At 45.4% G+C, this 55996-nt stretch overlaps 2 protein-coding genes across 3 annotated transcripts in view; one reads left to right on the forward strand and one right to left on the reverse strand.

Moving 5' to 3' along the window:
- Positions 1 to 2089, reverse strand: part of olah (oleoyl-ACP hydrolase) — a 17236-nt gene extending 15147 nt beyond the window's left edge. The window contains exon 1 of one of the 2 annotated variants that reach the window (XM_042332351.1): positions 1974 to 2089. The gene's annotated coding sequence lies outside the window, so the exon portion shown is untranslated. The remainder of the gene's footprint in view (positions 1 to 1973) is intronic. The other variant, XM_042332352.1, reaches the window with a different exon arrangement.
- Positions 2090 to 8844: 6755 nt separating this feature from the next.
- Positions 8845 to 49583, forward strand: crot (carnitine O-octanoyltransferase). The gene is given in 18 exon segments (XM_007898148.2): positions 8845 to 9119; positions 22674 to 22757; positions 22759 to 22813; positions 23438 to 23562; positions 26704 to 26885; positions 28672 to 28796; positions 30537 to 30645; positions 33587 to 33680; positions 34775 to 34900; positions 36104 to 36205; positions 37387 to 37470; positions 38887 to 38994; positions 40316 to 40443; positions 44539 to 44662; positions 46920 to 46998; positions 47113 to 47206; positions 47369 to 47488; positions 48230 to 49583. Coding segments are annotated over 17 exon segments (1836 nt in total). The 5' UTR covers positions 8845 to 9119; positions 22674 to 22697; the 3' UTR covers positions 48351 to 49583.
- Positions 49584 to 55996: the final 6413 nt, after the last annotated feature.

The following is a 55996-nucleotide window of genomic DNA, read 5'->3' on the forward strand; positions in this document are numbered from 1 at the left end:
CTCCCACCACCACCTCACCCTCTCCCTCACCACCACCACCTCACCCCTCCCACCACCACCTCACCCTCACCCTCACCACCACCTAACCCCCTCCCACCACCACCTCACCTCACCCTCACCACCTCACCCTCTCCCTCACCACCACCACCTCAGCCCCTCACCACCACCACCACCTCAGCCCCTCACCACCACCACCACCTCAGCCCCTCACCACCACCACCACCTCACCCCCTCACCACCACCTCACCCCCTCCCACCACCACCTCACCCTCTCCATCACCAGCACCTCACCCCCTCCCACCACCACCTCACCCCCTCCCACCACCACCTCACCCCCTCCCTCACCACCACCACCTCACCCCTTCCCTCACCACCACCACCACCTCACCCTCTCCCTCACCACCACCACTCACCCCCTCCCTCACCACCACCACCTCACCCCCTCCCTCACCACCACCACCACCTCACCCCTCCCTCACCACCACCACCACCTCACCCTCTCCCTCACCACCACCACCTCACCCCCTCCCACCACCACCTCACCCCTCCCTCACCACCACCACCTCACCCCCTCCCACCACCACCTCACCCCTCCCTCACCACCACCACCTCACCCCCTCCCTCACCACCACCACCACCTCACCCCCTCCCTCACCACCACCACCACCTCACCCCCTCCCTCACCACCACCTCACCCCTCCCTCACCACCACCTCACCCCCTCCCTCACCACCACCTCACCCCCTCCCTCACCACCACCACCTCACCCCCTCCCTCACCACTACCACCACCTCACCCTCTCCCTCACCACCACCACCACCTCACCCACCCCCTCACCACCACCACCACCTCACCCCTCCCTCACCACTACCACCACCTCACCCTCTCCCTCACCACCACCACCACCTCACCCTCTCCCTCACCACCACCACCACCTCACCCCCTCACCACCACCACCACCTCACCCCCTCCCTCACCACCACCTCACCCCCTCCCACCACCACCACCACCACCTCACCCTCTCCCTCACCACCACCACCTCACCCCTCCCTCACCACCTCACCCCCTCCCACCACCACCTCACCCACCCCTCCCTCACCCCTCCCTCACCACCACCTCACCCCCTCCCACCACCACCTCACCCCCTCCCTCACCACCTCACCCCCTCCCACCACCACCTCACCCCCTCCCTCATCACCACCACCACCTCACCCCCTCCCTCACCCCTCCCTCACCACCACCTCACCCCTCCCTCACCACCTCACCCTCTCCCTCACCACCACCACCACCTCACCCACCCCTCCCTCACCCCTCCCTCACCACCTCACCCACACCCTCACCACCTCACCCTCTCCCACCACCACCACCTCACCCCCTCCCACCACCACCTCACCCCCTCCCTCACCACCACCTCACCCTCTCCCTCACCACCACCTCACCCCTCCCACCACCACCACCTCACCCCCTCCCTCACCACCAACCTCACCACCTCCCTCACCACCTCACCACCTCCCTCACCACCTCACCCCTCCACCACCACCTCACCCACCCCTCCCACCACCCACCTCACCCCACCACCACCTCACCCACCCCTCACCACCACCACCTCACCCCCTCCCTCACCACCACCACCACCTCACCCCTCCCTCACCACCACCACCACCTCACCCTCCCCACCCCTCCCTCACCACCACCACCACCTCACCCACACCCTCTCCCTCACCACCACCACCACCTCACCTCACCCTCTCCCTCACCACCACCACCTCACCCCCTCCCACCACCACCTCACCTCACCCTCACCACCACCACCTCACCCCTCCCCTCCCCCCCTCGCGAGGCTGTGGCAATGCAAAGCGCCCGTTTAACCGAACGAACGCGACAGCCGAGAATCACCGCCACTGCGATCGGCCGCGGGTTTAATGGTTGTGCAGTTGAGGGAGTGAGTGAGTGAGGGAGTGAGGAGGGACTGACCTGGGACTGACTTCACTGCCGCTCCTCACCTGCCTCACTCCGGGCTCTTTCCAGCCTCAGGTCTCCAGCACATGCGCGTCCCAGACTCCAGGCAGAGAGAGAGAGGGAGGGAGGGAGTGAGGGGGGAATGAGGGAGAGGGAGGGAGGGAGGGAGTGAGGAGGGAATGAGGGAGAGGGAGAGGGAGGGAGTGAGACGGAGGGAATGAGGGAGAGGGAGGGAGAGGGAGTGAGTGAGAGAGAGGGAGTGAGTGAGAGAGAGGGAAGGAGAGTGAGGGAGGGAGAGTGAGTGGGAGGGAGGGAGGGAGAGTGAGTGAGTGGGAGGGAGGGAGTGAGGGGGAGTGAGTGAGAGGGAGAGGGAGGGAGAGTGAGTGAGTGGGAGGGAGAGGGAGGGAGAGTGAGTGAGTGGGAGTGGGAGGGAAGGAGGGAGAGTGAGTGAGTGAGGGAGGGAGGGAGGGAGGGAGTGAGAGAGAGAGGGAGGGAGAGTGAGGGAGGGAGAGTGAGTGAGAGGGAGCGAGGGAGTGGAGGGAGTGAGTGAGTGGGAGGGAGGGAGAGTGAGTGAGTTGGAGTGAGGGAGAGGGAGGGAGTGAGAGTGAGTGGGAGGGAGGGAGTGGGAGTGAGTGAGTGAGAGGGAGTGGGAGGGAGGGAGGGAGAGTGAGTGAGTGAGAGGGAGGGAGTGAGTGAGAGGGAGTGAGAGTGAGTGGGAGGGAGGGTGAGTGAGAGGGAGCGAGGGAGTGGGAGGGAGTGAGTGAGTGGGAGGGAGGGAGAGGGAGTGAGAGGGAGTGGGAGGGAGGGAGGGAGAGTGAGGGAATGAGTGAGTGAGAGGGAGGGAGGGTGGGTGAGTGAGTGAGTGAGTGTGAGTGAGGGAGAGTGAGTGAGTGAGTGAGTGAGCGTGAGGGAGGGAGGGAGGGAGTGGGGGGTGAGAAGGTGTTGGGCTTCTCTGTGCATTGGGAGGAGCAGTGATTTAGGGAATTGATTTGCAAAAAAAAAAACCCCACACACAGGGAGAGAAAGCAATCACACACAACGATCAGATTTATTGATGGATGGCCCAAAGCCAGGAGGAGAACACATTTTTTTTTTTTTGCGGGTTGGGAGGGGTTGGCGGTTGTTATTAGGGGTTAAAAAAAAATACCCCAAACTTAAAAGAGGGTGTCTGGTTTTGCGTGACGCGGTTCAGGCTGTTAAGAATTGATTTAAGGTCACATTTCACCCGCTCCGAAGGTTGCCCCGTGCAATGCTGAACGAGGCGATTCCACAACCGAGTCATTGCACTTGGAAACGGTTTGAAAACAACCAGCGCCAGGAAGTGCTCCTGTAAAATAAACCGCTCCTCCTAAACGCGAACTTTTCCAAAGTTCAGCTCTTGGCGAGGGAAGGATCAGGTCTGGATTCAAGATGATGATGATGATAATAATATTCCTTGCATTTGATATAGCGGCCGATCACCTCTTCGAGACCTCTCAGAGCGCTCCGCTGAATGTACCGTAAAGTGAATTGGCTGTGTAGTTTGTGGGCGAAACACGGCAGCCGGTAGCGCACAGCAGTGTCCCACAAACAGTCGTGGATTGAGTGACCGAGTTATTGTGATGATTTTTTTTTGAAAGAACCACTGCAGGTCAGTGGTTAGAGCACTCGCCTCGCAAGTGAGAGACCTGGTTCGGGTCCCGGCAGGGTGAAACATTGGGCAAGTTTCCTTACTCCACACACCTCTGTTTACCTAGCAGTAAATAGGAACTCAGTTATTAGTCAATTGGTGGATCGCTTTTCCGGGGTAATAATTCCTTCAAAAAAAAATTATAAATTGGTCACTCAATCCACGACTGTTTGAGGGACACTGCCGTGTGCAATTGGCTGCTGCGTTTTGCCCACAAAATATACAGTCAATTCACTTTGCAGTATATTCTGTGAAGCGCTTTGAGAGGGCTAGAAGATGTGATAAGGCGCTGTGTCAAATGAAAGGATTATTGTAATGGAATGCATGGATACCTAGTTGGAATATTCGCGTTCACATTGTATTTGGATGTGCTGAAATAAATAATAATAATTATATTCACATTTGATAGAGCACCCTTCCGAACCCCAGTTCGGGTGCAAACCCTCGACAAAGCGCTCTGGAACGCTGCCCTGCATGAGGGCACTAAATAAATGCAAGTTGTTGTTTTTGTTTCATGTTAGGAGGACGTTTCAAAGTGCTTCGCAATATATGCTGTAAGGTAGAGTGATTGTGTATTTTCTGACGTGACGTGATAAGGTGCTATATCAAATGCAAGGATTATTATTATCACACCATTGAGACATCTCAAAGCTATATTAAAAAAAAAGACTCAAAGGCTTGTAGGGTTAATGGGAGTTGAGCGGGAAGAGTTCCTGTCCCCCAGTGACTAGTCTACCCTTCCAAGTCCTGCCATTGAGCTGGGCTAGCTGTGCTATCATCAGCAGTGCCCTGGAGTTCTGCAGACCCACCTTAAAAAATACTCTCAGAATTGTGTACACTGGCAAGCATGTGACCTTGGAGCCAGTTCAGTTCCAAGGAGACCCCACTTATCTCCTCCCCATAAAGGAGGATCATCATTAGTTTGTCATTTGACATCTGACAAGCGTTGGTTTGTGCCTTTTCTAAGTGGATAATAGGTACCAGGATCTCCCTGCGAGCTTTCTGGTGGGTCAAACAGGTCAGCATGAAGTCAATGAGAGCATTGCTACTGTCTTCCTGCCCACAGCTCTGGCACGCATCCCTTCCCATTGAGCGATGGTTCCACCAGTTGTAGGTGTGGAGTCTAAGCAGCAGCTCCTTACCTCTCTGCAGACCAATAAAGGTGGATTCCAGAAATTGGATGTACAAACATGTGTTCACAAACTCGAACTCCAGGAAACACTTGCCTGCAGCTGTCACCCCAAGCCTCAGAGTTTCCTTATGAGCTATCTGCCTTCAGCGTGGTTGGAGTGCCTTTACAGGATAGCTTGCATTACAGCACAATACATTGCCAGCCACCTTGATGTTCTCAAGTCCAAAGATGTGCACCATTGGACTTGCACCTCGATGCCCATTATGAACCTTACAGGAAGTTCCTGATACCTACTATGCATCCAGTGAGGGCTCAAACCTATGCTTGTCAGATGTCAAATGCAAGCAAAGAGTAGGAAGGGAGAAGATTACAGAAATAGGCCTTAAAGGGATTTCTGGATGAGTTTGAGGTCTTTGAGATTAATCCATTGGGAGTCAGGGAGCCAGTAGAGCCTGGCGAGTGGGCATGTGGAGATGGGTGCACATGAGAATTAAGGTGGTAGAGTTTTCAATGAGCTGGAGATTGTGGATGGTAGAATAGGGAGACCTATATATATCTTCAAATATTTGTTCAATTCACTAGTAAAAGCTATTATGAATTTGGTTTCAACCGCAGTTTTTGACAAGAAATTCCATGATGTAATATGACCTAAAAACTCTTTTAACCCTTTTTCGATGATTATAACCTCCAGTTACTAACTTACTAACCAGTAGAAATAATTTCTTCATAGTTGCCTTAAAAAACACTCTCATAATTGTGTACACTTCTATGAAGTCTTCTCTCAACCCTCTCTGTTCTAATAAAAACTGGCCCAGTTTCTTTCATCTCCCATCATATGGAAAACTCATTATCCCTATGCTTGTCAGATGTCAAATGCAAGCAAAGAGTATCATCCTACAAAACTCCTTGTACCTTTCCCAGTAATTCAAGGCATTGTTGACGATTGACCAAACTGTCTGGCTCATCAATGAGATTTGATTGTGTAGAATTTTTTTGGTCAGCGGGGTGTCTGTGGAAGTCCATCACCATGCTTAACAGTATCCACACCAAACTGAGAGTTCCATGCATCCCACCTACACACAGAAGTTCCTATGTATTGTGTGGAAAGGTCCTCAAGCCAAATACTTTGTGGATTGAGAGATCTCAGTTGGAGAAGTATAATGAAACTTACCAATGATTTGTACTCGTAATATAATACATTAAAATATACATTTTACATTTTAGTGCTTTTCATGTTGGGAAGACACCACAAAGAACTACGGTATATGGTTACTAGTACTGAATGTATTTGCGTTCAATGATATATTTGTTGATCGTGGTCGAAGAGGAGGATCTTGAGACGTTTCTTGAAGGAGGCAAGGGGGGATCGAGATGAAGGATGTGGGATGGAGTTCCAAAGGGTAGGGTCAGAGAGGCTGAAGGCCCGACTGCCGATGGTGGGCTGGGATGGGCGGGGGACGTGGAGTAGGCCACAGACTGCTGAGTGGAGGGAGCGGAGAGGTTGATATGAGGTAGCAGGTCACAGAGGTAGGAAGGGCAAGTCTTTAGAAGGCCTTGAAGGTGAGCATGAGGATTTTGAACTTTATTCTCTGGGTGATAGAGAGTCAGTGGAGCCGGGCGAGGGTGGGAGTGATGGGGTCATGGAGCCTGGACACGAGCTGCAGAGTTCTGGATGATCTGAAGCTTATGGAGGGAAGAGTTGGGAAGACCGACAAGCAGGGAGTTGGCGTAGTCGAGCCTAGATTGGTGAACATGAGAATGAGGGATTCAGCAGCCTGAGGGGTGAGGCAGTGGCAAAGCCAGGCAATGTTGCAGATGGGGGGGAAAGCAGAGCGGGTCATGGCGTGGGGTAGAAAGGACAGTTGAGAGTCAAACAAGATGCCAATGTTCCAGACTGGCTCAGTGAGGTGGAGTGTGCATCCGTGGATGGTGATGCTGCCAGTAACTGAGATGCGGAGGGGCTGATGGGAACCAATCAGGAAGGCCTCGGACTTAGAATCATAGAATTATACAGCACAGAAGGAGGCCATTCGGCCCATCGTGTCTATGCCGGCTCTTTGAAAAGAGTTATCCAAATCAATCCCACTCCCCTGCGCTCTCCCCATAGCCCTGCAAACTTGTCCTCCTCAAATAATGATCTACTTCTCTCTTAAAACTTGTTATCAAATCGGCTTCCACCATCCTTTCTGGCAATGCATTCCAGATCCGAACAACTCGCTGTGTGAAAAAAATTCTCCTCACCTGCCCTCTGTTTCTTTTAACAACTATTTTAAATTGGTGTCCTCGGGTTACCAACCCACCCACCAGTGGAAATAGTTCCTCCTTGTTCACTCTATCGAATCCCCGCATAATTTTGAAAACTTCTATTGAGCTTCCTCTTAACCTTCTCTTTTCCAAGGAGAATAATCCTAGCTTCTCTAGTCTCTCCTGATAACTGAAGTCCCTCATTCCTGGTACCATCCTGGTAAATCTCCTTTGCACCCTCTCCAATGCCTTGACATCCTCCTAAAGTGTAGTGCCCAGAACTGAACACAGTCTCAAGCTGAGGCCTAACCAGTGTTTTATAAAGGTTCATCGTAACTTCATAACTTCCTGGCTTTTGTATTCTATGCCCCTGTTTATAAAGCTTAGTATCCCGTATGCTTTTTAACAGCTTTATCTATCTGTCCTGCCATCTTCAAAGATTTACTTATATGACCCCCAGATCTCTCTGTTCCTTCACCCCCTTTAAGATTGTACCATCAGCTTATTTTGCCTCTCCTCATTCTTCCTCCAAAATGCATCACTTTGCATTTCTCCACATTAAACTTCATCTGCCACCTGTCTGCCCATTTTACCAGTCTGTCTATGTCCATTTACAGTCTGATACCATCCTCCTCACTGTTTTCTACTTTTCCTAGCTTAGAATCATCTGGAGACTTGGAAATTATACTCACGTTACCGAAGTTCAGGTCATTTATATAGATCAAAAACAGCAGCGGTCCCAATTCCGACCCCTGGGGGACATCACTGCACACTTCCCTCCAATCAGAAAAACAACTGTTCACCACCACTCTCTGCTTTCTGTCTCCCAGCCAGTTCGGTATCCATGCTGCCACTGTCCCTTTAATACTGTGGGCTACTATTTTGCTTAGAAGTCTCTTTATGTGGCACTTTACCAAATGCCTTTTGAAAATCCCTGTAAACTACATCAACTGCACTACCTTCATCCACCCTCTCCGTTACTTCATCAAAAAACTCTTATCAGGTTTGTTAGACACGATTTGTCTTTAACAAATCTGTGTTTGCTGTCCTTTATTAATGCATATTTTTCGAAGTGAAAGTTTATTTTGTTCTGGATTATAGTCTGTAGAAGTTTCCCCACTACTGACGTTAGGCTGACTGGCCTGTAGTTCTTGGGTTTATTCGCCCACAAATATACAGTCAATTCACTTTACAGTCTATTCTGTGAAGCGCTTTGAGATGTCGAGAAGACGTGAAAAGTGCTATATCAAATGCAAGGATTATTATTATTATTATTATCCTTCTGCCCCTTTTTGTACCGAGTAACATTTGAAACCCTCCAGTCCTCTGGCACCACCCCGGTGTCCAAGGAGGATTGAAAGATCGTGGCTGTTTGTAGGCTATCGCTGTGTGCAATTGGCTGCTGCGTTTCTCCCACGAAATATAACCGACAGTTCAATTTACCGTAGAGTCTTAATAAAGCGCTTTGAGACGTCTCAGCGACGTGATAAGGACGCTGTGTCGAATGCGAATGCGAGGATTCCCTCCCCGCCCCTCGCGCAAGCAATAGCATCTTCGCGCGCTTGACAAGCGGTGGAGCCTGATCCCGAGCCAGGGGGTGGTGGTGGTGGTGGTGGGGGCTAAAATGGGGAGGGGGTAAGCATGAATATTATTAGAATTGATTATTGCAAATGACTTGCTTCACTGCCACCTCCAGGCTGCAACTTATTTCCGGCCACGGGCAGGGGTGGGCATTGCATTGCATTGGCTTGTTATCGATTGCCAGGATTTGTTGTCCTGTGGTTGCAGTTCTGTAGCGCAGCCACACGATGTGTTCGGGCCATGGTGGGGGGGTGGGGGGAGAGGGTGGGGGGGGAACTGAACGACACCAACTGGGGGAAAGGGCACCAGAACTGGTGCGGAGCGCACAAGGCAGGAGAGACTGGGAAATCGCCGCCGCCGCCGCCGCAGGCTGCTTTCATTGCATTTTCATTTACTTTAAGAAACTACACATTCCCTGCACGGAACCAAAGGGAATTTGCAGCAATTAAAAAGGAAGAAAAGATTGGAGGCGAGGCAGGGAAGGCAAGAGGGAGGGAGGGAGGGAGGGAGCCACGCACAACAGGCGGAAGCCAAGGCAAGTGCTGACTGCTGAGCAAAGAGAGTGTGTGTGTGTGTGTGTGTGTGTCTGTCTGTGTGTGTGTGTGTGTGTCTGTGTGTGTGTGTCTGTGTGTGGTGTGTCTGTCTCTGTGTGTGTGTGTGTGTAGTGTGTGTGTCTGTGTGTATCTGTGTATATGTGTGGTATGTGTCTGTCTGTGTGTGGTGTGTGTCTGTGTATGTGTGTGGTATGTGTCTGTGTGTGTGTGGTGTGTGTCTGTGTATGTGTGTGTGTGTGTCTGTGTGTGTGTGTTTGTCTGTCTGTCTGTGTGTTTGTGTGTGTGTCTGTGTATGTGTGTGGTATGTGTGTGTGGTGTGTGTATGTGTGTGGTGTGTGTGTGTGTATGTGGTATGTGTCTGTGTGTGTGTATGGTGTGTGTCTGTCTGTCTGTGTGTGGTGTGTGTCTGTGTGTGGTGTGTGTGTATGTATGTGGTGTGTGTGTGTGTGTGTATGTGGTGTGTGTCTGTCTGTGTGTGTGTTGCTGCTGCTGTTGGTTGACCTTCCTCTCTGTAATGCATGTTTCCTGGGAGATACTGACCGTGGGAACAGCGCCGGGGATCACATTGTATTGTATATTGCGTTGTAACTAACTCAGCAGTGAGCTCTTGCTTCAAAAACCCATTCCTGCTCCTGATCCCAAACCTAGTCTCACATTGCATGACCCGAAACGATCCCCACGTCACTCACACGAGGAAGTGGAAGGTACAAACGTGTACAAGTGCCTTTTGCAGAGGGAGTGTGTGCTGAAGACCTTTCTCTTCGACCGCGCCTTTGGTCACCTTGCTCCCCCTCCCCCCGGCTCGGCCCCGGGATCCGTTACTGTAAAGCGCCCTGAGATGCCGTCCGGCGTGGAGGGCACTATATAAATCCAAGTTGTTGTTGTTGGGGTGTGCGTGTGTTTATGTGTCTTTTTTTTTTGCTCCACACGTGGAACACCCACTTGGCTTTGAACCCCTTTCTGGTGGTGGTGGTGGTGGGGGGGGGGCGGGGGGCGGGGGCAGTTAATCTCGTGTGTACGCTTTGTATGTCATGCACTACTTGTTTTGATCAAGTTTATTTATTCCCCCTCTCTCAGTTGCATGGGTTATCTCTGCCACTCTTTCAGTGAAACAGCAATTGTTTAATAAGTTGCCACCCCATTACTGTACCATCTTGTGACTTTCTCCCTTCCCCCACCCACATCAACACTGTGTGAGTTCCCCAGAGCTTTGTTGAATCTCCAGCTTTGTTGCTTTACTACACGAGTGACATCCTCTATTCATCAAGCAATTCTATCTTTCGCTGATGATTTTACATTTGCCAGCTTGCTTCAGATCGCATTTCCTCCATGAAGCCTTCACTGCTTTCAGTTCAATGGTTGGATCGATAGAAATCTTGATCGTCTGCGTGCCTTTTCGTGAGGAAGTGAATTACTTAGCATTTTTCCTAACAGCCGAATACCTCTTACCCTTGATGACTGTACTCTTAATCCTTTTATCTATCATCATTCTTGGCCTCAGACACGATTCTCTCACTCCTCCATGACTAAAGCCTGTAGCTCAGTGGTTAGAGCACTCGCTTTGCAAGCGAGAAACCTGTGTTCAATTCCAGGCAGGACGAAACCTTGGGCAAGTTTCCTTACTCCACACAGAGCCTAATAATAATCTCTCCAAAACCAAAAACAATATTAAATTGATCATTTTCATTCTACGACTGTTTATGGGACATTGCTGTGCGCAATTGGCTGCCGCGTTCGCCCACAAATATACAGTCAATTCACTTTACAGTGTGTTCTGTGAAGCGCTTTGGGACGTCCTCCCGACGTGAAAAGCGCTATATCAAATGCAAGGATTATTATTATTATTATTATTATTATTAAAGCTTCCCCAAGAAGTTCATTTGTGCTAAATATGTCTATTTCACTCAACTCTCAACTCCTACAAAGCCCAAATGTGTCTATTACTAAGGAATAACTAGTGACTTTCTTGACGTTCTGGACAAAATACATGACACACTTGTTTGATGGAAGATATAGCGCAGTGGTGGCCAACTTTTTTGATTAGCCAACAAAATAAATGTTCTTGATTGAATATTTAAATATTCAATCAAGAAAAAAATGGAAACAAAACATTGATTTAAAACAGATTCACTTAGACCAGTGAGAATGTTCGCTGGACCACTTCTTGGCAGCCCAGTGGGCCACTTCCGGCCCGGGGGCCCTGGCTACCGTTGGCCTCAACCAACATCTAGATTTCTTTAAAAAAAACAACCCATTCTTATGTTGCTGAGTGAAAGTGCAGCCAGATTTCAGTTGTGGACAGTTTTGGGTCAAGGGCAATTTGACCGTTAAGTATTTGATTGAAAGAACCATGTGCGTATCTAATCTGTTCAAGGTTAGAAATGTAATAGCTATATTGTTTTTCATCAAATTGCTTTATGATACAGTGCGCTCATTCTTCATTAATGCTAACATTTGACAAGCAATTCTGATACCGTAAACAAGTTTGTAAACCTTATTTTATCCATACTTAAATAGAGTGAAATAAGTGTTATGTGATACAAATGTAGAAAATTATCCAGTCATTTGTTCAGCAATTTGTTTCTATTATGGTTGGATGTTCACCCCACAATATGACTATAAGTGACTATATGTCTTATACTATTTTTAACTATTATTTTGGTTTCTAGTTTTGTAGAATTTTGTCCACAAGGGCATTGACATTTTTAAGAAACATATATTTTTGCAAATATGTTGTTGCTTTTGTGGAATGATGGAATAGTAAAGGGACTTTTGTAGAGTGCTTTAAGTTCTTTTTCATTTTTAAAAAGGATAGAGTAAAATAGCATAAAATGGAGAAATGGTGAGGGCAGCATAGAGGGAAGGAGTAATGGCTTCAGAGACTAAGAAAAGGACTGATTGGAATTGAATGCATTGGACAATGTAATGTTCTTGGAATTAGAATAAAACACTTTTCCATCGAAAAAAGGGATTGAAATATGTCAAATCTAGTTTGAGTCTAGCTACAATATTGCCATTCAAACAGCTAATCTAATAGAATTCAGTTGCTCTGTCACTACAGATGCCACAGAGACTGAAATCAATGATAGAATAAGTAAATGCATTGTAAATGCAGTGTTACAAATCTTCTACTGTACTTTTCAGAATATCAGTCTGGTTAGACACACAACTAAACCGTGTACTATTTCTCCAAAAGAATTGCCTACTCTCCACTTTCATATGCTTTCATATTTTTTAAAAAAAGTGCCCCCAAGCCCTACAAATAACGTCTCTAAGCTCTTAGGATTCCTGGTTCTGATTACTCAGATGTTATAAATACTGTGGGTTTTTGCAGTTGGTAATCCATCCACTGACAGCTGCTTTTGAACACTTGAAAGACAACACGCAAACTCATTAGGATACAGTGGTTTTAAAATAGATTACTATATTTCAGGCAAGCAGATGAGATTGATATCTATTTGTCTTCTACTGGTACTTATCCTGTGTGTTTGGTCCTTGAAGTGATGTCAGTGGTGATATGATAACCTCCACTGAAGGTAGCCATTTTTTCCAAGTTTCATTTTAGCCCGGAGGCCGGGGCAGGCAGTCTGACTTCATGGACACAAACCACCACATTATAATAGGATTGCTCAGTTTTATGGGCAGCTTGTAGATGTTTCTGTGTAAGGGTTAATTAAATTTGTGAACCAGGGGTGAAGTAAGGACCCAACACAAATTCTTCAATCAATTAATATTTATTAATACTAATTAGTAAAGTTATGCAAGTTACAATCAGGTAATCAATCAGAAGTAATTCTTACGTATATTTAGTACAATTCACAACAAGTAAAGTTGGCTGGACCAATGTTGTGGAAGAGGTGGAGCAAGAACCAACTGACCGGCTGGTACCAGGATTTTTATGTGTCGATTGTTGGTCAGTATGTTGACGGTTGTCTTGATCTTTTTCTTCTTGTGAACCCTTGTAATTCCTTTTAAGATGTTGGTTATGGGGGAGCTAGTCCGTTTTCCAAATCTCTGCTCTTCTTTCGTTGAGACACATTGACTTTGTCAAGACATGTGGAATTCAGCTCCACAAATACATCTTTTTAGTCAGATAGTCTCCTCCTGTCGCCAATTAAAATTCCAGCAGTTTGTTTTAAACAAATCTGAGTACCACAGATTTAATGCGAAAGGTTGGGCAAGTTTCCTTACTCCACACTCCTCTGTTTATCTAGCAGTAAGTAGGCACCCGGTTGTTAGTCTATTGGTGGATCGCTTTTCCGGGGGCAATAATTCCTTCAAAAAAAATTTGGTCACTCAATCCACTGTTTGTGGAACACTGCTGTGTGCAAGCAATTGGCTGCCGTGGATTGCCTACAAAATATACAGTCAATTCATTTTATAGTATATTCTGTGAAGTGCTTTGAGGCTTCTAGGAGGCGTAATGAGGCATTCTATCACATGCTAGGATTATTATTATTATTGTGTGGCTAGCAACAATGTTTTATCAGCAATGATGTTGAAACTTTGTGTTCTGTTGACATGCTTCAACTGTCCTTGGTCTTTATGACTTACAGCTTTCCTGAAGCAAACAAGTCCATAAGCCTCCGCAACTTTCACTTTGGTCAACCCTGACTTCTGGTAGTTTATATCATTATTTATTGAGCACCAGTATAGGGCAATACGTTACTGGTTTACTTAGCCCCTCTTGTCAAGGCATTCTTGGTATTTTCAGCTGGGTTCATTGTTAAGTATTTTTCAGTTTAGCAATTGTGCTTCTGTGGGATGTATGAATGCTTTAGTTGTTTGTTGATGGCTAGGCTAGGGATGGAGTCCAAATGAGGAGAAAGCACCACCCCGATTCAATCTTACCAAATACACGCCTTGGTTTGTATAGAGGCCGGACTCATTGATTTGATGGGCTTCCTTCCTCTCAGTACCGGTCAGTGTCTGGCTACAATAAAGTTTAATTGATCACCATGAGGTTTAATCAATCACTGCGAGAAGACCTAGGTTACAGTGTGCTGCCAGTTTATTTCTAAATCTGTGTGGGTATGTTGAACTCTGTGCTGTGATCAAAAATGTGTTAAAGGGATAATTTGCTAGGCTCGCATTGGATTCACTAGGTTTTAAAATCTGCCTGTAAAATCCATACCAAATATTGCATGTAAAGTATTTATTTCTAGATGATGTGCCGACAGAAATTGGTTATTTATTTGTGTTTCAGCAGAGTCAAACATTGTAATTGTTTTATTATTATTTACTTTATTATTGTTTAATAATAAGCCTTGGATTTGGTTTTGTGCTCCCAACTTGAAAGGCATTACATCAAATGTACGGATTTTTGTTGTTGTTGTGTCATTCATTATGGATTGTAAAAGAAAAAATTACCGTTTCACAGGGAAACATCTGTAAGAAAATAAAATCAGCCAAATCTGTAAGGAAATAACGCTAATTCCTCTAACCAGATATCAGACTGTTTTATTATTATTCGTTCGTTATTCCCCAATATCCCGATGGGTCAGACCAAAGGCCGGTACAATCAACAGATCTTATAACAGAATAACACCACCGTAGATATCTCGAGTTCAAGAGTTCAACACTGTGTCTTTCCAGCACACAAGCTTGATTCTCATGCTTTCAGTCTTCTTGCTTACAGCTTTCAATCTTCCATCTGATATCCTCAGTCTTAGTGTTTCCAGCTCTCAGTTTTCCATCTCCCATATCCTTGTCTCTGCAGCCCGGGACGGCCCCATCTCCCGTATCCTTGTCTCCGCGACCCGGGACGGCTCCATTTCCCGTATCCTTGTCTCCGCGACCTGGGACGGCCCCATCTCCCGTATCCTTGTCTCCACCACCCGAGACGGCCCCATCTCCCGTATCCTTGTCTCCGCGACCTGGGACGGCCCCATCTCCCGTATCCTTGTCTCCGCGACCCGGGACGGCCCCATCTCCCGTATCCTTGTCTCCGCGACCTGGGACGGCCCCATCTCCCGTATCCTTGTCTCCACGACCCGGGACGGCTCCATCTCCCGTATCCTTGTCTCCGCGACCCGGGACGGCCCCATCTCCCGTATCCTTGTCTCCGCGACCTGGGACGGCCCCATCTCCCGTATCCTTGTCTCCACGACCCGGGACGGCCCCGTACACAAAGTTATCGGAACTCTTATACCAATGTTCATCCAATCGTGGTGCGGACATTAGATCACCTGTCGAAATCATGCTGGGTTCACATGAGCACCTCATGGGGTGTACGTGCCTCAGCACACGACACATTGTCCTTAAGACCCCTGTTATCTGATCTAATTGTCGAAGATAGAGGATTGATCAGTTTAGGACTGTATCTGGTGCTCATTATTTTGTGGTGTGGGATCATTAGTACATTCCTTTTAAGTGACTGGTTATTTTGTATCAGTATCCCGGGATGGTACTAAGGTCCTCTAGTTTAAGCAACTTGCTCATTAATTGCTATTCTTGAGGGTTGCCTTCTGTTGCTTGGCCCTGTCAGAATCTAGCGACTTATTGCTCAGTCGAGATCCTGTGTCGACTGGTACCTCTGTGGCTTGTTGTCATTTACTGATAAGAGGTGACCCCCTGCCCCTGTCCGTCCGTTATTCTTTCAAAAACAGAGAAAACCAGATGTGTCCTATCCCATGACTGTCAGTCCAGTTGTCCCCCACATTTAACTTAAAAGTTAACCCATTCACAACATCTATTATGATTCTAGCAGTATACAAAAAGTGTGTATTCTAACACATCTCAAAGCACTTTATTATTGTCAATAAGTAACGTATTTTAGGTAAACAGGAAGCCAAATATTTGCGTTGGCAAGTCCCACAAACAACCAGTCAACCAGTTTATCTGCAGAATTGTTGATTATGACACTGGGAGAAATTCCCCTCTTTTTTCAAATAATATTATATGATCTTTAATGTTCACCTCAAAACAAGCAGACCTCAATTTAACATCTCATCTGAAGGATCACACCTCAAACAATACTGAGTTCTCCAGATCTGCACTGAAATGTCATCCTACAAAATACTTTAGCCAACACAATGCACAGCCACTACACTTTACAGTAATTCCTGTGAAATGCTTCCTTCCTGTGAATCCTGTGAAAGGCGCAATATCAAATGCAAGGATTATAAAGATTATTATTATCTTTGATTAGGAGCTCAAATCCCATTGTGGGGCTTGAACTCAGAACCTTCTGAGCCAGAGTGCTACTAACTGACCCAAGCTGTTGCCTTATATTGTTAGTTATTAGTTATAAATAAGTAGTAATCGTTGCATTTGATATAGCATCTTTCATAATGGGAAGTCATTTCAAAGCATGTACTCTAAAGTACAGCAACTGTATTTTGTAGGAAATCATGGCAGCCAATTTGCATACAGCAATGGCCCAAATTAGTTTTTAGTAAAAGAGAGATCAGTTTGTGCTGCCTTGCTATACCCAATTTGGATAATGTATCCACATTAAGAAGAAGCAATTGTTTATTTACTGCTTCTTTCAGATGTGTGTCTCCGGATTGAGTCATCAATGCGTATCTGACTATTTTATATATTCTAAAATGTTACTCCAACATAGTGTCAGGAGTGCGATCCTTCAAAAGAGACGGTAAACTAAGGCCCTCTTTGCCTATTCGAGTGGATGTTAAAGGTCCCATAGCACTATTCAAAAAGAGAAGGGAGTTCCTTTCAGTGTCCGGACCAACAATCCCCCCAAATAAAATTGGTAGTTTATTTCATGGCTGCCTGGGGGGCATTGGTATGTGCAAATGGACTGCTGCGTACAACAACAACTTGCATTTATATAGCACCCCTCATGCAGGGTAGCGTCCCAGAGTGTTCACATACGACGAGCAAATAGAATGCAAATTTCCCCACCTGTGCCATTTAAAATCACATTTTAACCACCCCCTCTCCAATTCACCTGGTCCATCTGCTGCCTCCATAACCCATAAATGTTATGTTCCTGGAAGGGAAACACAAAAATATTGCTTGTGCAGCACGGGGACGTTTCTCAAATAGGGCATCCGGCCTGCGACAGCCAAAAGCTTGGACCACCCTGGCCTAGCAAACTTTAAACCAGGTTGTTGTCGTCACTGTTTTTTGGTAATCCCTTTTTAGGATGTGTGCGATGCTGGCCAGTATTTATTGCCCATCCCTAGTTGCCCTGAGAATGTGGTGGTCGGCCTTCTCTTTAAACTGATGCAGTCCCGGTGCTAATGATCTCTTTCCCCCCCACCGCCCCCCCACAGTGGGGTTAGGAGAGAGTTCCAGGATTTTTGAATCATTCTTCCAATGTATTTTTCCGCGCACATTATTGAATTGAGCCAGGCTTGGCCATGGTCTGGGGAGATCGCGTGGTCAATGATGCCCTTTATGACATTTCTTCTGACTTTCTGATGTCATGAACCATGTCACTTCCTCTCGTACACTTTGTCCTGCTCTCATACACTTTGAAGAGCCGCAAATGTCGTACGTTCTCCGATTATTCTTGTGCAGGAAAACATCGCCGCAAAGTACAACGGTTGCCCGCAAGACCTGACTGAATGTGTGATTGTTGTGTATGGGGATGATAGGATAGGAGAAGACCTTACAAAGGAGGTAATTTTTTTTCCCCCGTCATTTACATACTCCACACATACCCTGATGTTTGACTCAATAATACTGTATCTTGAAACCAGAGGGGAAGGTTGAAGGGAAGCACAAATGCCATTAGTCTTAGATTATCTACAATATCTAGCTAATTTGGAGATAAAATGTACATCTATTTAAGTGCATGTTCCAGTGTTTGATTACCTCCTTCCATTAGGTTCATTGAGTAAATAAACCTGCAGATTCTTGAAAGCCTTTTGGAAAATTAAACTTGACAGTCCACTTGCTCTGTACTGTACTGTACTGGCTTTAATACACCCCATTAAATTGATGTGCATCAGTGCCTCCAGTTGAAGCTGTGATGCATTTGACCATAAATTATTTTCCACTGGATGTCACCCAACTCTATCTCTCTGCCTCCACCCTCGACTCCAGGACCACTGCTATCCTAACAGAATCTGTCAGACATCAAGTCCTGGATGAGAACTAACTTTCTACAGTTGAACGTCAACAAGACCGAGGCTCTCCTGATTGACTCCTGTCAGTGCCTCCTCACCTCAGGTGCTGGCAGCATCACCATCCATGGATGCACACTCCATCTTACTAACCCAGTTCACAACCTTAGCATCTTGTTTGACCTTCAACTGTCCTTTCTACCCCACATCGGTGCCGCTCTCCGCAACATTGCCTGGCTCCGCCACTGTCTCAGGCCGCTGAAACCCTCATCCACGTGCTCATCACATCTAGGCTTGAATACGTCAACTCGCTGCTTGTCGGCCTTCCCTTCTCTTCCCCCTACAAGCTGCAGATTATCCAGAACTCTGCAGCTCGTGGCCTCTCCCTCACCATGCTCCGTGACTCTATCACCATCACCCTCGCCCAGTTCCATTAACTCCCCATCCTCCAGAGGATAGTGTTCAAAACCCCTGTCCTTGCCTCCCTCCGTTGCCTCCTTCAAGGCATGTCTCAAGACCCTCCTCTTCGACCGCACCTTTGGCCACCCTTCTGCTCTCCCTGCCCTCCACCTTCCCTGATCCCAACCCCCCACTGCTCAGGTACAAATCTCTGACTGTCCAGCACCTTGTGACATCCTCCTGATGTGAAGCGCGCTATACAAATATAATTTTGTATTGTATGTTTTATTGTGTTCTTGTTATAGTGAGCGATGCCAGCTGGTCACCCAAGCTGAGGGTGGGAGCAGAAGATGGTGGGCTGGGCGGGAGGGCTAAGGAGACTGAGAGCATGATCAACAAGGCATAGAATCATACAATATTACAGCACAGAAGGAGGCCATTCGGCCCATCGTGCCTGTGCTGGCTGTTTGAAAGAGCTATCCAATCAGTCACACTCCCCCAATTTTTCCCAATATCCTTGCAAATTTTTCCTTTTCAAGTACCTATCTAATTCCCTTTTAAAAGTTGTTATTGAATCTGTTTCCACCACCCTTTCAGGCAGTGCATTCCAGTCCATAACAACTCTCTGTGTAAAATAATTTCTCCTCATCTCCCCTCTGGTTCTTTTGCCAATTATCTTAAATTTATGTCCCCTGGTTACCGACCCACTAGCCAGTGGAAACAGTTTCTCCTTATCTACAAATGGGATCAAATCCCTTCATAATTTTGAACATCTCTATTAAATCTCCCCTTAACCTTCTCTGCGCTAAGGAGAACAATCCCAGCTTCTCTAGTCTCTCCGCATAACTAAAATCCCTCATCCCTGGTACCATTCTGGTAAATCTCCTCTGCACCCTCTCCAAGGACTTGATATCCTTCGTAAAGTGTGGTGCCCAGAATTGGACACTAACCAGTGATTTATAAAGGTTTAACAGAACGTGTTTTGAAATGGGGCTTGAGTGAGGGAGGGAGAGAGTCAGATAATAATAATAATAATAATAATCCTTGCATTTGATATAGCGCTTTTCACGTCTTCTCTTCGTCTCAAAGCGCTTCACAGAATAGACTGTAAAGTAAATTGACTCTATATTTGTGGGCGAAACGCAGCAGCCAATTGCGCACAGCAGTGTCCCACAAACAGTCGTGGGTTGAAGTGACCAATTTATTATTGTTTTTGTTTTGGAGGGATTATTATTAGTGTGGAGTAAGGAAACTTGCCCAAGGTTTCGCCCTCTGCCTGGAATTGAACCCAGGTGTCTCGCTTGCAAGGCGAGTGCTCTAACCACTGAGCTACAGGACTCCACAGGATAGTTCCAGCATGGTTAATTAAGATGCAAACACTTCTCCTACCTGATTTAATGTTATAATCAAACAGTTCTATGGATATGCCCCAGATTACTGCCATAGATTGTGCATCATTTCCATCCAAATTCGATTAACATATTTTTATTCTGACCATGACCACATACATCTGTAAGGACATCAATTTCATTCTATGTGCAATAGTCGAGCCCAAGAGTGTGGAGTCCTGCAGCTCAGTGGTTAGAGCACTCACCTTGCAAGCGAGACACCTGGGTTCAATTCCCGGCAGAGGGTGAAACCTTGGGCAAGTTTCCTTACTCCACACACCTAATAATAATCCCTCCAAAACAAAACAATAATAAATTGGTCATTTTCAATCCATTGCTGTGCGCAATTGGCTGCTGTGTTTCGCCCACAACTATAGAGTCAATTCACTTTACAGTCTATTCTGTGCAGTGCTTTGAGACGAAGAGAAGACGTGAAAAGCGCTATATCAAATGCAAGGATTATTATTATAGTAAAGCATTGGGCTGTAACACTGACTGGAAAATAACTTCACTGATAATCCCAGTACTTCTCACATGGACCAAAATAGCAAATCTAAATCAATGAGCAAAGAAGTTAATATATTGTACTTTACATTGCTGCTGCTGCTACTACCAGCTCTGGCAGAAAATGCCCTAACTCTGTTGAAAGTCATTCATTTTTTTTTCCACTTCACGGGCATTCTTGAGGAAAGTTTCAATTGATAATGTTTATAAACGTGCTACTAGATCTGATCTTAACAGTGTTACAAAACAGTATATTAGGTACAATTGTTATATGTATATACCTATTGTGTATATATAATAAAGGTATATCGCACCATTCACATCGGAAAACTGTCCTAAAGCACTTGGCGATGCTGGCTGGTCATCTGAGCTGAGAGTGGGCGGTGAGGAGAGTGGGCAGAGCAGGAGGAGAAAGATGACTGAAAGCACAATTAAAGGGACGTATTATGAAACGGGCCTTGAACGAGGGAGGGAGCGAGTTGGATGGAGTTCCAGAGAGTGGGGTAGAATGGTTGAAAATGGAAGATAGGTGGGGGGAGGGCGGCGGGAGAGAATGACAGAGGAGGAGTAGCGGATAGAGGGGGGTGGGAGGAGAGACATTTAGAGTGGAAGGGGAGGCTCGGGTTGGGGGGGCAGCCGAAACGCGCACGCAGAAACCGGGAATATCACCCATTTCAAGACTTTGTCTACTACAATCCCTCAGATAAAATTGCCCATTCACTTCATGGCTGTTTGAAGAACATTGCTGTACGCAAACTGGCTGTTGTGTTCGTCTACAAATACAGTCACTACACTTTAGAGTAAAATCGCGAGAAGTGTTTTGAGACATTGTGATAAAGTGGTATATCAAATGCAAGGATATTATTTAATCAGCATTCTTACTTACCAAGCTCTCTATCTCTTTAAATTACTGTATTGCTGAGGCAGTCCATTCCATATGCCCACAATTTTTTTCCATATCAGCAGCTTGGCTCTAATTTTAAATACAATGAGAGTGAACGTTCTCTATTTGCATTGTCATTTCCCTTCATTATAGTGAATACATAAATCTTTCACCTCCAGAATTCCCATATATATAATAAATAATATAATAAAGTGTTGTCAGATATATTAGACAAGTGTAGTTAGAAAGTGAGCTGCCACTTTGACAAGCTTTTTCCTTATGTGTGCACTGCTGGGAGAGCAATGCTAGAAAATGTTACAGACTGTTAGGCCCTTGCTTTTCCCAGATCAATCCAGGAATCTGGTTAAAGTTCCAGCAGTGAATGAAGGATTTTACTCTGGGATAATGAAGCAGATCTTGGTATTTCTTTTACTGATATATGAATATAGGAAAGAGTGCAGATTAAGCTTATGAGGATGATTCCAAGGCTGTAGACTTACTACTATCAGAATAGACTGGCTGGGTTGGGCCACTTTTTGATAAAGAGGAGAAAAATTTAAGGGGGACATAATAGAGGTGTTCAAAATTATAAAAGCGTTCGATAATGTTAGCATAAATAGGCTGCTCACACTTGTCAGGGGACAGAAGGATAAAATAGTGACTAGGGGATCAAAAAGAGAATTTAGGAGGAAATGCTTCACACACAGAGTCGTGAGATTGTGGCACTCATTCCCCAAAGTGTGGTTGAATCAGATAGTATTGATGCAATCTTGAGGTATATATATATATACATACATGAGGGAGAAGGGAATAGAAGTGTATGAGAGGGGGTAAGGAGTATGTGGAGTCTTGTGTGTGTTGTAAATACCAGCGTGGATCCTGTTGGACTGAGTGGCCTGTTTCTGTGCTGTGCATTCTTTATAAATCTTTACAAATTACCCAACACTTCCAGAACTGAGTCCTGTTGGTTAGATTCAGAACGATAAAGGTGAGAAGAGATTTCTACTTCTCAGAGATGAATGATTATAAATTATTTTGCTGAAGTTAAAACATACCATTGTCACTATATCACAGAATGAACTCAGAAGAAGCAAAAGCTAAGTGCAGCTGAAATTTGTACAATAGTAACTGAGAAAAGGGCTGCTGAGGCCATTTCATAAGAGATAAAACAATCATAAATGGCTTATCTTGGGTCTGTTACGACTGGGATGGTTACAAATGAGACGGTTTTTTGGTTTTCAAAAAACTTCCTCTAATGTGAATTTGCTGTACATACTGTGTATGCTACAGTATGTTTAACGGATTTATTAATGTTACTTACAATAGGTCTGAAACTTCAATTGAGAAGACATGGATGGTCAGATGTTCGAATCAAATGAAGAGCGTACGTTTCAGTATCAGGACTCGCTGCCCTCCTTTACCTGTGCCCAACTTGTGCCAAAGCATAACCAAGTATTTGGATTCAGGTACAGCATGAACATCATATTAGTAGAAATAGAGAAGAGAGCTCATAAATTGCAATTGATTGTTTTACTGCTGAGTTAGGTGTTGAGAGGAAGAGTAGGGTTATTTAATGATAGTCCTGCACACGGCAGGGGGCCTATTAATGCGATCGTGGCTGTGTACTGAATAAATTGTTCAGAGTAAAGCTGTGATTGGCACTAAGTTGTAGGTGAAAACCCGAGTTGAATGTGCAGACTTGCATTACAGACCTCCAGATCATTCATATTCAATATTTTAAGAATTTCTCCATCAACGCCACATGTCTGTGATTTGATTATATTTTGGGGCATTTTGCAACAATGTAATAAGGCGCTAAATCTTATGCAAGTATTATTATGATTAAGTCAAATCCACTTTACATTGTTAAAATTGTAATATAGCTTAACTCATTGTTATTGCACTTTTTGTTGGGGCAAAGGTCCCAGGTCCCAATGAGTATCAATCTCCAGCTGTTTATAGTTGCAATGCCTTGTTTATTTCTCCAAAATGTTTGTTTTAATCATTTGTGTTTTAATCATGCTATATGGCTATTTCTAAATATTGTTTGGTGGCTTTCATCCAGTTGATTTCTATTTGAACTGCTTTAGTGAAACCATTTTTGACTCATGAGGAATTGCAAACGACGACCCAGATTGCCAAACGATTTTTAAGTGGGCAGGGTGCAGAGCTGCATGCAAAACTTCACAGTTGGGCCAAAGATAAAAGAAACTGGGTAAGCAAGAAGCCTGAGATAATACTGTTGCTATTTATATATAGAAGTAAACTAGTTAGAGTAACTTGAACTATAAATTGTAAACCTGTCCCTTTTTGTCCTGCAACCTTGATGTATTTGAAAGTAAGGTTCTGGGTTTGCATTCTCCAGAATTCAGCAGTACCCTAACGCACACCCTGGGGTCCCCAAGCCTTGGCTCTCGCCAACCTGCACGGAATACTTTCTGTTATTAGGTTAGCAGGGTGCGTCCCTACGGGGAGAGAGTGCACATTCCATTCCAACAATCTGTCTCTGGGATTTCCATGTGCAGGTGAGATGCACCGAAATCTCAGTTTGGTTTGGAAACTCTTAAACATGGTGATGGTTTAAAAAAACCAACTTGTTTATCGTTTTAGATACCTCTATAAGACAGACAACTCCTTTTATGTTACATTAAGGCACTATGCAAATGTAATTTTGTTGTTGTTGTAGTAGAATTGGAGGAGGCCATTCAGCCCATCAAGCCTGTTCTTTTTATCAGATCTGACTTCCTACCTGCTAATGATGTTACACCCCAGTCAGCTATCCTCTCATCTCACCAAAGACTGTTGGTATAAGTGGACAGCTGAAATGACATTGGTGTTCATAATGAATGCACAATTGGGGACATTTGCTAATCTGCAATAGAGAGCTAACTACCAACTTTAAAATGCCTTTGTGTAAAGATCACTAAAATGATACAAACGAGTCAATATTATTATAGTAATGTAGTTCTTATGTGATTAAGATAAGTTAGAATACATTAGAATATACAGCACAGAAACAGGCCATTCGGCCCAACTCGTCTACGCCGGTGTTTATACTCCATATGAGTCTCCTCCTGCCCTTCCTCAACTAAGCCTTCAAGCATAACCTTCAATTCCTTTCTCCCCCATGTACCTATCTAGCTTTCCCTTAAATACATCTATGCTAGATGAGCCTCACAATTATGTGAACCGATTAGTTTTTAATTAGTCAGGTTTTCGACACAGGTGGAGACTCATCTCCATGCTTAAAAATATCCAAACCAGATGAGAATTCCACATATGTATGGCACCTACAAATGGAGGTTTCCCTGTGTCTGGAATGAAATGTGCATCTTTCCCTGGAGGGACACAGCCGGTTTACCTTATTCTGGATAGTGTTAGGTGCAAGCTGCCAAGAGCTGAGGGACCACAGTAGCCAGAGTATGTTTAGGGGGACTGCTGGAGTTTAACTGTCTGATATCAGTTCAGCTCCAAGGAGACCCCACTTTCCTCGCCCCCTCCATCAGAGGATAGTCAACAGTTGGTAAGTAAAACAACTTGTATACTATACCCAGTGAGGCGTTGGCTCCTTTGAAAGAGCTCATGATTTTTAGGAAAAAAGGGGGAAATGAGTCACTGGGAGGTTCTGAGTGGTCGGGGGGCACTGACTGTCTGAGGGGGGCAGTAAGTGGCCTCGGGGGCGGCGAGAGGCCTGGGGGCGGCGAGAGGCCTGGGGGGCGGCGAGAGGCCTGGGGGCGGCGAGAGGCCAGGTGCCAGCGAAAGGCCGGGGGGCGGCGAGTCACTGGGGGCACTGAGTGGTTTGGGGGGGCACTGATTCACTGGGTGCAGTGAGTATTTGGGGGGAGCGTGTGGGGGGGCGGGGAGTGTGGGGAGGCGGGGAGTGTGTGTGGGGGGGTGAGTGTGTGTGTGTGGGGGGTGCGTGTGGGGGGGTGCGTGTGGGGGGGAGTGCGTGTGGGGGGGAGCGTGGTGGGGGGCGTGGGGGGAGGGGGCGTGGGGGAGGGAGCAGCGTGTGGTTGGGGAGCAGCGTGTGGTTGGGGGGGAGTGTGTGGTTGGGGGGGAGCATGGGGTGGGGGGGGAGCGTGGGGTGGGGGGGGAGCGTGGGGTGGGGGGGGAGCGTGGGGTGGGGGAGTGTGGGGTGGGGGAGTGTGTGGGGTGGGGGAGTGTGTGGGGTGGGAGCGTGTGGGGGAGGCAGCGTGTGGGGGGTGGCAACGAGCAGCCGGGTGGGGGAGGGCAATGAGTGATCCGTTGCCAGCGATGTGGGGCAATGAGTCACTTGGGATAGTGAATGGTTGGGGTCAGGGAGTGGCCGGGAGGCAGTCAGTGATTAGGGGGGCACTGAGTGGTTTGGGGGGCACTGAGTCACTGGGGGCACTGAGTGGTTTGGGGGGCACTGAGTCACTGGGGGCACTGAGTGGTTTGGGGGCACTGAGTGTCCGTGGGGGCAGTGTTACAAATCGGAATTGTCTGTATCTTATGGAGGGAAATAGTGACTGCTAGTTGAAGGGTTCTGTAATCTTTCAACCACTGAACACATTCACTGAAATTCAATTGCACGTTGGTTTTGGATGCTACTTTTTTTTGAGGATCCCATACTCCTGGTCAACGAATCCCCCAAAATAAAAAAAATGGTCACACACTCCGTGGCCTTATGGGTGACATTGCTGTGAGCAACTGGGTGTTGCATTTTGCCTACAAAATACACAGTCCCTCCGTTTCCCAGTATATCTTGTGAAACGCTTTCAGACATCCCTCCAATGTGATAAGGCACCATAGCAAATACAAAGATTATTATTACTTCCTTGTGTAGCATCCTATTCCAGGGCACTGGCGATGACAGCACAGCCAACCTGATTCATTGGCAGGATCTAGAAGGGTAGACCAGTCACTGGGGGCAGGGAGTCATCCCACTCACTTCCTGTTAACCCTGCCATTCAAAGCCCTGATGGGTAGGGTGGTCCTAGCTGGACAAGCAGCAGGAAAGCTTGCCGGACAGCAATAGCAATGGAAGCTATGTGGGTTTTAGCTGGTTAGATTCCAGCAGTACCGCAACTCACACGCTGGGGTCCCCAAGCCTTGGTTCTTGCCAACCTCTGCCTAATACTTTCCTGAAACTAAATAAGCAGGATGCATCCCTCCGGGGAGAGAGCGCGCATTTCATTCCAACAATCCATCTCTGGGATTTCCATGTGTTGGTGGAATGTATGAAGTTCTCAGTTTGGTTTGGATACAGCTAAGCACGGTGATGAGTTAGACACCCAGCTGACACTCCAAAAAATCCAAATATATTAATGTACGATTTGCATGTTGTGTTAAATATATTTTAAGATTACTTGCTTTATTTTTGCTGTTCGACTAGCTCGAGGAATGGTGGCTGAATAGTGCATATCTGGACAACCGTGAACCAACAATGCTGAACGTGAACTTCGCAGGGGCTGCTCCCTACTTGGAGCATTACTGGGAACCAAAGGAAGGCACTCAGGTTGAAAGAGCTGCTCTCGTTGTCTATTACACGGTGGTGTTTTGGCAGCTGATCAGAAAGTAAGTTGAGTCTCGAGAATAATTAAGAAGGCGTGTAAAATGTACACCTAGGCCAAACCCTTACCTCGTGCGTAATTGACTGCTGCGTTTCGCCCACAAAATGCACAGTTAATCCACTTTACATTATATTGTGTCTTTATTACTAATGGCAAAATATCATCAAATCTCACAGATGGCAGAGATCTGCCTGCTTTGCTGTAAGCAATTCAAAGCTATGTTTCCTCCCCCTCTCCCTTTACCCGGAGAGGCTTGATCGCAGCTGGGTTTTGCTGCATGCATTGCCAGTTCCATGTTTTTTCCCAAAGCCAACTGACCCAGGCTTCTGAATTATGTCAAGCTGATGAATTAAGAGCTTAATTGGCAGGATTTGCCCTCCTCGCACGCAGCAAATCCTCATTAATACAGCTTGTATCTATTTTGATCACTTTGATTTAAAAGACTGCTTTATTGCGTCATGTATTCAACACCCACAGAGCTGAGCTCAGTTTCCACAAAGGGAATTGCAACATTAATTTGGAAAACGCTGCTTAGTTAATGAAATGTGCTCAAGCTCACTGGGACCAGATTTGAAAGATTTCCTCAATTCCGTGCAATCTTAAATTTTAGGAGAAAATGGTTTCACAGTCTAACACAAGGTCAGATTTCTGGCCTTGTGTCTCGTTTTAAGCTTGAACTGTGCTGATTTTCTTTTTACTTTATGGTCAGTGGGATCTAATGTGTTGTGAGTTCTAACCTGATAACTCAATTAAAGAGATCAGAAGTATGTTACAGCCCCCCCACCCCAACTTACAAATACCAAGTCACTACACTTTTAGAAAAGCTCTGAGACATTCTCGATGCTACAGGAGCTAAATCAGGATGATTATTATTGTATTATACTATTACCGAGATTATTAGCAGGATTATTAGCTGGACTATCCTCCTTGGGGGGAGAGGGGTAAATGGGGTTTCCTTGGAGCTGTACTGGCTCCAAGGTAACATGCCCGACAATGGAATGTCGGAATTGAGTAGACCTCTGTGTCAGTCTCGGTAGTCCGGTTCCTGAGCCAGGCAGGTCCGTTGTATCCCAGGGCACTGCTGATGACCTAGAAGGGTAGACCAGTCACTGGGGGTAGAGAATCATCCCACTCAGTTCCTGTTAACCCTTCAAGCCAAAGCCCTGCCGGGTAGGGTGGTCCTAGCTGGACAAGCAGAAGGAAAGTTTGCCGGATAGCAATGGCAAGCTATGTGGTTTTAGCTCATCAGACTCCAGCAGTGCCCCAAAACACACACTAGGATCCCGAAGTCTTGGCTCTTGCCAACCTGCACCTCATACTTTCCAGGATTAGGTAAGCAGGAAGCATCCCTCCAGGGAGAGAGCACACATTCCATTGCAACAATCTATCTCTGGGATTTCCATGTGTAAGTGGGATGCCTGGAAAACCCAGTTTGTTTTGGATACTCTTAAGCGTGGTGATGGGTTTCCGCATATGTCAGATACCCGGCCCATTGAACAAAAAGGATTATTATCATTATTATCATTATTATCCCCATCTGACATTCCACTTTCAGAGTGGAGTTCCCACAGGTTGGTGTGATGTAATTCTGGTTCCCATTAGAAATCCTGGACAATAGACTTATTTCTCTCACCAAAGGCATTCCTCCTGATGTCTCATGCTTCTGTACCTCTCTTGGATATCTTAAAAAATAGTTTGCTGTATAAAGGTGGTGGGAATTAAAGTGATATGTATGACTTACAGTAATCTCTTGGTGAGCCAACATCCTTCATTTCTCTTTCTAATCTTAGACAGCAACTTGCGGTACACAAAAGTGGTGCTGCACCGTTCGACATGGACCAGTTCCGTATGCTGTACTGCACCTGCAGGATACCCGGAGAGACCAGAGATTCCATTGTCAACTACTTTCAGACTGGTAATTAATTTTATAATAATATAACAATCCTTGCATTTGATATAGCGTCTTATCATGCCTTAGAGACTTCTCAAAGCGCTTCACAGAATATACTCTGTATTTTGTGGGCGAAACGCGACAACCAATTGCACACAGCAGTATCCCACAAACAATCATGGATTGAGTGACCAAATTATTATTATTTTTTGAAGGAATTATTACCCCAGGAAAAGTGATCCACCAATCGATTAACAACTGGGTTTCTACTTACTGTAGAAGTAAACCGAGGCGTGTGGAGTAAGGAAACGTGCTTAATGTTTCGCCCTGCCGGGAATCAAAAGCAGGTCTCTTGATTGCGAGGCAAGTGCTCTAACCTCTGAGCTACAGGACTCCACATTCAATTTTGCATTCAATGTAATCCTTACTAGACATTTGAGCGAAGTATCGTTCTACATTATTCTTCTGTAAAGAGTAGTTTGGGATAAACAGGATTCCTATGGAGGCGAGTTGCTACTGTCCTAGAAATACATGTTGGTTGGAAAAATATGATTTCTGGTTCAACACTCTAATTTGGAGGGTTAATTGTTTTGGCATTACCAGGTTTCTGACTGTATCAGCAACTGTGCCCCTAATCTCTGGAACGACCCACCTCCATCTCGCCCCCTCTCTGTCTAAATCACATCTACCTCTTCCATCACGCCTACATCTCCTCTCCTTCTTCCTTACTCAGTGTCTTTGTGAAGTGCTCAGACGTTTTCCTACATGAAGAATGTTATAAAAATGCAGGTTGTTGTTCAGTCCAATTGTGTCTTTGAGATCTAAAAGGGAGTTTAGGGGGAACTTCTTCGCTCAGAGGGTGATGAGAATGCGGAATTCACTGCTGGAAGCTCTACTTGAAGCAAAAAAGCATCAGTGTATTTAAGAAAAAACCTTATGTATTTGTGAGGAGGAAGGGAGTAGAGAGATTTGTGAGGAGGAAGGGAATAAAGGAATGCAGGAGAGGTGAGGGATCGTGTGGTTTATGATTTATGTGTGGTATCATTGCAGGTAGCTCTATGCATATAACTCTTGTCAATTTACTCATATGTTCCTTAATTGCATTTTATAGTGCCTCATCACATAGAAGCTTCTCAAACCATTTCACGCAGTAATTACTGTTAACAGACTTGTCAAGAAATGTGGCTGTTATTTATGTTACCAAGGTCCCATAAATTAACATGTTGGCCAAAACAGCAGAAGGAACTCGTTGAAAACCAATGAAATGTATTATTAGTATTATTCCTGCCCTATTAATTTGTCCACTCACTCAGTGAATTCTAGCCTGCTTTATGTCTCTTGTCCTATCTGACCCATCATTGACAGATGGCCTTTCATCTGATCTGCTCCCAGGTTCATCCTGGAGTCCCTCTGACTCGATCACTTCCTCCCGTCTTTCAAGACACGTCTCAAAACATACTTCTCTGCTTTCAGTTGTCTTTCCCTTCCTCAGCCCCTATCCCGCTTGGCTACCAACCTCAGCTTGAGTTCTCCTCAAGCACTGTGAAATGCATCGAGATATCTTTCTGACGTGAAAGGGGCTTCATAAATGTTAATCATATTGTACTCCATTCTTTTCATTCGTTGCTAGTTATAAAATTAAGGACACCTGTAATTTCCTCTGGCCATGTGTTTACATATGGTGCATAATGCACATTTGTTCAGAAATTGGAAGGATTCTAATATCTATTTAAAATATTCCATTTACTTTTAATCTCTTTGTAGAGGAGGAAGGACCGTGTCCGTCCCACTTGATCGTCCAATGTCGGGGTCGAGTCTTTGTATTTAACACATTGGTTAATGAACAAATCTTGACACCACCAGAGATTTTCAGGTTTGTGCTTTCAGTATGGATAATAATAATCGTTGCAATAGATATCGCGCCTTATCGCGTCTTTGAGACGCCTCAAAGTGCTCCATCGAATGTACTGTAAATAATAATAATAATAATCCTTGCATTTGATATAGCGCTTTTCACAGCGGGAGGACATCCCAAAGTGCTTCACAGAATATACTGTAAAGTGAATTGACTGTATATATTTGTGGGCGAACGCAGCAGCCAATTGCGCACAGCAATGTCCCACAAACAGTCGTAGATTGAAAATGACCAATTTATTATTTTTTGGGGGGGTTTTGGAGGGATTATTATTAGGCTCTGTGTGGAGTAAGGAAACTTGCCCAAGGTTTCGCCCTCTGCCTGGAATTAAACTCAGGTCTCTCGCTTGCAAAGCGAATGCTCTAACCACTGAGCTACAGGACTCCACAAAGTGAAGTGAATTGACTGTATAGTTTGGGGGTGAAATGCGCAGTGTCCCAAAAACAGTTGTGGATTGAATGACCAAATTATTATCTAAAAAAAANTTATTTATTGGAGGGATTATTACCCCCGGAAAAGCGATCCGCCAAACGACTAACAATTGGATTCCTACTTACTGCTAAGGAGGGTGGAGTAAGGAAACTTGCCTAAGATTTTGCCCTGCTCAGGAGTCGGGGATCTAGGTCCACTGGCTTAACCACTAAGTTACAGGATTCCTGCAGTGGAGCTTAAATCATTATTATTGATAATAATTCTTTCAAAATCCTCATCCTCACCTTCAAGGTCCTCCATGGACTTGCCCCTTCCTACCACTGTGACCTGCTAACCCCTTATCAACCTGTCCGCCTGTTACGCATCCCCTGTCCAGCCCGTCCCACCATTGGCGGTTGGGCCTTCAGCCTCCCTGCCTCAACCCTTTTGAACTCCATCCCATAGTCCCTTCGCTCCCTTCCTTGCCTCCTTCAAGGCATGTCTCAAGACCCTCCTCTTCGGCCGTGCCTTCGGCTAACCTCCCAGCCATCCACCCTCCCTTACCCCAATTCCCCCCACCCCCTTCCCAATTCCCCCCACCCGCCTCCCAATTCCCCCCACCCGCCTCCCAATTCCCCCCACCCGCCTCCCAATTCTCCCCACCCCCCTCCCAATTCCCCCCACCCCAAACGCTTGGGTCCAAATTGTTGACTATCCAGCGCCTTGGGACGTCCTCCGACGTGAAAGGTAAGGCAAGGGAGGGGGTGAGGCAAGGGAGGGGGTAATTTTGTATTGTGTTGCAAGCTATCTGTTCTATCAGCTTTCTACCACACTTAGTCCTTTTTGGCACAGCTGCATGTACATGTAAGAGCTCAGAAGAAGTGAAAGCTCCATTACTAATGTTATGTACTTGAAATGTTGACTGAGGCCTAAAATTACCCTGAAATTATCATCTTTTACATGTGACATGTTACATTTCGTCAGTTTGCATTTATGCATGCAAGGATTTATTATATAAATTACCGATGAATTAGTTTTCAATGTTTTCTTGCACTTAGGGGTGATAGGCAGATGGGTGAAGAAACAGTAAGATATTGTGAATGAAAAAACACAGAGCAGATGGGAAAGAGGAGAAAAAAAGCAAACAACAACGACAACAACATTTCATTTGTAGAGCGCCTTTCACGTCGGGAGGACGTCCCAAGGCGCTGGACAATTGAGTCGGGACCCGAGCAGGGGGGAAATGGTCAGGGTGAGGGGAGGGAAGGGAGGGAGCGAGGAGTGGGTAGAGTCGAGAGGGGAGCTGAAGGCACGGTCGAAGAGAAAGGTCTTGAGACTGGCCTTGAAGGAGGAAAGGGTGAAGGCACTGGGGGATGGAGTTCCAGAGCACAGGGACAAGCTATGATCAAGGGTCACTGAGGGGAGCTCCTTCAGCCTAGTGTGACTTGGATCTGCTGGGTTTGTTTTGGACAGGGAACTTTCACTTCCTCTTCTTCTGAGTTCTAATCTTCGTTGTGTAAATCGTAGCACCAGAATAGAATCGATGTGATAGAGAGCTGATTGAGTAGACAGATTGCACCTTGTTCTATGGTCCTCTTGTGGATGGGGGAAGGGGAAGCAAAGCTGCATCTCCTTGAAACTGAGTTGGCTCCAAGATACCGCCAATGGAATAACAGAATCGAGTTGAGCTGATCCCCACCATTCTCGCCCGGCTTCACTGTCTCCCCATCCCCCAGGGGATCAAGTTTAAGATCCTACTCCTGGCTTCCAGAGATCTTCACGGTCTTGCTCCTCCCTAACTCTGTGACCTACTAAAACATTACCAACCTATCTGATCCCTCCACTCGGCGGGCACCAGCCTGCTCCATGTCTGCTGCCCTGCCTGCTCCACCATCAGCCTTCCTGCCCCCACCATCTGGAACTCCATCTCAGAGCCTCTCTGCCTCACCCCCTTCCTCGCCTCACGGCCTTCCTCGCCTCAGCCCCTCCCTCGCCTCAGCCCCTCCCTTGCCTCAGCCCCTTTTTTGCCTTCCTATCTAAGACCTTCCTCTTTGACCGTGCCTTCAGTCATCGTCCGACCTCCGCCTCTCCCTTGTCCTTCACCTCTCCCTTGTCCTTCACCCCTCCCTTGTCCTCCACCCCTCCTTCTCTCTTGACTACAAACCCCGCTTGGGTGCAAACCCTTGACTGTGAAGCACCTTGGTACATCTTCCTGATATGCAATTTGTAATCTCAATAGACTGGTTCCTGAGCCAGACAGTCTACATTACTCCAAGGCACCTGGAGTTAATTGGAGAATGTCCCTTTTGGATCTTTATCCTAACATCCCAACTAATTTTCTACCTGTGTTGTGTGTTCCAGCTTCTGAAACTTTTTGTTAGATACAGTACAGTTCAAAAGATTTATTGATTTGAGTTAATATTAATTTGTGCTGAAATCTCAAATGTTCATCAAGTCTCTTCCTCACTGAGCTGATCTTGTCCTACAGACAGTTGACATTCATCAGGGAACTGTGTGGAAAGGAACCTGAAGGACCAGGTGTCTCAGCTCTGACTTCTGAAGCGCGAACAAAATGGGCGAAGGTACCGGCTGCAGCTTCCAATTACTGCCACCTTCAGAGCCCTTAAGTAGATTATAAATTCCGCTTTCAGCTGTGAGATCTGGTGTTGGAGTGTTTAGAGTTTTAACGTTAAGCGGGAATGCTGAAGCCACTAAAAAATTCTAAATCTCACGTTTGCTGCCCTTTAACTGGGGGCAGGGAATCATCCCACTCAGCTCCAATTGACCTAGAAAGCGAAAGCCCAAATGAGGAGGGTAGTCCTAGCTGGACAAGCAATGGGAAAGCTTGCCAGATAGCGATATCAGTGGCAAGCTATGGGGTTTTAGCTGGTTAGACTCCAGCATTACTCTAATGCACACTTTGGGGCCCCCAAGCTTTGGCTGTTAATACTTGCTGGAATTAGGTAAGCAGGATGAGTCCCTCCAGGGAGAGAGTGCGTATTCCATTCCAACAATCTGTCTCTGGAATTTCTATGTATAGGCGGGATGTATGAAATTCTCAGTTTGGTTTAGATACTCTTAAGCATGGTGATAGCCTTCCATATGTGTCAGACATCCAGCTGACCAAAAAAAAATCATTCTTTATCAGATAGATAATTATTTGGGGAGGACAAGTTTGAGGGAATGTGGGGAGAGCGCGGGGAAGTAGGATTGATTTGGGTAGCTCTTTTCAAAGAGCCAGCAAAGACACGATGGGCCAAATGGCCTCCTTCTGAGCTGTGTAATTCTATAATTTTATGACGAGGTGTCAGGCTGGCTCATTTGATATAATGCCTTATGTCGTCAAAACGTCTCAAAGCGCTTAACAGGATTTTACTGTAAAGTGTAGTGACTGTGTATCTATGCAAATGCATGAGCCAATTTTTGCACACAGCGGTACCTCACAGATTACCTATTTTGTTTGGGGGATTGTTGGCTAGGACAGGCTGGGAGAAACTCCTCTTTTCAAATTGTGCCATGGGATCTTTAACTGGCAAATGGGACATAGTCATGTAGAAGGAGTAGAGACAAGAAATGCTGTATAGTGGAGGGTCTGTTGATTGTGATCTTGGAAGAGGGAGGATAATGTTTCCGAATGGCTTTATTTTCATATAATTTTACTTTGTTTCTCCTGCAGGCACGGGAGTATTTGATCAGCTTGGACCCCACAAATGTGACTGTCCTGGAGCTAATTCAGAACTCCTTGTTTGTGTTGTCATTGGATGATACGAGTCCCAATGTATCACCTGAAGATTATTCTGAGGTGAATAATTGAAGGTGTGCATGTGCATCTATGTGTGTGTCTGTGGGTGTGTATGTATGCATGTGAATTTAGTTTACATTGTATAGGAACTTAATATTCACACTTTCAGATGTGTATTGAAAATTGCAAGTCTTTAGTTGTAGTTTGGTTTTGTATTTGCTTTAAGTTTCAGACATAAAATCATAGAATCTTATAGCACAGAAGGAGGCCATTCAGCCCATCATGCCTGTATGGGCTCTTTGAAAGAGCTACCAACTAGTCTCACTCCCCGTTCTTCCCTCATAACCCTGCAAATTTTTCCTTTTATGTACCTATCCAACACAGCTGCTAATTGCGCACAGAGGTGTGTGGAGTAAGGAAACTTGTCCAACGTTTCTCACTGCCCAGAAATCAAATCCAGGTTCTTTTGCTTGTGAGGCAAGCGCTCTAACCAATCTGTTACGGGACTCCATGTTAAATGTGTATACTCTGTTTTAACTGTTTGTCAACTGCTTCGAACTCAGGTTCGACCCCCAATTATTCTTCCTCCCCCATATCCGGTCCCTCACCAGCACCGCCTTATTCCACCTCCGTCGCATCGCCTGTCTCCGCCAATACCTCTCTCCCAAAGGCGCTGAAACCCTAGTCGATGCCTTTCTCACCTCTTGGCTGGACTATTCTAACGCTCTTCTTGCCGGTCTCCCATCCACTACCATCCATAAAATCCAAATCATTCAAAACTCTGTTGCCCGCATTCTCACCCGCACCAAACTCCGCTCCCCGATCACCCCAGTCCTTGCCAGACTGCACTGGCTGCCTAATCCCCGAGAGGATCGACTTCAAGATCCTCACCCTTGTCTTCAAATCCCTCCACTCCTCTGCACCCCCCTACCTCTCTCCTCAAAACAGTACCTGTTGCCTTTGTTCCTCCAGGTCTGGCCTCCTCCCTTTCCCGCCCCCGAGTCCTCCTCTCCACCCTCGGCGGTCGTGCCTTCAGCCACTATGCCCCGAGGCTCTGCAATTCCCTTCCTCACTCCCTTCGCCTCGCTCCCCCTCTTCCTATTTTCAGGTCTCTGCTGAAGACCTTTCTCTTCGACCCTGCCTTTGGTCACCTTCCTCCCCCTCCCCCTGGCTCGGCGCCAGGATCCATTACTGTGAAGCGCTCTGAGACACCGTCCGGCGTGGAGGGCGCTATATAAATCCAAGTTGTTGTTGTTCTTTCAGATCTGTGCTGCTTCCCTGACTGGAAACCCAACCGTACGCTGGGGTGACAAATCCTATAATTGTCTCAGTTTCGCCAATGGGACTTTTGGTTCAAACTGTGATGTAAGTCAGTTAATCTGTTATTTCAATGCTTACAATTTTAAAATAAAATGCTCTCTCTCTCTCGCTGTATAATCAATTATTTATGATAAATTATGCCATAAGCAATGACACTTCAATGTTCAATTGGATTCATTACATGCGATCGGGTCCGAATTATATATTTCATTTCAAGGAGCTATTGCTGTGTAAATGCAAATTGACAAATGGCATCCTTCTCAGATTGTAAGATTTGCAAATGTCTAAAGTTGTTTTTGAAAGCTTGCTTGAGTGCTTGTGCTGTTTCCCCGGTTCAGTGTAGGCTCCGCCACTGTTAAGCACTCTGAGATGCTGCCCTGCATGAAGGGCACTATATAAATGCAAGTTATTGTTATTTCCCAAGTCAGATTGAATGTCAAGCAGGCAAAGTCTGACAACAGATTTCCTCGCTGGACTGGTTTTTTTTCAGTAGCTATTTTGAGATGTTAACGAATCCTGTGGAAATCTGGATTCAGGGGAAGTGGCAGTTTGTAGTGCCGTGAAATGGTCTGTGGTAGAGCAAGGACGTGAGCTCAATGCTCTTCAGTGCCTAAATTACTATCAATGGGTTTTTCCTCATTCTACCCTTTCTGATATGCATAAATTGGTCACTTCAGTTAAATAGTTACAAGCTCACAAGAGATGTTGGATGAAGAAGGCCATTCGATCAATTTGATCTCATCCTTCCAGAGCACCCACTCTTTTCTCCCATCACAGCAGGCGTTTTTTTTTAATGGGCTCAGCGACTTGGCCACAACCACCCATTCTGGTAACCTATTCCAGTTTCACTTTCTTTAGGTAAAGAAAAACTTCCTGGTGTCTGTCCTGAATTGTCCTTTGCACCTGGTGTCGTCTTGCTCTCAGTTTCATCCACAAAACACAGAGTCACTACACTTGACAGTATATTCTGTGAAGCACTTTGAAATGTCTCAACAACGTAATAAGTCCTAAATCAAATGCAAGAGTTATTATTATTATTTATTCCCTCAACTCATCTAAAATCTTACATACACTAATAAGGTTCTTCTGAGACATCGCCTTAGCTTGCTAAGAGCCCCTAATTATCTAAAGTCTGAAATTCTTACGCTGTCTGCTTCAATAAGCCGTCTGTCTTGCACTTTGTAATGTCATGTTTGAACTACGAATAATTTCCTTGCTTGTTTCAGCATTCCCCGTATGATGCCATGGTCATGGTTTCTTTGTGCTATTATATTGACCTACAAGTCAAAAGCATTGAAGGCAAGTGGCAGGTAAGTGTGGTAAAGGAAATTAATGTCTAGCGTCAGTAGTACCCTCACATGATATTGTATTAAATTCACCATTGGTTTGCTCGTAATCCTGAAATGCACTGCTAGCATTTTCAAAATGTCTTGCATGTCTTGTTTAGACAAGGAGCTCCGCAAGAAGTAAAAGGGTGTATCCAAAGCTTGGATGAGAGAAATTAACAGGCATTTGATGAATCAAAGGACAAATATACAATTAAAAAATCTAGTGCAGTTTCAAATATATAGTTGAACGCTGTGAATATTGCTCTGTGCCACATTCACCTACAAAACATACAGATACACTTTACAGTATATCCTGTGAAGTGCTTTGAGATATCCACCTGACATGTATAAGGATTATTACATTCGAGAGAACCCAGGTTTGATTCTTGGGTAGGGCAAAGGTTTGGTAAGTTTCCCTACTCCACAGGCCTCTGTTTACCTAGCAGTAAGTAGGAACTTGGTTATTAGTCGATTGGCGGTTCACTTTCCAGGGGTAATAATCCGTTCAAAAAAATAATAAAAATAATTTGGTCACTCAATCCATGACTGTTTGTGGGACATTGCTGTGTGCAATTGGTTGCCACGTTTTGCCCACAAAATACAGTCAATTCACATTACAGTATATTCTGTAAAGCGCTTTGAGACCTCTCAACGACGTGATAAGGCACTGCAAAGATTTTAAAAAATGCAGGGATTATTCTTGTGTAGAGGGGAAGACAAAAAGGGAAATTAGAAACACCAAAAGGGGTAGGAAAAATAACTGGCAAAGGAAATAGTAAAGCAAAAGGATAGTTACGGAAAGAATAGGCCAAATAGAGATGAAAAGGGAAATCTTGTCATGCAGAATGGGGAAGGACAGATATTAAATGAATATTTTACCTTCATTTTTAACACAAGTACTATAGTGAAAAGTATCTAAGAGCCGGAGATGGAGTAATTTGAACAGGTGGCTATAAGAATGAACTACCAAAAAAGCTGTCAGAATTCAAAGTGGAAAAGTCACTAAGGCCTAATGGCATTCATCCTACAACCCTCTTTCAAATGAGTCTTTCAAATGAGACCCGTCAAATTCAGGTGGATGTCAAAGATCCCATGGTACAATTGGAAAAGAGAAGCGAGTTGTCCGGGTCAATAATTTTCCAGATAGGTTTGGTATTTTACTTAATGGCTGTTAGTGGGACATTGCTTCGAGGAATTGCTGCTGAATTTGCCTACAAGTACTCAGTCACTCCACAGTAATAATCTTGTGAAGCAGTTTGAGTCATTTGGATGATGTGATCAGTCTCTGTATGATCAGTTAATTTTATTCTATAAGTATTGTTTATAGAAATTTAATGGGATTGTTTCTTCAGACTTGCTGTAATAATGACAAATATTATAAAATACAATTTCTCACAGGGCTCAAAAGCAATCCGTGACATTCCTTTGCCCGAGGAGCTGATTTTTGTAGTGGATGAAAAGATTCTCGAGGATATAGAACAAGCTAAACAACAGTACCAGAAACAGGTATGTCGACGGTTAGTTCTACTTTCATCCACAAGACATGCAGCTATTCCACAGCACAATTTACCCAATAAACCCCATGTTTTCATCACCTCAAGGCTCGACTACGGAAATTTCCTCCTTGTCAGCCTCCCCAACTCTTTGCTCCGCAAGCTGCAGATCATCCAGAACTCTGCAGCTTGTGTCCTCTCCTGTACCAGGCTCCGTGGCCCCATCACCCCCACCCTCGCCCGGCTCCACTGGCTCCCCATCCATCAGAGGATAGAATTCAAAATCTTCGTCCTCACTTTCAAGGCCCTCCATGGCCTTGCCCCCTCCTACATCTGTGACGTGCTGACACCCTATTAACCTCTCCGCTTCCTCCGCTCAGCGGGCTCCGGCCTGCTCCAGGTCTCCGGCCCGACCTGCCCTAGGATCGGCAACCGGGCTTTCAACCTTTCTGCCCCCCTCTTTGGAACTCCATCCCACAATCCCTTCGCCTCGCTTCCTCTCTTGCCTCCTTCAAGGCATGACTCAAGACCCTCCTTTTTGATCGTGCCTTCAGCCGTCCTCCTACCCCCTCTGCCCTTCCTCACCCCAACCCTGGAAGCCTCTCTGCTGCATCCGCAGGAGCTTGGATCCATAAAGGAGGATGATTTGCACACAGATAGTGTTGCTGCAAGCTTGACCTGCATTGGGACCTTGCTGTTCTTGAAGAGGGTTCAGCATGACCAGAGTGCCCTTCACCGCTTCTCAGGAAGACCTTGGAGCAGTCTGACTGAACATTGAATTCTGTCCTATTTTGTGGTAGTTATTGTCAAATCTGAGAGAATATTTAGGTATTATAAAGTTCGGGAAACTTGCCAGACAGCACTTTCAATGGTAGATCTGCAGTTTTAGTAGATTAGACTCCAGCACTACCCCTGTGCACTGGGATCCCCAAGCCTTGGCCAGCCTGCGCCTAGTATCTCTGGAATTAGACAAGCAGGTGTATTCCTCCATGGAAAGAGTGTGCATTCCAATATACGGGAATTTCCATGTGTAGGTGGGATCCATGGAACTCTCAGCTTGGATTGATATTCTTAAGCATAGTGATGTGTTTCTGCATGTGTCAGACACCGGGTTGGCCACAAACAAAATCCATTGGTTGAACATTGGCTGACAAGAGTTTAGTCCTTATAAATGCAAGTTGTTGTTTGTTTTTGCATGCGAATGCTCAGTGCTCTACCACCTGGTATTTGAGACCAGTTAAGCTTCATGTTGTCAGAAAAACAGCTCTTTAATAACATTAACAAGCTTTATGGGAAATGTCTCTCAAACGTACTGACTGCTGTTTGTTTCACAGGTATCTGATATCCAGATTATTAGTTATGCCTTCACTGCCTTTGGAAAATCTCTTATCAAAAAAAGGCTCCATCCAGATATCTTCGTACAGCTTGGGCTTCAGCTAGCTTACTATAGACTTCATGGACGGTAAGTGGGAGAGCCTGCTGCAGAAGCCGTTTGTATCATTTATTCCAATATCAACACAATACCCACACGGCTCTGTTTATCTAGTAAGTAGGAACCTGGTTGTTAGACAATTGGCGGGTTAGGGTTAGGGTAATAAGGTAATAAGATAACAAGGTAATAATCCCTTGAAATAAATAAAATAATTTGGTCACTCAATCCACAACTGTTTGTGGAACACTCCTTTGCACAATTGGCTGCCGCGTTTCGCCCACAAAATATAAAGTCAATTCACTTTACAGTATATTCTGTGAAGTGCTTTGAGACATCTTGAAGATGACATTCTATCAAATGCAAGGAGTATTATTATTAACACTTATTTTTATTGCACAGCATAAGTTTTTTTTAAAAAGTAGTGAAAATAAAATAATATTAGACTCCATTATTAACTAATTATTTTAAGATAGGAGCGACATTTTGATGCCAATTTAATAAAAAAGACAGCAATGAGCCTTACTTAATCTGAGTAAGTCTCTAGAGCATTGAGAGTTAATGAATCTGCATTTAATCACTTAAAAGACGGGAGTCGCCTTGTTCAGCTCCTGCAACACCCATGAGCCGTCGGCAGCATTTCGATTAACCTCCCCAGTTGAAATCGTGAGTTAAAGCCTTCCTTGCCAAAGTCTGGGAATGCATTGTTGCAGGTCAACTTCGGTCACACCTCTCCCTCCACTCCCTCCTTGAACCCCTGCAGCCTGGTTCTCGCCCTGCCCACAGCACAGAGACAGCGCTTGTCAAAGTCGCAAACGACGTCCTCTCTATCTTACCAGGGTTCCCTCTGCCTCCTTGTCCTCCTGGATCTCCCTGCCGCATTCGACACAGTCGACCATGCCATCTTCCTCCACTGCCTCTCCTCCCTCATTCACCTTAGTGGGACTGCACTCGCATGGTTCGAGCGTATTTAACCAACTGCCTCCACTTCATCTCGGCAAATTTCATCGTCGAAATTATGAGGGGATTCGATGGGGGATCAAGGGAAAACTATTTCCACTGGTGGGTAGGTTGGTAACCCGAGGACATCGATTAAAATCGTTAAAAGAAATAGAAGGGAGGTGAGGAGAAATTTTTTCGTGCAGCGAATTGTTCGAATCTGGAATGGATTGCCTGAAAGTGTGGTGGAGTCGATTCGATAACAACTTTTAAGAGAGAAGTAGATAATTATTTGGGGAGGACAAGTTTGCAGGGCTATGGGGAGAGAGCGGGTGAGTGCGATTGATTTGGATAGCTCTTTTCAAAGAGCCGGCATAGACACGATGGGCTGAATGGTCTCCTTTGCTGTATAATTCTACGATTCTATGAATTTTTTCTCCTCCCTCCCCTGCCCAGTCACCTGTGGGGTACTCCAGGGCTCCATCCTTGGCCCTCTTCTTTTCCTTATCTAAATGCTTGCTCTGGGTAATGTCATCTGCAGACACGGGTTAAACTTCCACATGTATGCGGATGACACACAAATCTACTTTGCCTCCTCCAGTACTAACTCCAGGTCTGCCGATATTCTATCAGCTTGTCTGGGTGAGTGTAAACTTCCTGGAGCTGGATGAGGACAAGACAGAAGCCATACTCCTTGACTCCCATCAACATCTTCACTTCTGCGGATCTAAACTTCTCAAACTCCCTGGGCTCTCCCTCAGACGCACCGAACCAGTGCGCAAACTAAGCGTCCGGTTCGACCCCATTGTCCTTCCTTCCCCCATATCTGGTTCCTGACCAGAACCGCCTTCTTCCATTTCCGCCACAATGCCCGCGTCCGACCGTACCTTACCCCAAATGCAGCTGTAACCCTTGTGCATGCGTTTGTCACCTCCCGCCTGGATTACTCCCAACGCACTCCCTGCCGGTCTCCCCAGCTCCACTATTCAAAAGATCCAGCTCATTCAGAATTCTGCCGCCTGCATACTGACATCTCACCGGTTCTGGCCCAGGCTCCACTGGCTCCCCATCACCGAATGGACCGACTTCACGATCCTCACACTCGTGTTCAAATCCCTTCACTCCCTGGCACCTCCCTACCTCTCCGACCTCCTCACTCCCCAATCCACCACCCGGCGCCTCCGCTCAACTGGCACCGGCCTCCTGCTCATCCCTCGCATGCTCCGCCCCAACATCGAAGGCCACTCCTTCAGCCCCTATGCTCCAAAACCATGAAACACTCTCCCTCAATCCCTCCGCCTTGCCCCCTCCCCATTTTCATGTCCCACCTGAAAACCTTCCTCTTCAACCATGCTTACGGCCGCCTTCCCCACCCACTCCCCACCCGGCTCGGAGTCAGGCTCTGCCACTGTTAAGCGCTCTGAGACACTACCCTGCTTGGAGGGCGCTATAGAAGTGTGAGTTGTCGTGGTGCTGGTTGTTAAACCCAGTGGTTTATAAACTCGGCATTCTCTCTGACCCCAAGCTGAATTTCAAACCCCAGATCTGATCAATCGCCAGGACCACTTTCTTCCATTCCAGAACATTGCTTGCTTACTTCCCTACCTCACTACCACTGCTACTAAAGCCCTACTTCTGTAGTTTATGTTTCCTCCTTACTCACCTTCCTTGCAGTCTTGAACTCGTTCAATACTGCCCAGGCCGGATCCTGTGCCCCACAAGATGTCACACCTGCACTCAGCTCCAGTGGAAATTGATCAGCACAGAAATGATTTCAAGATCATCATTTGTCATCCTTTTGTCACTTTCTGCCTCGATTTTTCAAACCCACTCTTGGCTGGTCTCCCCAGACCCACCATCCAACCAAGATCCAGCTAACACAAAACTCTCCCCCTGTTTTACCACCCCCATCAAACTCCACTTGCCCATCACCCCGATCCTCTTCAGCCTCCACTGCCTGCTAATGGATCAACTTCAAGATCCTTGCCCCACATACAAATCCTTTTTTACCTGAGCACTCACTAACTCTCTGACCTGCTGATTTCCCACTCCACTACCCACCTCATACACTAAGATAGCTCAGACCTGCTGCATGTCCCAGCCTCTCTGCGTCACAGTTGGTGGCCATTCCTTCAGCCACCATGATCCTAATTTTCGGAATTCCCTACCTCACTCCCTCTGCCTTGCTTCCCTTTTATCTGTCTTCAAATCTCAGCTGAAGTTGTTGTTGTTCTCAAGCTTGTTTGCATTTTTGCTCCATTCCATCTGGCACTCTTTGCACTTTTGACTCTATTGCTTGCTTTTCCGGGGGTAATAATCCCTTCAAAAAAAAATGTGGTCACTCAATCCACGACTACTTGTGGGACACAAACGCTACCGCGTTTCACACACAAAATATACTGTTAATCCACTTTACAGTTTATTCTGGTAAGCGCTTTGAGATGTCTCAATGAGATGATAAGGAGTTTTATCAAAAGCTATTAATATTTTTATTATTATTATTCAGGAACCATGGCCCTGCTCTTTGGGACTCACCTTCCTGGTACTTCTCTCCACATTACTACCTTTCTCTGTGCTTTAAAACAATCTCCACAATAGGATCTTCAAATGATTCACCTACTTCAATTTAAAATAATAATTGATATTAAATATTAATTCCAAAAAGTCAGCATTCTTACGAACATTTGGGATCAAACTAACCTCAGTGGATGATATTGTCTGACAGTTGACACATTTAACCCATCAAATAAACACTGCGGCAATGGGAGGAGAATAGGGTTGGTATTAGGGATGAATGAGATCAAATAAAGCTTCTTTATCTGGACCTCTAGATTTCTCTTATTAGACTATTAGGCTGTCTGGGAATTATCCATAGTGGCTCAGGTAAGCAAGTCATCCACACCCAGCAACCTTCATTTTGGAGTGTCTCTGGTATAAATGGGACATCCTCCTGACGTGAGAAACACTATACAAATGTAATTTTGTTGTTTTTTGTTACATTTCTCAATGTTGGTCAGTCGAAAATCCCTTGTAACCAGGATTTGGAATTCGACATATTTCTGATCCTCCACTAAAATCCTTTTTGCTTTGTTTTTTTGGAAAGAGCATCAATTGCCAGCAACTGACACATTTATAAAATTCTAAAACTGAAGGATGTACCTTGATTTTTCAAATGGTTTTTGCCCACAGACCTGGAGTTTGTTATGAGACTGCAACAACCAGACGATTCTACCACGGCCGAACTGAGACAATGAGGCCCTGCACAATGGAGGCAGTGGAATGGTGCAAAGGGATGCTGGATCCTGATGTTCCTGTAAGTATTCCTGTAAACTGAGTTCAATTTCATGTTGGTCTGTTCCACTCACATACTCACATAAAGTAATATCACCTGCCCTGATTTCTCCTGTTTGCCTACTCTCTGATGATAATATTAATTGTTTGAATTATAACAACAACAACTTGGATTTAAATAGCGCCCTCCACTCCGGATGGTGTCTCAGAGCGCTTTCAGGGGGAGGGGGAGGAAGGTGACCAAAGGTGCGGTTGAAAAGGTCTTCAGCAGAGATCTGAAAATAGGAAGAGAGGGAGCGAGACGAAGGGAGTGAGGAAGGGAATTCCAGAGCCTCGGGGCATAGTGGCTGAAGGCACGGCCACCGAGGATGGAGCGGAGGACTCGGGGAACGAGGAGGCCAGACCCGGAGGAACGAAGGCAACGGGTACTGTTTTGAGGAGAGAGGTCAGAGAGGTAGGGGGTGCAGAGGAGTGGAGGGATTTGAAGACAAGGGTGAGGATCTAGAAGTTGATCCTCTCTGGGACAGGCAACCAGTGCAGTCTGGCAAGGACTGGGGTGATCGTTTGGTGCAGGTGAGAATGCGGGCGGCAGAGTTTTGAATGATTTGGATTTTATGGATGGTAGTGGATGGGAAACCCGCGAGGAGGGCATTAGAGTAGTCCAGTTGATGTGACAAAGGCATGGACCACAGAGTTTCAGCGGCTTTAGGAGAGAGGTATTGGTGGAGGCGGGTGATGCATCGGAGGTGGAAGAAAGCGGTGCTGGTGAGGGATCGGATGTGGGGGAGGAAGGATAATTGGGGGTCGAACCTGACGCCAAGGTTGCGTATGGGTTCGGAGAGTTTTAGGGGGAGGTTGGTTAGGTGGAGGAGATGAGAACTGTGAGATTTTGGATGTTGACGAGAGCCAAAGAGTATGGCTTCTGTCTTGTCAACGTTCAGCTGAAGGAAGTTTGCGCACATCCAGCCCCTGAGATCTGACAGGCAGGCTGACAGAACATCAGGGGTCTGGGGGTCGCAAAGAGAGGTGGAAAAATAGAGTTGGGTGTTGTCCGCGTACATGTGGAAATGTACCCCATGTCTGCGGATTACATCCCCAAGAGGGAGCATGTAGATCAGAAAGAGGAGGGGGCCAAGGGTGGATCCTTGGGGTACCCCACAGGTGACCGGGTGAGAGCGGGAGGAGAAGCTGTTTGTGCAGATGTACTGCTGGCAGTTGGTGAGGTAGGACTCGAACCAGGGGAGTGTGGCCCCACTGAGGTGGATGACGGAGGAAAAGCGGTGGAGGAGGATGGCGTGATCGACTGTGTCGAACGCGGTGGAGAGGTCCAGGAGGACAAGGAGGCAGAGGGAGCCCTGGTCACAGATAGAGAGGATGTCGTTTGTGACTTTCACAAGTGCAGTCTCTGTACTGTGGGCGGAAACCGGACTGGAGGGGTTCGAAGAGGGAGTGGGAGGAAAGGTGTGCGCGGAGTTGATTGGCCACAACCCGTTCTAGAGCTTTTGAGAGGAAGGGCAGGTTAGAAATGGGGCAGTAATGGCTGGGGTTAGAGGGATCTGGGGAGGGTTTTTTCAGGAGGGGGGTGATGACAGCAGTTTTGAGGGAGGCAGGGACTGATCCGGAGGAGAGGGACTGGTTGATGATGTCAGCCAGTAGTGGGCAGAGGAGGGGGAACTGTGTGACCAGTAAGTTGGTGGGGAGGGGATCGAGGCAGCAGGTGGTGGGTTTCATGGAGGTGATGGTGGGTGAGAGGGAGGAGGGAGAGATGGGGAGGAAGGAATGAAGAGTGGGAGTGGTGGTAAGAGCAGATGATGAGGAGGGTGAGCGGGGCAGAGAGGGCGTGGTGGTGGATGACAAGAGACAGGTGGATGAGGCTGCCTGGCGGATGTTATGTATTTTAGATGAAAAGAAGTCCATGACTTCCTTGCACTTGGCATTTGATGTGGATTGAGGAGGCCTGAGGGGCGTCACAGACGAAGTAGTGGGTGGTGGGGAAAAAAGGATTTTAGGATTGTGTTTAGCCTCCAAGATGATGTTGGAGTAAAAGGCCGTCTTTGCGTGTGTCAAGGGGAGCGAGGGACCCGGAGCAGGCTGGTGCCCGCTGAGCGGACAGGCCAGTATGGGGTTAACAGACTGCTTTATAATTTGCTAGATGGTATGTGAAGGCAAGCAATGTAAAGATTAATAATGTGGGTGCGTGCATTGGAACAATTGCATTTTTTCAATAATCTATTTTCAACACAGTTGTGTAACCTGTGGTATTTGCTCCACTATCTCAGCCTGAGAAACGCCTGGAGTTGTTTATGAAAGCTGTTGGAAAGCACCATGAACTAATGACTGAAGCTCAGGTCGGTAAAGGTAAGCAAGTGGCTTTGCCGTGCCTATCACCATTCCAATTCTTTGCAAAGTTTTTAAATAAATCCAGTTTGAATTTATAAATGATTACTTTCGACAATATTCTTATATATTCAGGCTTTGACCGCCACCTCCTGGGTCTTCTGCAAATAGCTAAAGAGGAAGGTCTTCCGGTGCCTGAGCTTTATACAGACATTGGCTTTACTAGAAGGTATTTTAATCCTTCAATAAACATTGAATTGTAATGCAATCTGACTGGTCAGATGTACGCTTGTATATATTAGCATAAACTCGGTAGGCTAGTTGCCTGAATGCATTAATGGCCTTTTACAATGGCATCAATTTAGTTTCTTATTGTGGCTTCTTTTTGCAGTGGTGGTGGAGGGAACTTTGTCCTTTCAACTAGTCTTGTTGGATACACTACAGTCCTAGGTGCTGTTGTTCCTATGGTACGCAATGGTTATGGATTCTTCTACCGGATCCGAGATGACAGGCAAGTGTCCAGAACGTCTTAAACCGCAGACTTGAGCAATGAAATCCAAGTGTTGTAAATTTATCCTCTAAAGCACGGTGTTCCAACTGGCAGCCCACAGGCCACATCTGGCCCAGGAGATGATTCCATCAGACCGCCTGCTCTCTCCTCATGGCAGTGGCAGGAGCTGGTGGTTGAGGGAACGAGGTGGGTAAGGAGACGCACTTGCCTTCCCCTCAGCTCGACAGGAACCCCCTGATAGACTGCAGCAACGGGCGGCATTATTTCCTACTCCCCACGGCTCAATGCGCTACATTTCATCAGGAAGCACCTCCCGAGCTGAGAGGAAGGTAAGCAGGTCTCCTTACCAACCGTATCCTCCCAAGCAACTGGCAAATAGTGAGCAACCCCGCGCACGTCAAGACCTAACTATTTGACTGTGCTTTCGGTTATCTTTTCCCTCCCTATCCCACCTGCCTCGGCTATCACACCCAGGTACCCAGCCGGTAGTGTCGAGCGCTTTGAGACGTCCTTCTAACATGAAAAAGGTGCTATGTGAATGCTATAATTCTGGAAGGGAAACACAAAAATATTGCTTATGTGCCCATGGACGTTTTTCAAATAGGGCATCCGGCACTCAGCAATAAGGGTGTTAAGGCATTGGAAAAGGTATAGATTCACTCAGATGCAACCAGGTATGAAGGGGTTTAAAAATGAGCACAGAAATATTATGCGTGATACATTTCCCCTATCACTCTACAGGATTGTGGTAGCTTGTTCAGCCTGGAAGTCCAGTCCAGAGACCAATGCAGAAGAACTGTACAAGGCTGTCTCCCTGTCCTTCCAGGAAATGGTGCAGATGGTGTCAAAATCCCAGCTTTAAGTATTGACCACGCAGAAAGCATTTTTGCAGATAATGATTAAAATGCTAATTTCTTTCACATTTGCACAGGTCTACTGGTTAACAACATATGAAAACCCTGTAAGTTTCTTCTGTGAATTTTACTTCAAGGACTTGAAAATATAATGGTTTCATTGCAACAGCAATGCAAAATATTAGAAATATTGGCACATTACAATGCAAGATGTTTACAGTAACAATGCAGACTTCAGGAACCAGAAGAGGCAGAGGGAAAGTAAAACGTTACAGCTATTTGTCATATCGCTACTTAAAATAGCTTTTTGTCCTTTCAGGTTTCTGGAAAAGTAAAATGAACAAACTTTCTTTAACTCTTGACAATTGTACATTGTCAGTGTGTTTATTCTCTGTAAACATTCCTTAAAAAATCTAAAAAATTGAAACTAGGAATCCGTTTGGATTTTCATGTCTCGTGGGGAGAAAGTTGATACCTTCCTCTGTTTTTAACATGTGTAAATATGATTTTAGAAATTATAATATACATTTGATATTTGCAGTAAAGAATCAGTCTTTATTATTAATCTTTCTATTGTATTAATAGGCAATTGAACATATTTGATCTTTTCTGTGATTACCATTGGATACGTGACTAGGTCTAACACTGGCAGGAAGTAAATCTGACTAGTCATGTGTTTATGTTTCTGAAGGAAACAAACATTTTGGCATTGGGAGCTTGATTGTTTCTTGAGTCTCCACAGGTCCTGTAGGTTTATAATTATGGTTTTCTGGAAACATTTTCCCACAAACTGTCTATTGATCACATTTGAAGTTATTATTTATGAATTGAAGGAAATGAGAATCTACATGCCAGCAGTACCTGACAGATGGGTAACTGACCTGGGAGGATGGATATCTGACCCTGTTGAAATGTACACATTGGTTTGGATGAAGAAGGCCCTCTGGCCAATCCAGTCTCATCCTTCCAGAACACCCACTTCTGTCTACTCACACCACCACAGAATGCTCAGACACTCACAGCTATTTTTTAAGTGAATCCGGTGTCCTGGCCTTGACCACTTTTCCTAGCAATCTATTACAGTCATGATTATCTCTTAGGAAAGAATTGGGTAACATCGGGCTGTAATTGGCGTTACACAATAGCCCTTTTGATGATTCACAATTATGATGGGGAAATTCCTTAAGTGCCAATGTATTATAATAATATTAATCCTATTTGGTATAGTGTCTATCATGTCGAGAGGACGTCTCAATGTGCTTCACGGAATATACTACAAACTGCAGTGACTGTATTTTGTGGGTGAAGACTGCAGGGTTTGGAGTTGTAGCGGGCAATTTTATAGCAGACGCCAGGAATTTTTCGTTACACAGAGCGGATAATCAACAACTGACAGGTTGCCAGGACTGGTGATAGAAGCCAGGACACTGGACTCATTTTAAAAACCAGTGCGACTCTGTGATGAGGGGATAGTAGGGTAGGTTGGAATTGGATAAGACAAAGGGCCTTATTCATCCAAATCAATCTTGTGAATTTTCTTAAATTGCTGCAGTCATTTTAATATTATGTTACAAAGAATTTATTTATGTAAACAAAATACGGTGACTGAGTTATAAACTACAATCTGAAATGTTTGAGATCAACAAAATAAAAAAGGCAAAATTTATCTTTGAAAATCAAAACAGGGAGACTCTGGCCACAATCTTTCAATTCTCCTTGGATATGGGAAGTGGTGCCAGAGGACTGGAGGGTTGCAAATGTTACACCCTGTTCAAAAAAGGGAGAGGGATAAACCTGGTAAGTACAGGCCAGTCATCCTGTTGTGGTAGTAGGGAAACTTCTAGAGATGATAATCCGGGACAAAATTAATTTTAATTTGGAAAAACATGGGTTAATAAAGGACAGCCAACACGGATTTGTTAAAGGTAAATCATGTCTAATTAACTTGATTGAGTTCTTCGATGAAGTAATGGAGAGGGTTGATGGAGGGTAGTGCTGTTGATGTTGTATATGTGGACGAAGCCTTTGATAAAGGGCCACATGATAGACTTGTTAGCAAAATTGAAGGCCATGGATTAAGGAAACAGTGGATTCGAAATTGGCTTGGAGACTGAAAAACAACCGTTCACCTCTAATCCTTTGCTTTCTGACTGGAGGGAGATGTACAGTGGTGTCCCCCAAGGGTCGGTATTAGAACCACTGCTCTTTTTAATATAAATTAATGACTTGGGTATAGAGAGCAAACTTTTAAAGTTGCAGATGACACAAAACTTGGAAATGTAGCAAACAGTGAGGAGGATAGCAACAGACTGCAGAAGGACATAGACAGGCTGGTGGAATGGGCAGACCCGTGGCAGATGGAATTTAATGCAGAGAAGTCTGAAGTTATGCATTTTGGGAGGATGGATGAGGAGAAGCAATATAAGATAAATCATACAATTCTAAAGGGGGTACAGGAAAAGAGTGACCTGGGGTTTCACATTAATAATAATAATAATAATAATCCTTGCATTTGATATAGCGCTTTTCACGTCAGGAGGACGTCCCAAAGCGCTTCACAGAACACACTGTAAAGTGAATTGACTGTATATTTGTGGGCGAACGCGGCAGCCAATTGCGCACAGCAATGTCCCACAAACAGTCGTAGATTGAAAATGACCAATTTATTATTGTTTTTGGTTTTTGGAGGGATTATTATTAGGCTCTGTGTGGAGTAAGGAAACTTGCCCAAGGTTTCGCCCTCTGCCTGGAATTGAACTCAGGTCTCTCACTTGCAAAGCGAGTGCTCTAACCACTGAGCTACAGGACTCCACCTTTGGACATTCACAAATCTTTGAAGGTAGCAGGACAAAGCTGTTAAAAAAGCAAATGGGATGTTGGCTTTATAAACAGAGGCATAGAGTATAAAAGCAAGGAAGTTATGTTGAACCTTTACAAATTACTGGTTAGGTCTCAGCAGGAGTATTGTGTCCAATTCTGGGAACCACACATTAGGAAGGATGTCAGAGCCTTGGTGAGGGTGCATATGAGATTTACAAGAATTATACCAGAGATGAGGAACTACAATTATGTGGAGACTAGAGAGGCTGGGATTATTCTCCTTAGAGCAGAGAAGGTTGAGCGGAGATTTAATAGAGGTGTTTTCAAAATTATGAGAGGTTTTGATAAAGTAGATAGGGAGAAACTATTTCCTCTGGCTGGTCGGTCAATAACCAGAGGACGCAGATTTAAGATGATTGGCAAATGAAACAAAGGGGAGATGAGTAGAATTTTTTTTCCCCAGGGAATTGTTATGATCTGGAATGCACTGCCTGAAAGGGTGGTGCAAACAGATTCAATGATAGCTTTCAAAAGGGAATTAGACAGGTACTTAAAAAGGAAAAATTTGCAGCTCTATATTTCAAAGAGCCGGCACAGGCTGAATGACCTCCTTCTGTGCTATAAAATTCTATAATTCTACGATTAATTAAGTGACAAAACAAGCAGCCATATTTAGGAATAAGTTTCTGAATGGTATTCATTTCGGCCAATGTATTTGAAACCACTATGTCTTTTGTTGTTTGATTTGAAAAAAGTGTATACGATTGGATCTGTCTATTCGGACTGTAGATTTCTTTGCCAGTCTCGATCCTGAAATGTAACTCCAATTTGGAAATAAATAAATATGCTCTTGAACAGCAGTTACAAACCTTGTGGGTGTTTTTTTTGTGGTTTGTTTGATCATTTTTGTGCATCCACATAATAGTCTCATTCTAAGCGAGGAAGTTGGGTTGTTCTGTGATGTTTGTAGTGGCTCGGTTGATCAGTTTAGTTCAACTTTCAATCAGGATGTTTATAAACGCCCCTCCTAAAAATGAAAACATATATACGCAAGTCAACTTCCACAAGCTACAGGAGGTGCCAATCAATACAATATATATTTACCTTTCACATGTTGAATCCTGTAGCATAGAGCACTTGCCTCGCAAGCAAGAGGATCCAGGTTCGATTCCTGGGCAGGGCAAAACCCGAGGCAAGTTTCCTTGCTCCACACACCTCTGTTTACCTAGCAGTAAGTAGGAACCTGGTTTTAGTTGATTGACAGAGCGTTTTCTGAGGGTAATAATCCTTTCAAAAAATAATTAAAAATAATAGTAATTTGGTCCCTCAATCCACGACTGCTGCTGGATGCAATTGGTGGCTGCGCTTCGCCCACAAAATAAACAGTCAGTGCACTTCATATATACCGAAGGTGTGGTTGATGTGGAGGGTCTTGAGACATACCCTGAAGACTGAGATGGAGTTGCAAAGGGTGGAGCCAAAGAGGCTGAAGGCCTGACTACCGATGGTGGGGTGAGCCGGATGGGGGACATAGGGCAGGCCGGAATCTGACTATGTATTCCTTAAAGAATTAGATGTTTGAAGATTAGGAATATTAAAGTGTATGAAGTGAGGGATTAGATTGATTCATGTGGAGAAACACATCAGCGCAAATTTGCTGGGACAGATCGGTAGTTTCTATTCCATGATGATCTTTAGGGATCAACAACAAGTTACATTTGTATAGCCCCTTTCACGTCAGGAGGACATCCCAAAGTGCTGGACAGTTAGGGATCTGCACCCGAGCTGATGGGTGGGATCAGATAGATTGGAGGGTGGGGGGGTAGGAGTAGGAGGGTGACCAAAAACATGGTCGAAGAGGAGGGTCTTGAGACGGGTCTTGAAGGAGGCAAAGGAAGGGGCGAGGTGGAGGGACTGTGGGATAGAGTTCCAGAGGATGGGGCAGAGAGGCTGAAGGCTCCCCTGATAATGAGGCGGAGGACAAGAAGCAGACCGGAGCCCCCTGAACGGAGGGAGCGGACAGATTGGGAGGGGTTAGGAGGTCCCAGAGATAGGGAGGAGCAAGGCCATGGAACGCTTTGAAGGTGAGGACCAGGATCTCTGAGTGATGGGGAGCAGCCTGATTCAGTTGAAAGCACACTCGCCTATGAATCAGAAGGTTTGGAGTTCAAGCACCAAGTAAGGTCTTTGATCTCATGGGTTAGGCTAACTCCAGTGCAGTGCTTGGAGAATGCTGCATTGTCAGAGGCGCTTTGAATGAGACATTAAACCAAGGTCCTGTCTGCCTGTTGAAATGGACATGAAAGATCCCATGGCTATATTCAAAAAGAGAAGGGAGTTTTTCCTGTTTTTCTGGCTAACAATCTTCCCCCAAATAAGATTGGTCACTTACTTCAAGGCAGTTTGTGGGACTTTGCTCTGTGCAAATTGAATTCTACCATCATAAGCGCTTCATTTTACAGAAATCTTCGCAAAGAACTTTGAGATGTTTCAACATAAAATGCTACATCAAATGAAAGAATTATTTATTAATGATTCTATAAAGCAGAGACATCTAAATACAGTAATGGTAAAATAGGCAGAATTTGTGTGAACCAAATGATGCATTAATTGTAGATAAAAGCATTGGGGGGTTGATGATTTATTAAATGAAAAACTAAATGTCTATTTATCAATAACATTTTCTGAATTCTATTCATTTCAAATGATATAGTTGAAACTATTGTATCTTAATTGTTTGATTTGAAAAGTAAATGTGATTGGATCAATTGATTCAAACTGTAGATTTATTTGCACAATCTCATTCCTGAAATGAAACTCTTCGATTTGGAAATAAATTGGCACTAGAACAGCAGATATAACCTTGTGGGTGTATTTTTTTGGTTTGTTTATAATGTTTTGTATTCCCATAATGGTCTCATTCTAAGAGAGGAACTCAGGCTGTTTTGTGATGTTTGATCTTCTTAGTCAGGATTTCAATCAGGATGTTTATAAACACCCCTCCCAAAATTACAATACAATTTACAATTACATAGCAGCTTCCACATTGGTAGGATGTCTCAAAAATGCTTCACTAGATGTTTAGGCGCACGAGATTGAGGGGAGGGGGTGGAAATGTAAAATGAAAACAAATACATGCAGGTCAACTTCTCCAAGCTGAAGGAGACATCAGATGTTTGAATCCATCCTGTTAATGCTCTATATACTTTCACCCACTAAAATATACACTCAATTCACTTTACAGTATATTCTGTGAAGCGATTTGCAACGTCTTGAAGACGTGATAAGGCGCTGTATCCAGATATATATTAATATATTCGGCTCCAGTTTACTAAACCATAGGAAGCCTTTTAGTCACTCTAATTGGGAACACTGTCATCTCAACCCTCCTCACCTTCAAAATCTGCCTTAAGAGCTATCTCCTCAACCGTGCTTTCTGCACTTTTAAGACGCATCAATGGGAATCAACAACTCATTCCAGCACCTTGGAGAGAAAGGGCATGTTGGAGATGGATCAGTAGTTCAAGATCGACCTCAAGGCCCACACACTTTTGGGAGGGGTGTTTATAAACATCCCGATTGAAATCCAGCCGTAACCCTTGTGCATGCGTTTGTCACCTCCCGCCTGGATTACTCCAACGCACTCCCCGCCGGTCTCCCCAGCTCCACTATTCAAAAGATCCAGCTCATTCAGAATTCTACCGCCTGCATACTGACATCTCACCGGTTCCACTGGCTCCCCATGACTGAATGGATCGACTTCAAGATCCTCACACTCATGTTCAAATCCCTTCACTCCCTGGCACCTCCCTACCTCTCCGACCCCCTCACTCCCCGATCCACCACCCGGCACCTCCGCTCAACTGGCACCAGCCTCCTGCTCGTCCCTCGCACCCTCCGCCCCAACATCGAAAGTCGTGATTTCAGCCACTACTCCGCAAAACTCTGGAACACTCCCTCAATCCCTCTGCCTTGCCCCCTCTCTCCCCTCTTTCAAGTCCCACCTGAAAACTTTCCTCTTTGACCGCACTCACGGCCACCTCCCCCACTCCCCCTGGCTCGGAGTCAGGCTCTGCCACTGTTAAGTGTTCTGAGACGCTACCATGAGTGGAGGGCACTACATAGACATACGCAGAATGTTGCAGCCTGGAAACAGACCATTCGGCCCAATTAGCCTTTATGTTTCACACGAGCCCCCATCCCTCTTTTTCCTTCTCCTACACCCTTCCATTAGCTTCTCCCTCATGCATGTATCAAGTTTCTTCTTACATACATTGATGCTTTTTTCTTCAACCAGTTTCCGATATTGAGTTCCACCTTCTCAGCATTCTCTGGGCATTGGGGCATCCCACTGTGGTGGTGAAGGTATTCCAGTTCATGGGCCAGTCTGATCGATGAGCAGTACCCAAAGCACTGCTGATTGAAGACCAGCCAGTCTGGCTTATCAATAAAGCTTGGAAGGACAGACTTGGGGTAGGGATTCTTCTGTTGAGCTCTTTTTAACCCTGCAGCCCAAAGCTCTATTGGGTAGGGTAATCCTGCTTGGTGGTTTGCCTGACACTGCTCACACAATTATTTGGTCAACAAGATAGCTGGGGTAAATTTGGGGTAAATTCGGAACAAATCTTACGAAAACACAACTTCAGTGAGCAAGTAGTAAACCTATGGAACATGCTCCCTGGGCAGATGGTGGAAGCAGAAAGTATTGTTTGTTTCAAGAACAAATTAGATAGATTTCTGTGAGAAAAATGACATGTTAAGCGACTGCCAGGATGGTGGAAGGTGAACTAGATGGACCTTGATCTTTTTCTTAGCAGTTCTTATGTTCTTATCC

The sequence above is a fragment of the Callorhinchus milii genome, unplaced genomic scaffold (assembly GCF_018977255.1).
Source record: "Callorhinchus milii isolate IMCB2004 unplaced genomic scaffold, IMCB_Cmil_1.0 Scaffold2, whole genome shotgun sequence".
In the NCBI taxonomy this organism is placed as follows: domain Eukaryota; kingdom Metazoa; phylum Chordata; class Chondrichthyes; order Chimaeriformes; family Callorhinchidae; genus Callorhinchus; species Callorhinchus milii.